This window comes from Gossypium arboreum, chromosome 11, assembly GCF_025698485.1.
Source record: "Gossypium arboreum isolate Shixiya-1 chromosome 11, ASM2569848v2, whole genome shotgun sequence".
Taxonomy (NCBI): Eukaryota; Viridiplantae; Streptophyta; class Magnoliopsida; order Malvales; family Malvaceae; genus Gossypium; species Gossypium arboreum.
Window position 1 is genome coordinate 130,570,670 of NC_069080.1, and position 60,948 is coordinate 130,631,617.

At 33.0% G+C, this 60,948-nt stretch overlaps 3 protein-coding genes and 2 long non-coding RNA genes across 6 annotated transcripts; 2 read left to right on the plus strand and 3 right to left on the minus strand.

Moving 5' to 3' along the window:
• The first annotated feature begins 12,334 nt into the window (after positions 1 to 12,334).
• Positions 12,335 to 21,913, plus strand: LOC108472290 (probable leucine-rich repeat receptor-like serine/threonine-protein kinase At3g14840). Of its 2 annotated transcripts, XM_017773789.2 has the most exons (19): positions 12,335 to 12,791; positions 12,875 to 13,046; positions 15,758 to 15,829; positions 15,952 to 16,020; positions 16,140 to 16,211; positions 16,338 to 16,409; positions 16,517 to 16,588; positions 16,753 to 16,827; positions 16,912 to 16,983; positions 17,089 to 17,169; positions 17,269 to 17,340; positions 17,530 to 17,598; positions 17,683 to 17,748; positions 17,890 to 17,949; positions 18,045 to 18,080; positions 18,154 to 18,200; positions 18,308 to 18,684; positions 18,824 to 19,022; positions 20,632 to 21,913. In XM_017773789.2, the coding sequence occupies exons 1-19, from the start codon at positions 12,701 to 12,703 to the stop codon at positions 21,792 to 21,794; spliced, it is 2,937 nt and encodes a 978-aa protein (XP_017629278.1). In that variant the 5' UTR covers positions 12,335 to 12,700; the 3' UTR covers positions 21,795 to 21,913. The 2 variants fall into 2 exon arrangements, with proteins under 2 accessions (XP_017629278.1, XP_052878048.1); XM_053022088.1 differs by lacking the exon at positions 18,045 to 18,080.
• Positions 21,914 to 23,543: 1,630 nt separating this feature from the next.
• LOC128284255 (uncharacterized) lies at positions 23,544 to 24,830 on the minus strand. The gene is made up of 3 exons (XR_008274645.1): positions 24,201 to 24,830; positions 23,909 to 24,106; positions 23,544 to 23,809 (listed from the first exon to the last, which is right to left on the minus strand). It is a non-coding gene; the product is annotated as an uncharacterized LOC128284255 (long non-coding RNA).
• A 5,666-nt stretch (positions 24,831 to 30,496) lies between these two features.
• On the minus strand, positions 30,497 to 35,070 carry LOC108472666 (receptor-like protein 52). The gene is made up of 4 exons (XM_017774218.2): positions 34,252 to 35,070; positions 33,957 to 34,175; positions 33,313 to 33,603; positions 30,497 to 32,135 (listed from the first exon to the last, which is right to left on the minus strand). Exons 1-4 carry the CDS (start codon positions 34,904 to 34,906, stop codon positions 30,895 to 30,897), a joined length of 2,406 nt encoding a protein of 801 aa, XP_017629707.1. The 5' UTR covers positions 34,907 to 35,070; the 3' UTR covers positions 30,497 to 30,894.
• An 8,757-nt stretch (positions 35,071 to 43,827) lies between these two features.
• Positions 43,828 to 45,483, minus strand: LOC128283955 (uncharacterized). Its single transcript, XR_008274274.1, has 3 exons — positions 45,417 to 45,483; positions 45,259 to 45,302; positions 43,828 to 44,039 (listed from the first exon to the last, which is right to left on the minus strand). It is a non-coding gene; the product is annotated as an uncharacterized LOC128283955 (long non-coding RNA).
• Positions 45,484 to 57,510: 12,027 nt separating this feature from the next.
• On the plus strand, positions 57,511 to 60,106 carry LOC108470761 (uncharacterized). The gene is made up of 2 exons (XM_017772208.2): positions 57,511 to 58,360; positions 59,581 to 60,106. Exons 1-2 carry the CDS (start codon positions 58,348 to 58,350, stop codon positions 59,790 to 59,792), a joined length of 225 nt encoding a protein of 74 aa, XP_017627697.1. The 5' UTR covers positions 57,511 to 58,347; the 3' UTR covers positions 59,793 to 60,106.
• The last annotated feature ends 842 nt before the right edge of the window (positions 60,107 to 60,948 follow it).

Genomic DNA, 60,948 nt, shown 5'->3' on the forward strand with positions numbered 1-60,948 from the left:
TTTCTGACTTGAACTTTTGGACACCTCAACAAGGTAGTATATTCCTCCACGGTGGGCACCAAATCCACTTCCCCAAAAGTGAAACAATTGTAGGCAGAATTCCAAAATTGGGCCATAACTTGGAACAGATGCTTGTCCACCTTAATATCAAGCAAGTAGGGTATATCTTTATAGCTCTGATAGAACAACAGTTTGGTCCCCTCATCCCAATAAGCCCATATATCTCTCAACTCTTGCAACTCATTCTGTGTCACATTGATGTGAGTGAAGTTCTGCAACTCTGATGTATATCTTTCTGCCAGGCTATCCCCTTTCTCTAATTGTAACCTCTCTAACCATGCACGGACGGCCGCATTATCCTCAACTTTATCAAGAAATTCATTTTCCATGTTACATTTTCTAACTTAGTAATTGAATACGAATCAACACCTCCTTTAGTATATAATGTTATGCAAAACACAATCAAAACAAAATATAACAAGTCAGTATCAGCTATAAATAATAAAATACAAGCAAAAGAAAGATAATCAAAACACATATATGGGCTAAGGCTTAACACAACTTTACTTAAGGATAGCTCTTACGGTTCACTATATGTGGATTGGTTTTAAAGAAAAGGTATCTGAACCAATAGATTCCTCAATTCTCACCCATTATAGGCTCATATGAATCGAGTTCGGTTTAGGGGAATACATTTCCCTATGACCATACGGAGATGAAAATCTTACGAAAACAATAGGTACAGATGTATCCTGGAAGCAATCCACTAGCCCATACGGAGGTGAAAACCTCACGAAAGCATAGTTTCTTACTCCCACTTAACAGGTATAACCACAGTGGTCATGTAATGTAATGCAATATTATTCTATAGGACCTGAATCACAACAATCATACAAACAAATGCAATCAAAAGAATCATAATTTTCAAAACAAATTTTCAATTCTTTGACAAAAGGATAGCAAATAATCAATTTTATGGCTCAACCCTATTGTTCAGTCCCCAGCGGAGTCGTCAAGCTGTCGAAACACTTTTTTTTTATTTTAGGGAAAAATGAGGATCGACTTTTTGCAATAAAGTGTGGAGTCGCAACCAATATTTTTGTTTAGGTGTGATTGGATCACCTAATAAAACATTTTATTTCATTTAAATCAATTTTGGTCTATGTAAATTTTTAAAGAAAATAGGTTCGGGAGCTAGTTACATATGAGGAAAGGGTTAGCACCATCACTACTCCCAAAAATTGGTACCAGATTGATTAAGTGTTGTTCTTATGTCATGAATTTTAGAAAAATATTTTGAAACATGGTTCCTTTTTAAAACATTTGGGTAGTTCAAGTTGGACGTCAAAATTCTCTCGTTTCAAAGGTATATAGCATCACATCCAGCATGATTGGACACGATTCTTCATACCCTTGGAAACACAATTGATTTTTGACTTCTAAAATGATGTGAGCACGCCTGGGGCATCCTCGAATTCAATTCAAGATCTAATCGAGCTTCCAAAAGGCCCGATGAATCGAGCTCGAACCAAGCGAATTCAAGACGCCTTATCAGCTTTGGTGTTGCGCATTTGGGATGACAACAAGGCCTATGACGTTGGAGGAGCTAAGGATAACTCCTTGAAGACTCCATGCACCATAGTGCAATCCGATCTCAGCTCATTTTCAGCTCCCCATGCGCCACTCAACTCCAATCAGCTCACTTGAGCTTGATTCAGCTCGTTTGAGCTAGAATTCAGCTCGATTCAGCTCATTTCTTTTTCATTCTAATAAATTAAGTTTTAATTCAATTTATAATTAAGTTTGCTACAGCTCATGTCGAAACCCCTAGCTCAATTTCAGCTCATTAAGTGTTTTGACTAATTTTGAGCTAGCCGAATTTACTTCATAAGTTGACTTATAATTATTATGTCTAAATTTAATTATTGCTTTTAAATTGTTTAGTTATTAATTTAAATTATGATTTTTTATGAATAGTTATCTTTTAATTAATTGTGTGTTAATTCATATAGGTTAGCCGAATGTGGAAGGTACATTCATGAAGAGATACATGAACGGGAAAGTTCAACGAATGAGAAGATTCATGCACGGCCTGGTTCAATGCTTGGAGGGAATTAAGTTCATGTACATGGGAGGTTAATTACATGCATGTGGATTAAGAAGATACATTCACTTTGGACGGTACACATGCATGAATGAAGGCATTTATTGCATGTTCATTTACGGCCTGATTCAAGCTCTCTTCTAGTTCATGCATGGCCAAATGTATGTGGGTGAAATACATGAATTGTTTGCTGTACAAATGACTTCCTTAAGCACCTATTCAGCCAAGAGACACTTTTTGATTGATTCATTCCTTCCATGGCCGAATCTAGACAAGCTATTGAGTTCCTAAGACTACACATTCATCCAAGATGCTTTGCTTACACATGAAGCTGTCCAATGGAGTTCCCATCAGCCGAATTTAGTCCTAGCACATTAAAGACTTATTCTAGATTATTCTAGTGCATTCATAGCTGAATTTAATTAGTCTTTAAGTTATTAGTTTGACCATTCGGCTACTACTTATTAGCCTATAAATAGTTTGCACATTTCATTGTAAAGGGACTTTTGCCAAATTTGTTAATGAACATTATTCTTGTGAGGTTGCTTCCTCTCATATCTCGTACAAGTTTCAAAGACTTATCTAGTTTGTGCTAGTGGCGTCTACCGATCTTATTTGAACTTATCACCAGTTTTGGTGTGGCGTTCACCTATCCAACTATCCATTTTTTTCACCTTAACAATATAGGAATTGGGGTGACACTACTTAGTGTTAAATCACTCCTGACGTTGAGTTCGTTCTTCCATTTTTCATTTTTTCAACTTTCGTTCTTGTTAACCCAAACCGAACCATTTATCCATCACCCATCTCTGCTATATAAACCGAACCTATCATTAAACTTACCTACGTTGAAACCTTCCGTTTAACCTTTTCTAACTCTTTTACTACTATTACTTAAATCCGAGGCACGAACGACTTTCTAGAACTACGATTCGGCAACTACGTGAATTCGACTCAATTACCTGAGCCGAATCACATCATTTGGTATCAGAGCTTCTAAATCGAGAGGCACCAACGTTCGTAACAAGATCGAAATAGGTTCGTAGTAAAAAAAAAATTTTGAAGTTGTACAAATGTTGCGAGTACCCTCCTAGTCGAAAAGCTTGATCTGCCAACAAGCGTTCATCCGAGTCCATATAAGCTACAATGGCTTAATGAAGGAGTTGAGCTAAAGGTAACCAAGCAAGTCTTTGTTCCATTCTCGATTGGGAAGTATGAAGATGAAGTCCTTTGCGACGTAGTGCCCATGCATGCGGGCCATATTCTGCTTGGAAGGCCGTGGCAATTCGACCGAAGAGTAAAGCATGACGGGTTTGCAAATCAATACATCTTCAGGCACCATGGACGAAATTATACTTTAGCACCATTAACACCAAAAACAAGTTGTGGAGGATCAACACTGGTTGAAACAATCTTTGGAGCAAATGAGAGTGGAAAAAGAAAGGCAAGAAAATGAAAAAGAGAGAAAACAAATTGAAAGAGAAAAGAAAAAGAGTTGTGATAAAACCAAACTGAGAGAAAATGAAATACAAAGAAACATGAGCGAAGAAAAGAAAAGAGTTTTGCTTAACCAAAAATTACTTGTTTCTAATTCTTTTCAGGTTGACTTAAGTCATAAGATGTGGCTGCGATATATTTTCGAAGAGCAAAGGTTTGTAATGGAAGGCAAAGGTAAAACCAATTTTAGTTTACTTGCTCAAAGTATGGTTTCTAGAATTCCTAACACATTTTCGTCTAATTTGATTGATGAAGAAGACATTAACGATGATGATAGAACTGTTTTGGTTGATGGACAAAAGACTCTTGGTATGTGTTACTTTGTTGAATTTGATGAATGTTTACAGTTTTTGAGTTGTTGCATGAATTTCTGTCGAAATCACTATGCTTTGCAAAAGCAACTTGAGATGCCCGAGCAAACTATTGGTGTTATGTGATTAAAATCTTTGCTTGACAATTTCTTTGGTTGCAATGAAACATGTCTATTTGGTAGTAAAAATAAGATATTGCCAATGTCTTATTGTGAATGTCTTAAGTATAAGATGATTTGTTTCAATGACTATTTGGATTTGTTTGTGCTCTATACTGATTCTAAATTGATTGCAAGTTTTAAGAAATTTTTGCAACAAGATGTGATGCGGCAATTAAACATATTTAAACAAGAACGAACAAGTAGACATCCCTGTTTCAAAATTAATCGTTGACTCGACTTGAGGACAAGTCACTTTGAAGACGGGGGGAATGATGTGAGCACACCTGGGGCATCCTCGAATGTAATTCAAGATCTAATCGAGCTTCCAAAAGGCCCGATGACTCGAGCTCAAACCAAGCGAATTCAAGACGCCTTATCAGCTTTGGTGTTACGCATTAGGGATGACAACAAGGCCTATGACGTTGGAGGAGCTAAGGATAACTCCTTGAAGACTCCATGCACCATAGTGCAATCTGATCTCAGCTCCTTTTCAGCTCCCCATGAGCCACTCAGCTCCCATCAGCTCACTTGAGCTCGATTCAGCTCGTTTGAGCTAGAATTCAGCTCGATTCAGCTTATTTCTTTTTCATTCTAATAAATTAAGTTTTAATTCAGTTTATAATTAAGTTTGCTACAGCTCATGCCGAAACCCCTAGCTCAATTTCAGCTCATTAAGTGTTTTGACTAATTTTGAGCTAGCCGAATTTACTTCATAAGTTGACTTATAATTATTATGTCTAAATTTAATTATTGCTTTTAAATTTTTTAGTTATTAATTTAAATTATGATTTTTTATGAATAGTTATCTTTTAATTAATTGTGTGTTAATTCATGTAGGTTAGCCGAATGTGGAAGGTACATTCATGAAGAGATGCATGAACGGGAAAGTTCAACGAATGAGAAGATTCATGCACGGCCTGGTTCAATGCTTGGAGGGAATTAAGTTCATGTACATGGGAGGTTAATTACATGCATGTGGATTAAGAAGATACATTCACTTTGGACGGTACACATGCATGAATGAAGGCATTTATTGCATGTTCATGTACGACCTGATTCAAGCTCCCTTCTAGTTCATGCATGGCCAAATGTATGTGGGTGAAATACATGAATTGTTTGCTGTCCAAATGACTTCCCTAAGCACCTATTCGGCCAAGAGACACTTTTTGATTGATTCATTCCTTCCATGGCCGAATCTAGACAAGCTATTGAGTTCCTAAGACTACACATTCATCCAAGATGCTTTGCTTACACATGAAGCTGTCCAATGGAGTTCCCATCAGCCGAATTTAGTCCTAGCACATTAAAGACTTGTTCTAGATTATTCTAGTGCATTCATAGCTGAATTTAATTAGTCTTTAAGTTATTAGTTTGACCATTCGGCTACTACTTATTAGCCTATAAATAGTTTGCACATTTCATTGTAAAGGGACTTTTGCCAAATTTGTTAATGAACATTATTCTTGTGAGGTTGCTTCCTCTCATATCTCGTACAAGTTTCAAAGACTTATCTAGTTTGTGCTAGTGGCGTCTACCGATCTTGTTTGAACTTATCACCAGCTTTGGTGTGGCGTTCACCTATCCAACTATCCATTTTTTTCACCTTAACAATATAGGAATTGGGGTGACACTACTTAGTGTTGAATCATTCCTGACGTTGAGTTCGTTCTTCCATTTTCCATTTTTTTCAACTTTCGTTCTTGTTAACCCAAACCGAACCATTTATCCATCACCCATCTCTGCTACATAAACCGAACCTATCATTAAACTTACCTACGTTGAAACCTTCTGTTTAACCTTTTCTAACTCTTTTACTACTATTACTTAAATCCGAGGCACGAACGACTTTCTCAAATTACGATTGGGCAACTACGTGAATTCGACTCAATTACCTGAGCCGAATCACATCACAAAAGCTCTTAGGTTAAAAATTACAAAAGGATGTCCAGATATTTAGTCCAACAAAAAATCAAAACCCAGCACGGTAGGGCACGATTTCTCGAATTTTCAAATATTGAACATTGCCTTGTTTTTAACAAAAAAATTTAAATAAACGATTGTAAATTATCTCAAAATGCATTGATTTTATTTGAAATAAAATGGAATAATTGATCTTAAAGAGTTGAAAACCATAAAGCAACATTTTGTAAACCAAAAGAAAAATAATAATCATGGGATAATATACATGCATAAAATAGAGTACTTGGTGAACGAAGATAACATAGCCTTACTTAACCAACTAACAAAATAAACAATTAATCCCAAAATACAACCAAATTCACAAGCATGGGTTATTTAATAATACATAAGAATGAATAAATGTGGTGTAGCAAATATACATGAAATAATATAAAAGCAATTAACACATGAGATACCAAACAACACAAAAACTAATACGATACAAAAACAATTTCTAAAAAGGATGCATTGATGAACAAATAACATATGCTAGAATTTAAAATAATTTATATTTAAATTAAATAATATGCAAAATGTTTAACAAAAGGGTACATTTATCTAAAATTGTCAATATACACACAATAAAGGAGAATTTAAATAATATATAAAATATGAAAGGATAGTAAAAATACATAATAAAATATAATCTTAGGAAATAAACTATACACATAATAGATCTTTTAAAAAAGTGTATATATATATATAAATAAATTTTAAAAGCAATTATATGTAAAAATAATATGGAATTAAATATGTATTTAGGATCAAATCTATGTAGCAATATATACAAAAATATTTAAACAAAATATTATATAATATGTTAAAATAATATGATATAAAGAAAATTTCAAAATGATGATTTTATAAAACAAAGTAAAATTATTGAAATAGCTCAACCCTTATATAAAATATACTAAGAACTTTAAAGTAATAAGTATTATAAAATAAAAAACTTCATTAAAATAATATAGGTACAAATATATATAAAAATATTTAAATGACATGTTATACAAGATGTTAAAATAATATAATATATAGACTTCAAAATAATTATTTTTTAAACAAAGTAAAGTTATTAAAGTAAAAAAATTAAATGAATTTTAAAATAGTAAGTTATACAAATAGAAAACTCAATTACAATTGAATTAAAATAAAAGGGATAATTTATAAATAAAATAGGCCATTGAAATAAAAAAGGACCAGCGCGCCATGCATGCGAATGCTCAGGGACCAAATCCGGAAATATCCTAAATCCAAAAAAGCTGTGTTTTGGCACAGGTTAAATTGAAACAATGCGCAAATTTTGGGAATAATTAAAAAAACAAAAAAATCTGGAATAAGTTTAATCAAACGCTAGTGCGAAAGGAAGGGACTAAATGCACAAATTGCCCTTTACCACAGCAAACGTGCGGATCCTGAGGGCATTGGATCGGGTCATCGGGTATGGCTCCTAAACGGTGCCATTTTTAAACAATTGAAATTAGTCTAAACGGTGTCGTTTTCGATCCCTCATAATGGTTAAACTCCAACCAAAAAACCCATTCGGCTGAACCAAACTCCCATCTCTTTCTTTTCTCCTCTTCAAACCCTAAATTTTCACTTAAACCGCCGATGCACATCCTCTAAATAGCAACCAACACATGCAAGTCTGGAGGGATGATTATTCAGCCTTGAGATCTCCTCTTGGCTTCGATTTCAACAAAGCAAGAAGAAATCTATGGCATATTTGCAAGGTAAGACACTTTTTCTTTTTTATTTGCTTTCGAATATAAAGACGACAGACCCAAAAGAATGAAACCGAAAAAAAAGTATATTCAAATATTTGAATCAGAAATCACCTTTAAATTTCGGTGGCTTTTTGTGTCTTTCAGTAAGCGTAAGATTACATAGTACAAGCGAGGGCTTTTTATAGCCCAAATTTATAGAATAAATAGTGAAAAATAAAAAAAAATTCCTGGTGTCATTTGTGTATTCTGTTATTCTGTTCTTTCTCGTGCATTCCTTTGCTGTGTTTATTTTCCTTCTCGCAGGTTCTGTTGACGTGGAGGTGTACGGAGAAGAAACCACTCGTGGGGAGGCCATTCTTGGGAAGCCACTTGTAGGAGCCCGTTTCTGGCTAGTTGCGGTGCTGGTGTTCCAGAAACCTCTAGGGTTTCTGGTGCCTTTCCGATATTGGGCTCATTTGGGTTTCGAGTTTGGGCCATTGTAATTAGTCCTAAGCTTTGGGCTGATATGATTTTAGTATTTGGATTTACTGAAAATTGTAAATGGACTTATTTGGGCTTTTGTAATCTGTGAACTTTATTTGGCTTCTATTTTAATTTATGATTTGGTCCTGGAGGTTTGTAAAAAGACATTGGACCATAAAGAATTATTATTTATTTAATTTTAGTTTATCTCTGGTTTTATTGTGAGCCGGGCAAATTGGGCTTGCTACAGAATACAAAAAGAGACGCTGATTCTAATTCAATTCTGTTAGAATAACTTTTCCAGATAACAATCTCTTTACATGAAGCGGAAACATGTACTGCCTTGCCCGTATACTCCAGGCAAAGACATCGATCTTTTTCTTCATATTCGGACGCTAAAATCAAATCTTGCGAACTCTAGAAAAGATGTCTCTATTATCTCCTTTTTGCTTGATCTGGGCTGCGACTCATTGCTCACTCATCCTCGTGATGCTCGTCAGCTTCTTTAAGTAAGTCGGGATGTTGACGGCTCTAGAATAATCTTTGTTAGCTTGAATCTTGAAACCAAGTTGTGTACTCCTCTGCGGATTCTCATCCTTCTCTTGTCGTGTTTACTCAGACCATATTCGGACGGTCGTATTATATTTCACTTTATCAAGAAATTAATTTTCCATGACAAGCTCTCTATTTAGCAATTGAACGTGAATCAACACCTCTTTTCCATGATGAAAATGCAATGCAATCATAACCAAAACAAAAGAAAATATGTCAGTACAAATACATAAATAGCAAATTGAGCACCTACTTGGGGGGTAAGCTCTTAAGGCTCGCTATATGTGGTTTAGTTCTAAAGACAGGGTACCTGAACCAGCAGATTCCTCGATCCTCACCCATTATAGGCTCATATGAATCGGGTTCAGTTCAGGGGAATACATTTCCCTATGGCTATGCGGAGATGAAAATCTCACGAAAACATAGGTATGGATGTATCCCAGAAGCAGTCCACTAGCCCATGCGAAGGTGAAAACCTCACGAAGGCATAGTTTCTTACTCCCACTTGAAAGGTGTAACCACGATAGTCATGCAATGCAATGCAAAAGTATTCTACGAGACTCAAACCATAACAATCATAAGGATCACAACCAAATGCAATTTCCAATTTTCGATAAAAGGACAGAAAATAATCAATTTTACGGCCTGACTCTCTTATTGTCCCCAGTGGAGCCGCTAAGATGTCGAAACCATTTTTTATTCTGAAAAACGGGGATCGACTTTAAAACAAAATATGGAGTCGCCACCAATCCTTTTTGTTTAGGTGTGATCGGATCACCTCATAAAACATTTTGTTTTAGTAAAATATTAATTTTGGCCTACGATATTAAAAACGAGTTCGAGAGTCGGTTACATACGAGGAAGGATTAGCACCCTCGTCACGCCCAAGGTTGGTACCAGATTGATTAACCAATGTCCTAATGTCGAAAGTTTGAAAAGTTTTAAAATACAATCCTTTTTAAAGAGTGTTTGAATAACTCGAGTTGGAATTTAAGACTCACTTGTTTCGAAGGACATCCAGTAAGTTAGGATACGACATTTTAAGCCCTCAAAACTGATACCATCTTATGATTTTCAAAGCGTGCAATTAAAAGGATATTTAGTTATTTGGTCAAACGAAAAACCGAAACCCAGCACGTTAGGGCAGGATTTCTCGAATTTCCAAACACGAAATATTGCCTTTATTTGAAAAATCCTTTTTTATGAGTTTGGGTAAAAAATAAAAAAAATAAAAGATAAAATCAATGTAACATTTAAAATAGAAAATCAGTTAAAACACGAAAATGGTCATACTTGGTGAATAATGATAATACAAATACAATAATAATAACAAATAACATAAACTTACATGTATATAAATACGTAAATAAATAAATGAATAGGTACATAATAGGATAATATATAATAAGATAATAATAATGAGGACAAGAATAAAATAAAAATGAAATAATAAAATAATTAATGAAATAACAAAGGAAATCTAGCGAGAATTTAATTTAAATTGAAAATGAACAAATAAACATATGAATTAGCGAAATATTGGGTGAAATGGTTTTAAAAAAATGATAATAAAAATAATAGTAATAATAATACTAATAATACTATAATAATAATGAAAGTAGTGATAAAATAATAATAATAATAATAATAGTAGTAGTAGTAGTAGTAGTAACAGTAATAACAAAAATAATAATACTGAAAATAATAATAAATATAATAATAAATATAAAACTCAAATTAATTAATTTAACAATAAAATAGCCAAAATAGTAGAAAAGGAACTAAATTGAATTGAAAATAGAAGTTTTGGGGCCAAAGAGAGGGGAACAACCGAATTAAATCACGCGCAAAATAGGGAGGGACCAAAAAACAAATATCCCTTCTCCCAAAATGCACCGTTGCCAGGGGGACCAAATTGAAACTACAGTAGAATCGTGAGGCAGATTTAGAAATAAAAATAACTTTAATTGTAAAATTATAAAAAGCGGAGGGGCTAAAAACAATTGGACGAATTTAGAAAAAAAATAAAGGAATTGAAATGAAATGGACAAAATTCCCACTTCAAATTGAAAGAGGAAAAAAAATCGATTCCAATGAAAGTAGGAAAAGAGAGAATAATTCAATTCTCAATTGAAATAGGAATACAAGAATAATTGATCCTTTTCAAAAACAAAATACCCTATTTATATACATAGAGTTTACTAAAAATAGCCTAATTAATTTAATAATAAAATAAAATAATATCTTCCTATTTTGACTTTTTACCAAGTTAATAAAATTTGATAATTCCTTGGCTTTCTCTATCTTTTTGATTTGACCACAATTTAATAATGATTATCTTTTAATTTAACCTTTTTTGGATTATTTTCGACCGATTGCATCATTTAACTTTATTTATTAAGTTATTATTTTTTGGAGGCCCAGACCAAAATTAACCTATTACAAGTCAATACTCAATTAACACCGATCAAAAGTCGGTCAACGTTGGATCAATATGTTCAAAGGTTTGGTTAAAGTCAACAGTAACTCTCTAAATTTTTTAATTTATTTTTTTAAAAACTTATAAATTTATTTTTATTTTAAATACATTTAGATAGCACATGATACTTTTTAATTGAAATAAAGTGCCACGTGGCACTTTCTAATTATGCAGCATTTTAACTGTTTTTTTTTTTTTTTTTAACATTAGGGAACTGAACCGATTAAATTAATTAGTAGTGTGATGACAAATTAAAATGGTACATAACATCATTATTTTTATACTATTACTACATCTTCTTCTTTCCATAAAACATTATGTTTATCTATTTTTAAGCACATTAAGTCAGCTTAAAAATAGATATATAGATCGAACATAATGGGTTATGGAAGATATTCATTTTATATTCGCCACTTTAAGATTCCACATCTTTGTAAAGAAAGAATTCATTCCAGTATTTTGTAATGCGGTGTTGTCTTCTGTATTATGTATTCTCTCTGTGATAAGCTATCTATAGCTGCTTCTGACTGTGTCAGCTCCTGATTTATCACCCCGCCAAACCAAAATATCCGATTTGCTCTAACAAACCAATGCATTCACAAGAATCCGTTTCATTGTCTCTTCATCAAACAGACTTCTAAGGCTTTTAGAGTTTTCTAGAATTCCTTTTTTCTATCATCGTTGAAGCATTCTAGAATAATGGGGTGAATTTAATGACTGGTTTTGCTTCTTGTTTTTGGAGTCTTTTGGGCAGCCCAAAGGTCCTGTGTTGGGTATTGTTTTATTAATCTAATAAATAATTTAAAACTTAACAATTCATGTAGTTATAATTTTTAAATACATTTTAAAATTTTTATTTTAATTTAATCATTATTGAAGTATCAAATCTTCTAACTCAAGGTAAATATGAATAAGTAATTATTTCTCAAATTAAATTTGGGCCCTCTTCATAAGTACGTTTAGTTTTATTTTAATAAACATTTTTGGGATAAATGTATATATATAATATGGGACCTCCCATGCAAGATATTTTAACATCTTGCTAATAATAAAGGATTTTCATTTGCGAAGTCATACAAAACATCCAATCACACTACAACAATTGAGTGGTTCTCTTATCTCCAAGTGTTCACTCTACCTCTCTTTTTCCATTATTTCTCCATAGGCGCGCGGCCATATAATTTTCTGCCTCTTGCTTTTTGATTCATTTTCAAAGAAACTTCCCAAAATTTCGTAGCGTGTAATATCTTTATGAAAAACCCAATCTTTCAACCCAATTTTTTTGTTATAATTTTCTTCCTCTTGCTTTTTGATTCATTTTCAAATAAACTTCCCAAAATTTCGTAGTGTAATATCTTTACGAAAAACCCAATCTTTCAACCCAATTTTTTGTTCATTCAAATCAAGCAAAAAGGAGCTCTTGAATCCCTCTCCAAAAATCTTCCAACATGTTCATTCATCGACTCCTTTTTGTTCCAGTATTCATAGTTTGTTGCCTCACAACACTTACAAATGAAGCTACACTTCCAAATGATGAAGGTAATTCATAATATTCCTCTAGACAGAAGCTTAATTTGCTTAAATATTTCTTTTAGTGAATTTCACCCCTTTTTTTCTTATAGTGGAAGCTTTGAGAAGCATTGGTAAGATATTGGGGAAGACAAACTGGAACTTTTCTATTGATCCATGCAGTAGAGGCAATAGTTGGTTGGACCAACCCACACGTTATTATGCTAATAATGTTACTTGTGATTGCTCCTTCAACAATAACACTACCTGCCATGTCATCCACATGTAAGTATATATATTTATCTTATAATGAAAACTTGTCCACTATTGAGCTGTGACTAAACTTGTTAGATTTGTTCATGGATTATATATGGTTTTATTAAGCATATTTAAAATTTATTAGAAGTGAGAGAGAGTTAGAGATTTTACAAATATGTGATGACATCATTTGAATTGACTCTATGTATAAGTGTAATTATCATGTGCTAATGCTTAAGATTTGATATTATATATGTTAAAATCCAACTAAAAGATGAAAGTGAGTCAACTTGAAAGAACATTGTACAATAAAAACTTAAATGATATTTGATAATATGCTACCTTAAGGTTATTACCTAAGGGTTTTTTTGGTAAGAACTTACATGCATTACACTATTATTTCTTATTGGTTAAAAAATAATTGAAAAGATTTTTTTTTTTCAAAATTTAGTTTATAGGTGTTGATGGATTAAAGAATATACAAGTTAATTTAACCCGAAAAAAGAACCCTCTAAGTTAACGGATCAAACGAAACAGTGTCCAAAACAACATCTACATAAAATGTGGATTTTTAAGAAAAAAATATCACATAAAATTAATGCACTATAAAAATGCTTCTCTCATAAATAATTTTATTATCCTTGCTACATTCAACTTTAATTATGTAAACCTTAAACCACCTCCCATAACATTAATTTTAGATTTATTAATATGTTAAAATATACACTTAGTTCCTATACTTAGATAAAATTTAAAATTTAGTTATCATACTTAAAAATTCAAAAATTAAGTCCTAATTTTCTAATTTTAAATTTTAGTCCAATCATTATAATTTTGTTTATATTTTTATTAAAATTTATCAACTTAGCATATTAATTTGGCTATCCCAATATGATGATGTTGTATGTGATTTACAAAAGAAAAAACAAATATGTTCAGTTAAGAAATTCTAACAAAAGCTAAAAAAAAAAATGAATAAGAGGATTTGATTTTAATTTTAAAATATAAAAATTAAATTTAAAATTTTATAAAACTACATAGATTAGTTCTATTTTAAAATTATTTATGTAATTATTTTAATAAAAGCTAAAAGCTTGTGATATGATTAATATATTAATAACAACGAATTCTATATAATTATATTTTTATAAAAAATCCAATTCGACACATTTTTAATATTTTAAAATAAATAAATTATTAAAATATTTTTATAATTGAATTTAAATGTATTATTATTTAATTTTAATTCGATAAATGTCAAATCAAAATCCATGAATGGAGCCGATGCCCGATAGGTGTAGTGGGAAGTGGATAGCAAGGTAGTACAATTAATTTAACAGCCACTGCTGACTATTCAACGGAATCCACATCGCATGTTGGCTGCCGATTTCATTTGATTTGCGCTCTCTCTCTAGCTTTTGAAAATGGTTAGCAAGTTACCATCCAATATAAGTCTTCTACATTATTGCCTTTTAATATCATGATATATATATATACACTAGCATTTTTGTTCTATCACTAGTTTCTAATGTCACTTCTCAATTAGATTGAATTAGTTAATTAAATCAGTTAAATTGAAAATCGATTGAATTATTAGTCTATAAAATAATATCAAATTAGTTGATTCAAGGTTCAATATAAATCGATTCAATTGTTTTTTTTATTTTTTAATAATTTATTTAATTAGGTTATATGATCTAATCGAACCAACAAATTGATGATCTAATTAGGTTGATTAATAGTTAAATTCTAAAAATATTGAAAGTCACATACGCTGCACATGATTTTTATGTTTAACATTTTAATCAAAGTTTTAAATAGAGTATTTATAATTATTGTACTTATTTTTTAATTTCTTAATTGAATTGTTGAATATAATTAAAATATATTAACTTATTTGACAATTCAAATATAATATAAAATATTTTCAAATGATAATTAGAGCATTCATATTATATTAAAAATTTATATATTGTAGATCGATAATTTTTAATAGTATTTAAAATTAAAATCATAAGTCAAAACATTTGTCCAGTGTTCATTGTACAATATACATTTACTTTATTAATAATTCAAAGTAAGATTATTCAAAATATTAACTAAGAAAATTAATTAAAATATATAAATTACTTTGATAATTCAAATGTAAAGCTAATAAAAAAATCCTAATAATTATTAAAGTATTTGCATAAATTATAAAAAATAAATATATGTAAATTAGACACATCGCTATTCAATTTATGGTCCCCAAATAACATATAGTTAACTTTTCTTAACATCTCATCTTTAGAAAAAATGCTAATTTTGAATATTAAAACCAAGAAATCAATGGATTTAGGTATGCTTTCTCATTTAATTTTGTTTTTGATGATTTGATATGATAGATTCTACTTAATAAAATTTTATTTCAAATCTTATTTTTACAAATAAAACAATACTCTCTTATTATTCTTCTATAGAGAAAATTTGAATCCAAAAACGAAAATAGGCAACGTAAAACTCTTTCCCTTGATTCAACAAAGCTTAAAATCATTTATCAATCTAAATCTAAAAAAATAAATAATACATTTGTAACTAGTGGATATTATACAATTTTAAGCAAAGTTAGTACTGAGAAAATTAAAGTATGACTTTTGATTACCAAAGTTTTACTACTCAATGAAACAAACATTGATTCTGAATGCGATTTTTTTCATTAAGATTTCAGCAATATAACCCTCGCTTTGTTTTTGTATCAGATTACTCACAGCACAAAATCTCCTGGGTACTCTACCACCAAACTTAACAAGTCTTCCTTTCCTGCAAAAAATGTAAGGACATTTCAAAATTTTCTTTTTCATGATATATAAATGAAGTTTATTTTTTTCAACAACTTTACATCATTAATTAACTATATGTCTAATAATATCTTGCTTTAAACGATTTCTTACAGTGACCTAACTCGAAACTATCTTAGTGGCCCCATTCCTCCAGAATGGGGTTCTATGCGACTCGTCAGCATGTATGTTTCTTTCCTTTAATTTCTTATCTGTGTCTATGCGTATGTAGAAACATACAATAGTTCATCTTTTGATTATGAAATATGATGTTGCTAAATGCAAAAGATGTGTTGTATTTCAGTTCCCTTCTTGGAAATAGATTAACAGGTTCAATCCCAGGAGAGCTAGCAAATCTCAGAAATCTTACTTCTTTGTGAGTTAGCTTATATCAATTTTCTTTTATATAATTAAATATATAAGGTGATGATAACTTTTTTTCATTTTTTTAATGATTGTTTAGTGGTTAGTTAATTTTATTTATCGAAAAAACATTATGTAGAATCCTTGAGAACAATGATCTTTTTGGAACTTTGCCTGCAGCACTAGGGAATCTATCCAAACTTGAGCGATTGTAAGAGACTGTTTTCTTCCTTTTTAATTCTAGCAAAATTTAATTATCATTACATGCAGTATTTTTATCACATAAACGATATAATATCTTTTTACTGGTTTCTTCAGGGATCTTAGTTCCAACAAATTTACTGGTGAAATACCTGAAGTATTTGCAAGGCTGACTTCATTGAAGGAATTGTAAGCAATTCTAATTTCTAACGTTCATTTTTACTAATTTTTCTCATGTCTGAATATATATATATATATATATATGTTTGGATAAAGTGTTTTTTATACGTATCGTTCGTAATTTTCAATATATTTTACATGATATAGTTATGATAATTTTGTATTCTCAACAGTCAGATTAGTGACAATAACTTTATAGGACAGATTCCTGACTTCATATTCCAAAATTGGACAAATCTCGAACAGATGTGAGAATTTAATTCAACATTTTCTTTATTTAATTTTTTATTTTATCAATCAATTAAATGAATCCATCTTTTTTGTAATGGCAGATATATGGAGGGAAGTGGTTTGAGTGGTCCAATTCCATCCATTAATGCTACTTTAGAAAACTTAGAATACATGTAAGCTCCAATAATCTTAAAACATCGTGACAACAGTCATTACGTAAAAATAAACAAAATTTAATTTCTTATTTATGTTTGTATGTGGTTGATATTATTTTACAGAATAATTAGCGACTTGAATGGAGCTGAAACAAGTTTTCCACAACTATTTATCAATGCCAGTTTGCCTAAATTGGATAGACTGTAAGCATAGCTTTGAAATAAAGCAAAGATTTATTAAAGTTATAAGACATTGAGGAGTTCTAAAATAATATTAGAATTACTTTTGTGATTGAATTAAAGGATGCTGAGGAGTTGCAATCTCATTGGAGAGATACCTGCTTCTTTTGGGACATTCACAACAATACATGTCTTGTAAGTAATTACACATTTTTTACTAAAATATCTGGCTTAAAAAAATATTTTTATATTAGGACATAATTTACTTGTGAATTTTGATGCATTATTTATTTTGCCTTTTCTTATTTGTACTTTTGATTATTCAAGAAATAAATTGAAAAATTTTTATGAGATAAAATATCATTTTTATAAAATTTCATGTAGAGATCTCAGCTTTAACAGACTTCATGGAAAAATTCCAGAAGAGCTTTCTGCTCTTGCTTTGAATAATTTGTAAGTATATGGTTTTCTTTTAGTTATATACTCATCTGGAACAAATGGAAATAAAAGAAAAACTTGATGATTTCTTTTCATTAGGTTCTTAAATGGAAACAATTTTACTGGAACAGTCCCTTCATGGATGCTTAATACAAACGTAAAAATGTAAGGTTCACTTCTTATTTAATGTTGAATTCCATTGATTATATGCTTAACTAGTTTGATTAACCAAAATCAAAATTATTGCACAAAGATAATAAATAACCATTTATTGAAAATAATATTCTAAAACTATCCTATTTGCAGCGATCTTTCATATAACAACTTCACAGACACTGGTGTATCAGACTGCCAACAAAATAGCCCGTAAACTTCCTCATCTAACTTCATTAGTGGATCCTTATTATATAAATATCTGTTATTTTTTTTATTATAATTTTTCCTCCATTATCGACCTATAGGAACTTGTTCTCAAGCATTGCAAGAGTCAATAACACGTACGTATTAAGACAACAACAACCATTAAACTAACTCTTTCTCTTTCATCTAACTTTATAATTGTTTTATCAGGGGAATTGTTCCATGTTTGACAAGCCTAATTAACTGCACATCAGAACGTAAGTATTTATATTTTATGCACTAATATATATATATGTATATATATATATATATATATAACACTCTATATTTTATTCAAACTGTTGTTGATTGTTATTTTCCTCAGCTTTGCACTTTGTCCATATAAACTGTGGAGGGAGAATAACAACTGTTAATGACACCACTTACGAAGCCGATTACGATCAAGCCGGGCCTTCGACATTTTACCGAAGTACCAACTGGGCATTTAGCAGCACCGGAATCTTTCTAAGCGATGACCTCCCCGACGACATCTTAGTTTTGGACAATGGACAAGTTTCTGTGGATGGTGATGAAGAAGAACTCTACATAAATGCAAGGCTTGCGCCTAGCTCTTTGACTTACTATGCATTTTGTCTCGCCAATGCAACTTACACAGTAAACCTCCATTTCGCTGAGATTCAATTCACTGATGATCAAACTTATAGCAGTTTGGGGAGACGAATATTTGATGTTTACATTCAGGTATATTTTTAGTATTATTCTTGTTAGTATGTTATCCTGATTCGGATGAGTGTCGAATTTTATATATATACACAAATATTGCTTTACAACATGTGCTTGCATGTAAAGTAGAATTAAATGGAATGGATAATAATTGCAGGGAAAGCAGGAGCTGAAGGATTTCAATATTGAAGAAGAAGCTGGAGGGGTAAGCATACCAATAGTAAAAAAATTTACTGTAAATGTAACCGATGGCACTTTGGAGATCCATTTCCGATGGGCCGGGAAAGGGACAACTTCTATGCCGGAGAGAAGCATCTATGGTCCTCTTATCTCAGCAATATCTATTTTCGATCCTGGTAGGTTTTCAACTTCCATTGACTCTTTTTATCTCCAATTAATCTCATTGATTGCTCCCAAATTTCTTTTACCGTTTTCTTTTCCCCTAGAACTTTGATTGCTCCAAAATTCAAGTGATTCAATCTCGTATGCTAACATCATGGTTCATAATCCATGCTAGCCCTCGAGCACTTTGTTTCAATTGACTTGAGATCCAACATAAACATCATATCATTTGAGGTGAATACCTTGCAATCAAAGCTAGAATTCTAAACTTTTAACTAAAAAAAAAAAAAGAATTTTTCATGTGAAATTTCATATCGTTATTGAAGGATTATGTTGTTTTATAGCTTAAGAATGTAATTAACATCGATAATAAGACTATGGATACTATCTTTCAAAAAAATTAGAATGAGTGCTCAAATAAAACACAAACTCTAACATTTTTTCAAGTTCTACAAAGGTCTTCTTTTTTAACCACACATGGTTGCTCACTTCATTGTTAAGATACCAAATGTATTCATCTTCAATTTCTTCATTTTTGAGTGCTGAAAACAAAGTTGGTTCTTCCACGTCTTGCTTATCTTTAATGAGATTGACATTTTCTTCATTTTCATTAGTATCATTTTGGCACTCTTAAGAGAAGTGACCAAATTTATAATAACGGTAGCGTTTAACATTATACTTGACATACTTCATTTTGCTTAATCTCAAGTAGTTTTGTCTTGCTCTTTCACAATTTCTACTTGATATGTTACCGCTATCATTGTTGCAATTACTATGATCACCTCCTCCACATCTTCCTTGGCCAAAGCCATGTCCTCTTCCTCTTTCTCATCCTCAACGTCAACTTTTATTATTATTTTCTTCTTGTTTATCTTTTCAATATAACTTGGTTTTGAAAACTTGCTCCAATGATTCATCTTGTCTTCCATTAAATTTTTATTATTTATCTCGTAACTCAACTATTACTTGTTCAACTGTCATGTAGTCTAAATATTGACTCAATGACACAAACATCATAATCAAACTTTGAAATCAAGGAAAGAAGAATCTTTACAGTCATAATTATCTTACAGTGTTTCTCCATATCTCTTTATTTGATTCACAACAGCCAACATCCTTCAATAATAATCCAATTTCTTTTTCAAATTACTTCATTCACAAAATTTCAAGTTCATCTTGAAACACTTAGAGCCGCACCTTCTTCACTTTGTCAACTCGTTGAAAACAACTTTGCAAAATTTTCCAAGCTTCTTTTGTAGTAATGGCATTAACCACTTTCGCAAACATCAATTCTTCTAAACATTAGTGGACGAGGGTGAAGACTTGTTGATCCTTCTTTCTAGTCTTTACCAAAACATCTTTCTCATTTTACAATAATGATACGTTATTTTGTGGAGAATCATAACCATATCTCATGAGACTGGATGAGATAAACCAAATAATTAATAACATATAAATACATGTAAGTAAATTTGCAAACATAATCTAGAAATTAATTACATATCCAACCATGGATAGATCTACACTTTTTTTTGATATCTTAATAACACTTGTATATAATGATTTGAACCAAGATTTTCATGTCATCTTTGTACTGACTTATATGTATTGTTTTTAATCCAGGTTATAAACCTCCATCAAAAAGTGGTGGTCGTATCTCGACAGCTACAATGGCTGGTATCGTTGCTGGAGCAACGTTTGCTACTTTGTTGATTGTAGGCATCTTTTGGTGGAATTGCTGTTATAAATTAGATGATGAAGTATCTGGTGTTCTCTTTGGCGATGAATTCCAAAATGGGATGGAACTTAGGAAGTTTTCCTTGGTACAAATAGCTAAAATGACCAATAATTTCAACGGTGAAAAACTAGGAAAAGGAGGGTTTGGTGTAGTTTATAAAGGGTACTTGAGGGACTCGGATACTTATGTTGCTGTTAAACGGATTTCAAAAGCCTCTAAGCAAGGAATTAAGGAATATGCATCTGAAGTGAAGATTATTAGCCAATCAAGGCACAAGAATCTTGTGAAGCTTATTGGTCAGTGTCATGAAAAAGGAGAACTTATACTTGTTTATGAGTTAATGGCTAATGGCAGCCTAGATTCCCATCTTTTTAAAGGTAAGACCTTATTGACCTGGGAAGTGAGATTTAAAATTGTGCAGGACCTGGCATCAGCACTATTCTATCTTCATGAAGAAGGTGACCATTGCGTACTACACAGAGATATCAAAGCGAGCAACATTATGTTAGATTCTAGTTTCAATGCTAAACTTGGGGATTTCGGGCTTGCTAGGCTAGTGGATCATGAAAAAGCGTCACAAACCACCCATTTAGCTGGGACTTTGGGCTATTTGGCACCTGAATGTGTTTCATCGGGAAAAGCTAGTAAGGAATCGGATGTCTACAGTTTTGGAGTTGTGGCATTGGAGGTTGCATGCGGTAGAAGATCAGTAGAGTCCAAATATGAAGAATCTCAAGTTTCATTGGTAGCTTGTGTGTGGGATTCATATGGAAGCCAACGGTTGCTTGATGTAGCTGACCCAAAATTAAGTATGAACTTTGATGCTAAACAAATGGAATGCTTGTTAATGATTGGATTGTGGTGCGTCCATCCAGACCCGCATTTAAGGCCATCGATAAGGCAAACAATTCAGGTTCTTAATTTTGAAGCACCATTGCCGAAGCTTCCAAGTACGAGGCCAACTGCTACATATAATGCACAAATCACTTCAGAAATTCAAACAAGTGAGCCATGTTTTTCTGATATGAGTATCACGTTCCCGCGTTAGATATACATAATATTCAAATTGATAAAAGATGTCTATTGACACTAATATATATATCAATACATATTTAATGATTAAATGCTTTTAATATATGAAATAAATAGTTTAAATTTACACAACAATGGACAATGAGCAACAATATGGCCGAATATTTGCTCGGCCGAACGAATGAAAATACCCAAAAGGCAGATCCAATCTGCAATATTTTTGTCATTAAAAATAAAAAGAAATTAAGAAAGGGCATATTTAAATGTTGGGCAATTAATTGAGTCATGTTTTCATGGGTTGTATAAAAAACTTTTGAGTCGGATACTATGGCTTTAGGATATGTAAATTATAAAATTTTTGGGTCCAATCGAATTATTATTATTTCTTCAAGGCCTGAATTGAATTCAAAGATGGGATTCTTTATATAATACATACAGATTTTAGAAAAAATAAAAAAGTAAAAAGTATACGAATCCTAAAAATTATAGGCTACTACTACCACCACTTCAACATCAGTGGTAAGCGTGGCCGGAGAAAGGACAACAAATAATATGTGATGATGAAGAGTCGCCACCACCACACATGGATGCACCTCCAACGTCGCTAATATCGTTTAATTTTTAAAATATTTTAAAATATATTGTTTAATTATCTGTGGTAAGCTGCCAAAGAGTTTGCTTCTCTACCTTTTTACAATTAATCTTTGCTGAACTTTCTTGTTAATCCTAATCAACCACCATGGTTTTCCAGTTGTGAGTAAAATGTATCCGAAGCTTACTGCCAGCACCAACCCACATTCGTTTCCCATCAGTATAGAAAATCTCCAATTCAGTTCATCGTCATCTCCATCAAATTTGGGAAAGTATTAAATTGTTTTCCTTGAGGAATGGGTCCTGTTATATTATTTTGAGAAAGGTCTAACACCACTAAGAATCCAAGATTTGTTAATTCCATTGGAATTCTTCCTTTGAACATGTTTGATGGGAGATCTAATGATTTAAGCTCTAACAAATCACCTAATGATGATGGGATAGGACCTATTAAACTATTATGAGAAAAGTTTAGGACAATAAGTGAATGAAGTTCACCAAGTGTTTTAGGAATTTCTCCCAAGAATTTATTATTCAAAAAGTCAATTACCATCCAGCTGGTTAACAGTGATTCAAACTCCATTCCCAACCCTTTAGCTGCAAAAGATAAACCTTAACATCATAATACCATATTCCATCAGCCATCGCATTTATCATGTATTCTGGTTCACCTTTCTTTTCATACTCTTTTCTAATGGCATGCAAATTCTAAAAAAAAAAAAAACTGATAGGTAAGTAGCCACTAAAATTATTATGAGAAAGATCAATGACATGCAAATTAGTGAAGGAAACAATAACATTAGAGTTAACCACTTGACTATAGAATCCATTCGATCTCAAGATAGGAACTTGTAGATGCTCCAAATTTCCTAACCAGTCCGGAAAAGTATCATTTAAATTGTTGTTCTCAACATCAAGAAACTCCAAATCTTTGCAATTAGCGAAAAATCGTGGTAGTGACCTTTCTGATTGGTTGTTGTTGATCTGAAAACTTCTTAACGTGCAACCTTTAGCAAAAGTTTTAGGTTTTTTCCATGAAAATAATTATTCAAAAGAGTAGAACTCTTATTTCCAATGCACTTCAAAATTGCTCCATGTTAGAGTTAGAGTGTAGGAAAGACTTTGTTAGTCTGTTATTGATAGTTTGTTATACAGGCTGGTGCTATTAGTGAGGTTGTTAGTAGCAATTACTCATGCACAAATTATATATAAATACTATTGGTGTACAGATGAAAAATAATAACAATACTAGTAAATTCTCAGCATATTCATTCTATTTCTACTAAGTTTTCCATGGATACTAACATGGTATCAATCGCCTAGATTCTGGAGATTTGCTCTTCTTTTTGTTTGTTTCCATGGCTACCTCTGCTTCTGCTGATCACAGTTGTTCAATGTTCATTAGTGCTTGGTTAATAAAATATTTTCCTCACCATGACACTGTCAAATTGGATGAAAGCAGTTTCGTTCAGTGGCAGCAACATATTTGCTTGATTATTGAGGGTTATGAGTTAACTGGATTTTTGGAAAGAACATTACCTACTCCACCGCCTTTTGTACCGTCTCTGGAGGGCTCTTTGGTTCCGAATTCAGAGGCCTCATCATTCGTTCAATAGTATAAGTTGCTTGCCCCATGGTTACTTTCTACAATTAGTCATTCACTTTTATCTTGTTTTACAGATGCCACAATGACGTACGATGTTTGGAACACTACTCATTGCTTTTTCGTCGCCATCACTGGAGCCAAGTTGTCTCACATTTGTCATAAGTTACATTCGATTCAGAAAGGCACCATGTTAATTAAAGAATATATAGCAAAGATCTTGAATACCTGTGCTCTGATTGAGGCTTTTGGATCTCGTATGTCAGAAGCGGAGAAAGTTGAGATCGTGCTTGCGAGGTTGCTATCAGAGTTTGATGCCGTGCTCACTCTCGCATCATTCTCGTCAAAAGATCTTCCATTTCAATGTCTCACTGATGTACTGTTGGAGTATGAGGGTCGGCAGCATTGTGCGGAGCAGGAGGTACTGTTTCATGCTTATCTGGTGGAAACGATTCCATCATTGTCGGTAGAAACATCTGTCTGTGGTGGTCGTTCCCCCACTAGTGGTCGTGAGAAGGGTTTTAGATCGAAAGTTCAATGCCAAATATATGGCCGATTTGGGCATTGGGCTCAAAAGTGCTTTTATCATTTTAATCGAGAATACAACGCTCCAGCCTCTGCAATGTCGACTTTAGCTCTGGCGAGTCAATTTAGACAAGGTGCAGGTGCTGGTGTTTTTTGTTCTTATTGAGACTTTGAATGCGCCACCTATTGTTTTCTCTTTTTCGGTAACGGGTTCCGGTCAATTTGCTGGACCTTCTTTGGTGGTCCGTCGGTGTTTCTCCCTAGTTGCTGGTGGGGTGGCCTCACAATCGTTACGGCTCCCTCCCATATGTCACAGACTGGGGCTTCATATAACCCCCTTTTGTGTTTGGTAATGGAGCAAGCCTGAATGTTGAGGCTTATGTTGGGTCAAGTCCACAATTTGGGCCTGGTGATGGTTCTCCTCTTGTGCTTGGATTGGGTCAACATCATGGACCCATGGATAGGTTCACTCAGCAGCCTAATTTTGGCCATCAATTTGGGTCGTCCACACATGCTAGACTCTCTAGCCTAGGTTAGAATTATGGGGCTGCTTGTTCTCCACTTGGGTCAGATTCTTGTATTCCTCCAACTAGGCCTACTTCTAATTATGTTGGTTTTGAGGGCTCCATTTGACGTGGCGGCGGGCTTCGGCCTGCAAGTGGTAGTGCTTGTGGGCCATATACTGGTCCTTGTGTTTTTTGGTTAACGAAACAAAGGCTTGTATTTTTCTTGCGCCTTCTGCTATTGATTCGTCATCGTGCCTTAGGTTACCCCGGATTCCCGATTTTTATGCATCCGATGTCTCAAACACTACTGGGTCCAATGTCAATGCCCCTCATTTTGGGTCCAATTCTGAGAATGATGATTCTTACATTCCTATACCTGTAAGGACCTTGTCCTAGTATCCGGATTCGGAGGCTACACATCATGTCTGCTGCGAGGTCTTTGCATTGAATGAGTCTAGACCATATTTAGGTACATTTCTTTTTTTAATCAGTGATGGGACTCTTAGCAAGATCACATATGTTGGGAATTTTGTTTTACCTATGAAGACTAAATTACTTCATTTTTCTAATGTTTTGTGTATGCTGAATATACGAAAGAATCTTCTATCAGTGTCTTGGTTTGCTACTAAGAATAACGTATTTTTTGAGTTTCACCCCTCTTATTGTGTTATAAAGGATATTAAGACTTAGGAGATTTTGTTACGGGGCCACATTCGTGACGGACTCTACCATTTTTCTCTGATTGCTTCTGTTCAGACTATAGTGGTTCATTTCGTTGCCAATACTGGAGACCATACTCATTTATTTTGTGGCACCGGTGACTTGGTTATGTTTCTACTCCTGTTGTTAAATCTGTTTTAGCTCAAAGTCAAATTGCTTCAAATAAATTTTCCCTTGACAACGTTTGTATTGCATGTCAGAAAGAGAAGTCTCATAAATTGCCATTTTCAAACTCTACTACTGAATATAATGATCCTTTTTCTTTGGTTATATTTGATTTATAAGGACATGTGTCTGTTGTCTATGGAAATCATTGGTATCGTGTTTCATTTATTAAATATGTACTCGCTATATTTGGATTTATCTCATTTGCCGCAAGTCTCAAGCTGTGGATTGTATTGTTAAATTTTAGAGGATGATCAAAACTCAGTTTAGGAGAGATATTAAACAATTTCAAAGTGATTGGAAAGGTGAGTTTGTATGTTCACATCAGTCTTGGCTAAACATGGGATTCTTCGTAGGTTGTCTTGTCCACATACGTTCAAACAAAATGGGGTAGCTGAACACAAGTATAAACATATTGTTGATATGGGCCTCACTCTTTTGGCCCAAGAAAATCTCCCTCTCAATTTTTGGGGCTATGCATTTTGTTGTGCTTTTCATCTCATTAATAGACTCCCTACCTCTATTCCGAAAGGTCAGTCTCCTTATAAGGCTCTTCATGGACAGAACCTCACATATGATCATTTACGAGTATTTGAGTGTTTTTTTCGTATCTAAGTCCGTTTCTACAACACAAGTTGGATTTTTGTTCTCAGTCGTGTACATTTTTGGGGTATAGTTCGTAACATAAAGGTTATCAACGTCTTACACCAAATGGAAAGGTAATTATTGATGAACATCATTCTTAGACTAGGGTTTTAGATAACCCTCTTTTGCGTTTGGTAATGTAGTAGGCCCGAATGTTGAGGCTTATGTTGGGTCAAGTCCGCAATTTGGGCCTGGTGATGGTTCTCCTCTTGTACTTGGATTGAGTCCACATTATGGGCCCGCGGATGGGTTCACTCGGCAGCCTAATTTTGGCCATCAATTTGGGTCGTCCACACATGCTAGACTCTCTAGCCCAGGTTAGAATTATGGGGCTGCTTGTTCTCCACTTGGGTCGGATTCTTGTGTTCCTCCAACTAGGCCTACTTCTAATTATGTTGGTTTTGAGGGCTCCATTGGACGTGGCCGCGGGCTTTGGCCTGCAAGTGGTGGTGCTTCTGAGCTATATACTGGTCCTTGTATTCCTTGGCTAACGAAACAAAGGCTTGTGTTTTTCCTGTGCCTTCTGCTATTGATTCGTCATCGTGCCTTGGGTTACCCCGGATTCCCAATTTTCATCCATCCGATGTCTCAAACTCTACTAGGTCCAATGTCAATGCCCCTTATTTTGGGTCCAATTTTGAGAATGATGATTTTTACATTCCTATGCCTGTAAGGACCTTGTCCTAGTATCCAGATTCGGGGGCTACACATCATGTCTGCTGCGAGGTCTTTGCATTGAACGAGTCTAGACCATATTCAGGTACATTTCTTTTTTTAATCAGTGATGGGACTCTTAGCAAGATCACATATGTTGGGAATTCTATTTTACCTATGAGGACTAAATTACTTCATTTTTCTAATGTTTTGTGTATGCTGAATATACGAAAGAATCTTCTATCAGTGTCTTGGTTTGCTACTAAGAATAACGTATTTTTTTAGTTTCACCCCTCTTATTTTGTTATAAAGGATATTAAGACTTAAGAGATTTTGTTACGGGGCCACATTCGTGACGGACTCTACCATTTTTCTCCGATTGCTTCTGTTCAGACTATAGTGGTTCATTTCGTTGCCAATACTGGAGACCATACTCATTTATTTTGTGGCACCGGTGACTTGGTTATGTTTCTACTCCTGTTGTTAAATCTGTTTTAGCTCAAAGTCAAATTGCTTCAAATAAATTTTCCCTTGACAACGTTTGTATTGCGTGTCAGAAAAAGAAGTCCCATAAATCACCATTTTCAAACTCTATTACTAAATATAATGATCCTTTTTTTTGTTATCTTTGATTTATGAGACCTGCGTCTATTGTCTATGGAAATCATTGGTATCATGTTTCATTTATTAACATGTGTACTCGCTATACTTGGATCTTTCTCATTTGCCGCAAGTCTCAAGCTATGAATTGTATTGTTAAATTTCAGAGGATGGTCAAAACTCAGTTTAGGAGAGATATTAAACAATTTCAAAGTGATTGGAAATGTGAGTTTGTATGTTCATGTCAGTCTTAGATAAACATAGGATTCTTCATAGGTTGTCTTATCGACATACATTCGAACAAAATGGGATAACTGAACACAAGCACAAACATATTGTTGATATGGGCCTCACTCTTTTGGCCTAAAAAAATCTCCCTCTCAATTTTTGGGGCTATGCATTTTGTTGTGCTTTTCATTTCATTAATAGACTCCCTACCTCGATTCTGAAAGGTCAGTCTCCTTATAAGGCTCTTTATGGACGAACCTCACATATGGCCATTTACGAGTATTTAAGTGTTGTTTTCCATATCTACGTCTGTTTCCACAACACAAGTTGGATTTTTGTTCTCAGTTGTGTACATTTTTGGGGTATAGTTTGTAACACAAAGGCTATCAATGTCTTACACCAGATGGGAAGGTAATTATTTCTTAACATGTTATGTTTGATGAACATCATTTTTTGTTTCCTCCGGCTATTGCGAGTACATCCCAACCCAATCAGTGTGTCTCCACATATGTTCTTATTGTTCAGCCTCTATCTTGTAGACCCATGGAGCCTTCACCCGCTTGACCCGCTGAGTCTTCGCCTCTTGCTCCTAGTTCTTGTTCCCTGTCAGCTGAGTTGGGGTCTGGTCATAAGCAACAATTAGTCTCTTCGTCCACAAGTTTCAGTTCTCTTCATCAAACCTCAGTTCCTTCAAATATTTTGTCTATTCATTTACAAGGAGGAAATACACATAACATGGTTACTTGGTCAAAGGTTGGTATTTTTAAACCCAAAGCCTTGTCCATTAAAACTGTCAAATTGTGAACCACACACGATTGAGGAAGCTTTTTCTAGTGACGAATGAAAATTAGCAGCCCAAGCTGAGTATGACGCTCTAATCAATAACTCCACCTGGAAACTTGTTCATTTACCGTATGGTCTGAAGGTAATTGGATGCAAATGGATTTTCAAAGTAAAGAAAAATCCTGATGGAATTGTCACTCGTCGTAAGGCTTGATTGGTGGCAAAAGGATGTTCTCAGGTACCTGGGTGTGATTTCAAGGAAACATTTAGTTTGGTGGTTTCGAATGTCCGTTGCAGTCTCCAATGGTTGGCAGCTCCGTCAAGTTGATGTGAACAATGCTTTTTTGAATGGTGATCTTACTAATAAAGTATTCATGCAAAAACCTCTTGGATATGTTCAATATGGTCTAAATGGCGAATCCTTGGTGTGTTGTCTGACAAAGGCATTATATGGTCTACGTCAGGCTCCACGTGCCTGATTTGATAAATTGAAAATTTTTCTTCTTTCTGCAGGTTTTCTTTTATCAAAGTCTGATGCCTCTCTATTGGTTCGGGTTACGACTACCTCCTCTCTTTATGTTTTGGTCTATGTAGATGATATTATCATTACCAGGAGTAAGCTTGACTATATAAATGACTTTGTGCAATAGTTACATAATGAGTTTTCCCTTAAAGACATGGATATCTTCACTACTTCTTAGGCATTGAAGTTACTCGCTTGTTCGCTGGGTGCCTCCATCTATGTCAACAGAAATACATCCGTAATCTACTTGACAAGAGCTCCTTGGCTAATGTGAAGAGTGTTCCCACACCAATGTTCATTTCTTCTGTTTTGTCTAAAGATGACGAAGATCGTCTCAGTGGTCCTACTCTAAAACTAAATGTCAAAATTATATTTGTGGTGTAATGCATGTACTGTATAGCCAATAAAAATGATTGGTTAATTTACTATATTACATTTAACAATTTTGATATGCATGAGGATGACTCTAAGATTGTAATCTATCAAATGAAAACTAATACTACCTTCCAGATATATACCTAAGTAACTTTTATTTTAATTACTTAATAGTAAAATGAAATTGCATAAAAGTAACAACAAAAGGAGAACAAAGAAAGATTAAATTATACCTAACAATTGTTTTAATTTAGTGGACACAGAGAGGATTCGAAATTTAGGGTTCTTCATTTAAGAACTCTTACATTGTTTTAATTTTTCCCGTGTGTGTTTAGGAGTTTTTTTTAATTTTTTTTTAATTTTAAATTTATTTGCTGGTATGGCATATAAAACAAAATAATGCCACGTCAGCATTTACATACAGTTGATCTTCTACTAACTTAAGTAAAATGACGTTTTACTTGCATACTAGGGTCTTTGTTAATTATTATCCAAGTCCTTTTCCATTAATTCTAGTATTTCTTTTCTCTGCTCAATTGACATGTTACTTTTCCAACTCCCACAAATTAGTCCTTATACTATGTTTAATAACTTCAATAATAATTCGTTTAATAATTTACTTAATAATTCTCCTCTCAGTTCTAGTTCTCCTCCAGACACCTTTTAGTTCAAATTTTTGAGATGGCTTGATTTAAGAAATTCAATCTTAAAACCGAAATTTTCGACACTAACAAAAATTAGGTTTTTGCATAATGTTTACATAACTAAATGTATTGATGTTAGATTGCGGAACCATGAAATTCTCTTTTCTTTTTAATCAAGATTCTCTTATTAATAACCTATTCAATGGTATTACACATATATAATCAAATTATATAGTATTCTTTTGGAATAAATTATAATATACATGACCCATATGCAATGCGCATGAGTTAGTACTAATTTTATTTAAAAGATAAGGAAATAAACAATAAGTGCCGACTAATAGTATTTACTAGATAGTGCACGAGCAAAAACATGCAATGGAACACTACCATGACAGACGTCCCAAGAAAATATAATACAAACAACACAACAAACCATAAAAACATAGATATAGAACAACTATAGAAAAATGCCCGCATAGCACCAGGCAATGAAGTGTTCTACTTTCTCCATAGCTTGTTTTGTAAAAAAATCCGCCAAACGTTTCGCTTCTCTACCTTTTTGCAAATCCTTGTTGAACTCTCTCAATAATCCTTGTCAACCACCATGGATTTCTAACCGTGATCACGATGTATCCCATGATCAGCCCCAGCACCAACCCACATCCGTACCCAATCAAAATGGGAAATTTCCAATTTAATTCATCATCATTATCATCATCATCTCTATCAAATTTGTCTAAAGTGTCCTCATCATTATGGTTACAACTTTTTGTTAATGGCAACCCGCATAAGCCCAAGTTTCCAATATAGGAATCATTAGTGAAAGTATCAAACTGTTTTCCTTGAGGAATGGGTCCCTTGAGATCATTCTGAGAAAGGTTCAACACCTCTAAAAATTCAATATTTGTTAACTCTATTGGAATTCTTCCTTGAAGTTTGTTTGATGAGAGATCTAATGATTCAAGCTCTGACAAATCACTTAATGACGATGGGATAGGACCTGTTAAGCTATTGTGAGAGAGGTTTAGGACTATAAGTGAATGAAGCTCACCAAGTATTTTAGGAATTTCTCCCAAGAATTGATTGCTTGAAAAGTCAAGTACCATCCAGCTGGTTAATAGTGACTGAAACTCCATTTCCAACCCTTTTGCTGTAAAAGATAAACCTTCCACAAAATAATATTGTTTTCCATTTAACACCGTATATATCATATACTCTGGTTTGCTTTTCTTTTCATGCCATTCTCTAATGGCATGCAAATTTTCAAAAAAATTGACAGGTAAGTAGCCACTGAAGTTATTGTGAGAAAGATCAATGCAACGCAAACGAGAGAAGGAAACTTTAACATCAGAGTTATTAACTAGACCATAGAATCTATTTGATCTCAAGATAAGAACTTGCAATTGATCCAAATATCCCAACCAATTCGGAAAAGTGTCATTTAAATAGTTGTTTCCAATATCAAGAAGGTTCAAGTCTTTGCAATTACCCAAAGATCGTGGAAGTGACCCTTCTAATTGGTTGTTGTTGATGCGGATACTTTGTAATGTGCAGCCTTTAGCAAAATTTTTCGGTAATTTACCATGAAAATTATTCTTCTGTAGCTCAATGTATAAAAGAGAAGAACTCAAGTTTCCAAGGCACTCAGGAATTGTTCCATTGAAACTATTCATCAGTAAATAGAGACCCATAATGGAACTCAAATTGCATAATGAGGAAGGAATTTCTCCAACTAAGTTATTCTCTGAAACATCGTACCAATGCAACAAAGGTGTAGGATTAGGAAATTGCCCTATGAAAAAATTAGAATATAATTAGAATTAAAAGTTTGGAGATTATTTTAAAAAGACACAATTTATTTCCCAATAAATAATAAATATTATGGATTTTTGAAAAAAATAAAGATAATTTATCAGGACGATTAGTAAATTATCAAATCTTGAACACAACATATACCAAGGAAAAAAATTGATTATGAGAAGGATCCCAATAGTTTTATTTGATATACACATAACTTCATAATATTTAAAACTCATAATTAGAACAATCAAAGTAAGTTTCTTTAAACCATTTCAAGTTTTAAAAAAAAAATATTTGGACTCTAAATAATTTTGAAATCTATTCATTTGAGATTGATATTTTAAATGAATTTTTTGTTTCACCAATAAATCCTACATTTCTCCTTAACATCGAAGAAGTTAAAGTATCAAATGGGTTATTAATTCTTTCTTTTCTTAAAGCCAAAAGTTGTATTGCAAATATAAGAAATAGCTTGGTAGTTGAATTATGTTATGTATCGTTGAGTGTAGTGGTATGAACCAAAATCTTTGCGATTGTATTTTTGTATTTTAGGTGAATTTGTTTGTTCTCTAGCTAGAACTCATCTACTCTGATTCTCTCAAATTCAATAATATGGACTTATGGTGGAGCAAGAACAATTAAACAAATAAATAATAAGGCAAATCAAAAGGGTAGAAGTCTATTCTTAATCCCTTCTTATAAAAGATAAATTTTACAAATAAGAAATATATTTTCTATGATAATATATAAATTAAAAAAAATAGTCAATACTCATGATATGTTATGAATTATAGATTATAAATTATAAATAATTTGATTGGGTTAGCAATACCATAAAAGTTTGGTATAATAAATTGTTAAATTTTGTAAATTTGAGGTGTAATTATATGATTTTATTTTTTATATATCAAGTCCTAGTAGTTGCAAAATATATTACTATGCCATTTTCTTTAAGTCACCAATACTATTTTACCCATTATTTAAAAAAAAATCCTATTTTACCCCATGCACTTAGAGAATAGAGTGGTGCAAATTTAATCCTACCTAGTTCTATAAAATTTTATAGGAGCTGGTTTTATATATTATATTGATTAAGAAACTAAAATATCAAAAAACTAAAATACACTGCATCAATACATTAAAAAAGAAGAAGAAGTAATTTAGCTTACCAGAGATGTTGTTTCGTCCGATTGAGAAATGCACAAGTGAAGTCAAATTTGTGATTTCTGAAGGCACAGACCCCTCCAAACGATTGTCATACAAAAATAGGACTTGTAACTCTTTGCATTTGAATAGACTCATTGGAATTCTTCCAGAAAGTTGACATTCACCCAAATCAAGATAAGATAATTGAGGAAGGTAATCAAACATATTTGACCAGACATAACCGAAGAAGTTGTTGGATCCCAGACCAATATGTAGCAATGAAGAAATGTTGAAGATTGAAGAGGGAATGGAACCTGCAATAAAAAAGGGGCCGTCAACAAATTATAACATTCTCACATGCAATAAATGTTAAATATGTGACTCAATCCAACATTCAACTATCTAAACCCACTTTGAGCTAATGACTAATAACGAGATATGTTTCAACATGTGTTCAAATTGCCCAAACCATTAATCACGATATCTGTTTTCCTTTAAATTGACTTAATTTGGCATCAGTTTATCTGTATTTTAAGAAAAAAAGATTTACTTTATATCTATGTTTCATCATGAACTTCATGGTTATTGTTTAAAGTCATGCTTCAGCGTTTCTCATAAAAATTAAATAAGAAAAAACTAATGAAATATCAACAAACGAACTGTTTACCTTTGAGGTGGTTGTAAGAAAGATACAAATATTGGAGCATAGTCAAATTTCCAATTTCTATAGGCACAATTTTCTCCATAGAGTTGTTATACAATGATAAATACGTCAACTCTTTGCACTTGAATAAGCTATTCGGAATTCTACCTGAAATCTGGTTCCTAGTCAAGCTTAGTACTTGCAATTTAGAAAGATTATCAAATACTCCTGATTGTAAATGGCCTGCAATGAGATTGTTAGTTGTAAAACCAATATTTTACCAATGAAAATATATTGAAGGTCAAGGTCAGTATGATACCTGAAAGATTATTATCATCCAAATATAACCATTTCAAGTTTGAAAGGTTTCCGATTGTTATAGGAATCTCCCCTTTGAAATCGTTGTTATACAATATTAACTTTTCTAGTTTTGACAAATTGCCTAAAGTAGATGGAATAACACCAGTAAAGTTGTTACCATACATATATAAGCTTTGAAGTTTAGCAAAGTAACCAAACCATGATGGCATTTCTCCATTGAAACTGTTGTTACCAAAGTTTAAATATTTCAGTCGATGCAAATTCGTTAACTCAATGGGTAAAGAGTCATGGAAACTATTGTGATGAATGTCGAGCCACTCAAGGAAAGATAGACTTCCCAATTCAGATGGGATGGTGCCTGTGAGATCCATACTTGACAAATTTAGAGCAACTACTCTTTGATGCTTAGACCCGCAGGTGATACCAATCCAATTGCAAACTGAAGTAGAAGTAGACCAATTGATTGTTAAGAGATTGTGAGGATCATGACTTATACGAGACTTTAGTACTAGAAGAACTGATTGATCAAAGGTAAGGTTGGGTGAATTCAAGGAAAAAATAGCCGCAAAGGTTGCAAATAGCAGCGCAAACATAAGAAGGGGGAGGAAGCCAATTTTTGCCATAAGGTCGAGTGCGGGTATAAGGTAAATCATAAGGAGAGAAACAGCTGAGTTATTATTCTTTTAATACTTTGATTCTAAGGATTAGACACTGCATTCGTTGGCTCATAATTTGAGTAAGAAATAAGTACACTTATTGGACTCCAACCGCAATACACGGAAAAAAAGGAAAGCCTTAAATGCAAGACTTGGTCTCAAGTTGAAGAGTAGATAAATAATTCAGGCCCCAGCTGAAATGGGGAAACTCTGGTGAGCTTTTATTGGTTCAACGATTATGCATCCAATTGCAATAAGACTTAAATCTTCCAACCGTTTCCAAAATTGACAAGTCAGGAGGGCACATATAAACAATACATTAATTATATATCCTTTTCATAAATATCATTTTCTTTTCTTTTAAAAACTCTTTTTCTTTCTTAAATATCATTTTCTCTTCTTTCAAAAAATCATTTTATTTTAAGGGTTGATTAATTTGACTATATAAAATTTTCTTTTGAAAATTATTCAATTAGAGAATTTGACTAAAAATTTGTTTGAAAAATTAATTTAGAAATTTTAAGTGATTTTTGAGAAAATTAATTTTGATCAAGTAAATTTAAATTAATCAAATTAATTAAAATTAAAATGATATTTTGAAAATTAATTTTCAAATCAAAAAATTGGTCTAATGGGTAATTGAACTTGAAAATTGGACCTGAGATCGAAAATTAAGTCCAAGAATCCAAAATCGAGATTGAGACCCAAAAACTTGTTGAACCGGGCTTGGTATGTGAAATCAGGCCTATGGTCCAAATGGTGACAGCATCAGACCAATCAGGCCGTCACTAGCCCGAACCAAATCGGCTCGAGGTGTTGTGAGGGTGTCACACTTGTGATGGCACCATCGAACACTACTGAGCCGACAATGACATTCTGAGGGCTGATGGGTGGTCCTTCGGTGGTTGAGCAGTGGAGGAATCACACTCCTACTAGGACTCTACCAGATAATTTGATTTCAAATTATCTATTCCAAATATAATATTATTTTAATAGATTTAATATTAAAGTGATTAAGTTTATCATGGTTGAACTTTTTAAACTTTCCCTATAAAGAGAGTCATGGGTCGTTATTTTTCACACACTTTAATTCAAGAGAAAGTTATAAAGAGAAAATTATCTGAAGAAATTATTTCAAAAGATTACTAAAGATATTCTTCTTATTTACAACTTGACCCTGAAATTTAAAAAAATTATGAAATTGTCCCACTGGTAATTTTGTGAAAATTTTTTTTATTCGAAATGAGCCCACACTCAGTAGACGTGAGCTTGAGGATAGAAGAGAAAACTACCCAGTCGAAACATTCATCCTAGACAAATAAAAACATTTTGCTTTAAGTATTTTTACTTTAGATATCACGACCAAGTTATTGTTCTTGGAAAAGAATTTAAACTCTGGTTTTTCCAACACTCTTACCCTCCATACCTTCTCTCTGTTGTTCCCTCTTCTCCCCTTCCTCTCTCCGATTCCTTTCCCGCTCTTCTCCCTCTCTATTTTTTAGTTCCCTTTCACCGTTACATCGACGCAACACCCTTATTGTCTCCCATTACCCCGACCACCCCTTTCTTTCCCTCGCCTCTTTTCTCCCTTTTCTTTTTCTTTTTCCTTGCTTCGTCCCCATTTTCAAGCGTCGTCATTTGTTTAAAATGTCAACACCGTACTTCCTCACCGTCAGCCATTTTAGCATTTGTTCCTCTATTACTTTCTCATCTCTAGTCTTGGTTGGTTCTTTACATCTCCAATGGTTTTGTTTTATTTTTTTATATATATTTACCTGTGCTAATATGGTGAAATTATTTTGTTCCTCCCTGATTGATTTGGTGTTCCGTGTCTGCTACTAAATTTAGACATTGCTTTGGTGTTACATATTTAATGGTGTTTTAGTCTTTAGCATTGCATATGTTTAATGCCCTCATAGCTTCTCCATGGATAGTGGGTTGTTTGATTCTAGTCTAGTTTCTACTAGTATATATATATATATTTTTTTTGTAAATTTTGGCACAATCTCGCGGTGATTGACTTAACTCCACTATTTTTATCTAGTGAATCGAATGACGAGTTTTCTTGTGCCACAATGTTTATTTTGTTCTAGTTCATTATTTTATGTTGCCCGATTCTTGCTCTGTGAAATTATGAGAATTCTGTGAGATTATGAGAATTGGTTTCACCTTTTAAGATGCTTATTCTCTCTTTATGTAAGTATTTCATATTAATTCCATTTCGCACTTCCATGGCATGCCAAATTTCATTGTCTATTCTTATTTCATGTACATAATGACCAACACACGTAGTAAGACTAAGGCACCCACCCAGTCATCTAAGAAACTATAGGTTGCTAGTACAACTTCATCTACTCATACCATAGACACCTGCCACTAATTTCTCACCTTCGATTAGGCCTCCCATGAAGACTGCTAACATCATTTGAAGAACAGACCTCTAGGATTCGGACATTGTATTGATCGGGACGCTCTCCATATAGTGGGTTTATTGGTACAGGTCTACGACTTAATATCAATGGTCTATTAGGAATAGTTCTTTGCTATTGTGGACCCTACTTATTCTAAGCTCACATTAGAATTTTGTTTCACTTTCTTCCTACATATAGTGCTCATGACAGGGGATGAACCTTGAGCCATTTCATTCCGACTTAGGGGTGTAAGTCGATATTTTAGTATTGTTGGATTCGGAGCCGCACTCGGTTTATACACTAAAGAATTCATGGCTACCATAGAGTTTTCAAGTCTCTCTCGACACCCCCACTACCCATTACCATTCTATTGGTCTGGCATCACCGAGGTTGATACACCTTACAATCTGAGCCAATCGAAGGCTTGTTGTTTACACACATCTCTACAAGATGTCCATATAATCCTAGCACATACTCTGATTGGTCAGAAGAAGAGTATTGGAATTGTAGGCACCTTCAATGCCTATTTCTTATAGAGTATGAAGGAGTTCCACCCGATCGATGTTGATCATTCCTTAACTCAATGTTGTTTCCACTACAGCATTTTACAAAAGAAAAGACCTATTTGTGTAGGTCCCCATGTGACACAATTGGAGAGATATTTTGACTTACTTGATACCCCAGTACAGATCTCCTCTATACGTTTAGTGAGGACAATGATTCCACAAGGGTTGACTATCATGAACCACATACAGATGATTCTCCACAAGCCTGGGGTTGTAGGAGACTAATATACGTTGATCTATCCCACATTGATAGACGAGGATAAGGAGCACAAGGATGATGATGCACCTCGAGCTATTCCCACCATTAGTTGACCTACTGAAATACCTACTGTCATGCTTAAGGCTATCTATCACATCTAGCAACAACACTCAGAACAAATCAGCCAACTGCAACAACAAGATCGTATTGAGGCTTGTTTACAACAGCTATGCTAGCATTTTCACATTTTGACACCAGTTTACACTATTGCTCCCGAGCCTTTTGATCTTGATATTTAGCGAGATCTTGATATTTGATATTTTCCTTTTTAGTTTCTTTTTAATATCTGTGGTTTTATATTCTTGTTAGACTTCACCATGACTTAGACTATTTTTCGCTAGTTTCATTTTCTTCATTTTTATTTTACTTTGTCTTCTTCTGATTGAGCAAGGATAATTGTACTTAACGTCAGATCTCTAATGCCTCAAGCTTTCTTTATCCCTACAACATCACCCCAATTCAGGGCAATTTCAGTTTCCTTTCATTTTATTACTTTATGTTGTTTCTTATGCTTATTTTTGTTCATACATTGAGAAAAATGCACATCTTAAGTGTTGGGAGAGTTGTACACTATCATTTGAATTAGTCCCTGAATTTTTGCTTGCATGTTTTCTAAAGCAATTGTCTTAATTCTTGCATGAGAATTATCTTTTCTAAATCTAGAGTTTTTGTTGATTCTACTTTGTGACAATTTGTAGATTTTTTATGCATTATTTATTTTTACTTTAATGCATGAGAGAGTCAAGCATGATAAGCTGTGTTTAGAAATTTATTTTAGGTATGATAAGCTGTGTTTAGAAATTTATTTTAGGTTTTCTCCCTGAAATTAATATTTTTTTTGAATTATAACTTTATAAGTTTTGACATCAAAACCATAATTTTGTGAGCTTTTGAGCCTTTAGAGCATCCCTCCTTTTATGCTCATGTTATTTTCGGTTTTGAGTGTGTTAATTAGGTCTGTTATTCTAGAACTTGCTTTTGTTATGTATGTTAAGACCACAATAATGATTTGATATATTAAGATGATAGAGGCACTTAGGATTTAACCTACTTAGCTTTTAAATAGCTTGCTTACTTTATTGCCTACTAGTACACCCATTTGAGCCTAAAGCCTTATTGTTCATTTATCACCCATTCATTTTAACCCTTAAAACCCTATTACTTTTTAACAACCATTTTATTGTTCCACTTTAGTCGAGATTAGATTTTGGTAAGTTGTCTAATCATATTCAATCATTCATATTGCTAAAAGCTTTCTTTGATTTAAAAAAAATGAAAAAAAAAAAGAATACAAATTTTGGGCTATCTTGTTCAATTGTGAGATCATTATTCATGTTATAAGTTTCGTTTGTTAAGCTTAAATTGTCATTATCATATTTTTTATAAAAGCTCATTTCAATTCTATGTTTATTATTCATGCCAATTCTTTGCAATTTAGCATCTTATTCTTTTGATCTAACAACTCATCAATTCAACTCTCGACTGTAATCACCTTTTTATACACATCTACACCCATAACTTGAGACTCATTACAACCTTTGTAAAGACCTCTTAATCTTTGTGTCATCTCATATTTGTAGTGGTGGAGATTTTGGTTCTTAAGCAAGCTTATGGTAATAATATTCCTCATTTAACTATTAAGTACATATTAACCAACCCTTAAACACTTTGAGTACTTTGAGTGAAACTTAGTGAGGATGTTAAGCATTTTTAAGTTTAAATTTCAAGTAATTATTAAGGTAAGGGAGACTGTTATGTGTTGTGCATAAACATTTTTGCTTGGATTGCTTATACTCTTTATTTTCATTTTAATTTAAATCTTTAATGCATGATGAGTTATAAATTATCCTAAGACAGGATTTATGAAAGTAATGGGCGTGTGGATTTTGCAACCTGTGTGCGCTAACAGCTACAAGTTTGATTTTGTGGTCTTTTTTTGCACAAAAAAAGATGTAAATGAGAAAATAAAAGTGAAGGATAAGAACTGTCAAAGGATAGCACAAAAATTACCCAAAGAACACTATTGAAGCTGATTTTCCAAGTAGTTCCAAGCAGTTCTCCATTGACATACTATCAAGAGTCCAAAATGATTTCCAAGGAAGTTATCATTGATTTCTTTTATTTTAGTGGTTATGGTGTATTTTTGGTGTTTCTTCCCACAATTATAAATTAATTTTTTAAATGCCTAGAAGAGATAAACCTTAGGACGGATTCTATTATTTGATTTCTATTTTTATGCAATAAAACCTTAGTCTCTTTATTTTTAATTATGGATGCTTAGTTATTCTTAAGTTAATAATTCTAGAGTGTTGATACATGTTTGATGTGCATAAGTTTGAGGTTGAATAGACCTTACTTTTGATTAGGTCTTGCATAATTGAATGGAGTTGCATGCAATCCTAGAATCGAGCACGACTTACACGGGTAGACCACACGCCCGTGTCTATTTAACAGCCTTGAACACGGATTGAAGAAATTGCGCACAGGCGTGTCCCTGTCGAGCCCAAGTTTAGTCCTATTCGGAAAAGGCCACTTAGGAGGGTTCTTAGGCATTCTAAAGCCTATATTAACACCCTAGAGGAGGATTAAAGAGGACAGACGGAGTAGGAGGCAAGAAATTACTCGAAGAAAGTTGATTGAATAATCTCAGAAGCCAGATTCACCATCAAGACTGAATATCTCCCTTCAATTTTCCTCAGGAATTTTTAGGTTTTCTTTATGTTTTGTTATCATTATTGTCGAAAGCATTTTTTTTAGGAAAAAACGAGGATCAACTTTTAAAACCAAGTGTGGAGTCGCCACCAATATTTTATTTAGGTGTGATTGGATCACCTAATAAAACATTTTAAAACAATTTTGGTCCACATAAATTTAAAAATGGGTTCGGGAGCCGGTTACGTATGAGGAAGGGTTAGCACCCTCACTACGCCCAAAAACTGGTACCAGATTGATTAAGTGCTGTCCTTATGTCTAGGGTCTTTTCAAACAATTTGAAATATGGTTCCTTTTAAAACATTTGAGTGGTTTAAGCTGGTTGTCAAAACTTTCTTGTTTCAAAGGTATAAAGCATCACATCCAGCACAATAAGACATGATCCTTTATACTTTTGAAAACACAATTGAGTTTTGACTTCCAAGAGCTCTTAGGTCAAAAATTACAAAAGGATGTTCAAATATTTAGTCCAATGAAAAATCAAAACCCAGCACGGTAGGACACGAATTTCTAAATACTGAACATTGCCTTATTTTAGGATTTTAAAAAGATTTGTAAACTCAAAATATATTAATTTTACTTGAAATACAATGGAGTAGTTGTAACGCCCCAATTTTCGGGAATCCTGTGAATGTTGGCATAGGTTTAATTATGTTAGTGGGCCTCTAGAAAGCCCAAACTTAAGATAGAACCCGACAATTTAGTTAATTTTTGTTCCATAACAAAAAGGGGGTGAAATTATGAAATAGAACCTATGTGAAAATGTTTGAAAATGCTATAGGCTAAATTGAAGTGGCCAAATAAATAGGAGTGCAAAATAAGAGGATTTGCATGACAAACCTCCCATTTTACATGAAGTGGCCAGCCATCATATTGTTGTAGACAAAATGTACACTTGATATCCATAATTTATGGTACAAATTGATACAAATTGATAATAGGTTAGGTAAATGTTCCATGATAATGGGTTAGGTAAATGTTTCATGATAATGGGTTAGGTAAATGTTTCATGATAAGAATTTCATGTCTTTTGTATTAAAGAATTAAATGGATGAAATATGAAGTTTTATTAAAAAAAAAAAAGGGGTGAAAAGAACAAAGTTTTATCCATCTTTGTTCATCATAGCTGAAAGTTAGAGAAGAGAAAGGAGAGGAGAAAGCTCTTGAGTATTCGGCCATTAGGAGGAGGAAAATTGAAGGTAAGTTCTTGGTACCTTGCTTCTATTTTGAGGTTCATGAGTTCTTCTTGATCCTATCTTAACTCTTGAAGCATATTTTGATTTTTAGTTGTGTTGTGAGCATTTAGTCATGAATTAAAATGAAGGAAATGGTTGTTGTTTCATGTTCTTTTGATGAAAAATGGAAGATATGTGAAGTTGAGCCAAACAAATGAGCATGCATGTGCCTTAGATGCTAAAGGGAAAAATCGGCTAACATGTTGTGCTTTAAAATGATGAAATGGAGATTATACTTAAGTAAAATCATAGATATGTGATGATTGATTGGTGATATACATGTTTAAATAACATGCATGCAAGGTATGTGTGAAAGAGTTGATTTGGTAATAAATCTGCTTGGGACAGCAGCAGTAACGTGACTTTGGAAAATCACCATAAATTGTGGGAGATGAATTAGAAGCTGAATAAATTATGTAATTAAATCTTATTGAGTCTAGTTTCAAATGAAATAAACAAGAACATATTTTGAATTCTGTACAATGAGAAATTTGATTCGTAATAAAGAGTGGTCAGATTAGTCAAACAGTGAAACATGGGAAACTTTGAGAAAAATCTGGTATTGATTGGCTAAACCAAAAATTCTGAACATTTTATGGATAAAAGATATATGAGTCTATTTTCAGGGAAAATTAACGGCACTTGATTTGGAGTTTCGTAGCTCCAGTTATAAATAATTTAGTGACTGTTGCTCAGGAAGACAGCTTGCAGTGAAATTATGATTATGTGGTAAACATTGACAAAAATTTGTTAATGAGTTGCTTATTGATTTCTTATAAGCTTACTATGATCTGTAGGTGTGGTTGGCCGAATATTGTAAGGGATTAATCGTAGTTTGTATTTGAATAGTTAGATTAACGTGTTAGTAATCCAATTGTAGGCGGTTCGTGTGTGGATCTCGTCGAGATATAAATCGCAAACAAGTGTGTAACGACACCCTCTCATAGACTAGATTGGCAAGCGCCGAAAAGCGAAATGCTTAAAAGTCGGTATTTTGGGAATTTTGAAATGTCGAATGCTCATAAGATAGTTGGGTTTGTATATTTGGTAATCTAAAGTAATAAACTGCATGATCGCGACTTAGTACATTTTGATAATTTGGGCTTAATGGGCCAAAGATTCATTCATGGGCCAACAGCCCAATTCGTAAGTATCTTGTGTAAGTGTTCGATAGTATGTAAATAGTTAGGATATGCATGAAAACCCTAAAAGTAGCTAAATTACTATAATACCCTATGTATGGAAAATTACTATTATACCCCTAGGTGCAAAATTACCGTTATACCCCTAGGGTTAATTTTGACTGAAAAGCATGACGATCTGATTCTGTATGATGTATGCCATGATTATATATATGTTGCATGGGGACATGGGTTATTGTAACACCCCAAACCCGGCCCAGACGTTATGGCCGAATCTGACGTGCCACATTGGAGTTGAAAACCCATGTTCCGTTTTAGTGTTTTAAAACCATACATTTTATTGAGTTAACAAAGTGTATGGAAGCTGGGCACCAGGTAGGTATCCGAGACAGAGGAGGTGAGCCATGAAGGCTGCTTAAGTACCAAGCTCTTTAATTGGATCCAATCCTAGACATGCCCACAACCCTAGCCACACTTTGTCATTTCGAGTTTAAATTCGTTTAAGTGAACGACTTTGATAAATCGATTAATCGTGGTGTTGAACTCTTTTGAAAACAAGTATCGTTTTGAAAACACGTCCTAAGTCTAGCCCATTTGAATAATTATTAACCAGGTTTGAAGTTATTAAAAATAAAATAATCCCGAGAAGAAATAAAAGAAAAGTTAAAAATGGCCTTATTACAACCCAAAAATAAATAATAATTAAAGAGAATTAAATAAAACCAACGCTTATTTAAAGGTCCTAAAGCGATCACCGTGGCCACTCTGAATCCCCTCCGGCCCAAGTCCCCACATCAAGGCTCACCTGCAAGGTTAAGGAAAGGGGGTGAGATTGGAAACTCAGTGTGCAACAAGCCCCTTTCAGAGCCCAAAACAATAGCAGCCTGTTGGGTCTAAGCCCAAACCCAATCTCAAAGTATGTACTGGGCCGTAGCCCTTTTCATATTTCATATCCTATAACACCGGGCGAAGCCTTTTCAAGTTTCATATTCTTGGGCAAGCCTTTCTTCAGAAACAGTATGGCCCATAGGCCTATTTCAATATCACATGTAATGTCAAATGAAAGAATGCAACCCATTTGAGGAGACTACTCAACCCACCATCCGCTACTCTCCACCGTACCAACCAACACACCATGTGGGATTAACTCGACCCACCCCGCCATAACTCTCCACCGGCAAAGATAGCTGCTTTATCATATAACCGGAGGCCTAGCCTCTTTTAATAATCAGGGCAAAAGCCCTTTTAATAACTAGGGCATAAGCCCTTTAATAAGCTGGGCATAAGCCCTTTTGATAAGCGGGCATAAGCCCTTTAATAAGCGGGGCATAAGCCCTTTTGCACTTCCTCCATCCATATAAAACCCAACCCAATGCATTTATGAACATCTCATGTGCATATCATACATATCATGTGCATATCATACATGTCATGTGCATATCATACATATCATGTTTATCAAAATCCCATGCATTAAGTTCATATATAAACCCTAAGGGTATAATGGTCATTTTGACCTAGGGGCAAAATGGTCATTTTCATATTATAAGGGTAATATCGTAATTTTACAAAAAATTAGGGATTTTTCCATGTTCATCATCAGTTACTAACTATTCATTTGTGTAATCCGCGTTTCTAGCCCACTTTTAACGAAACCGAGTTATTGGGCCTAAAACCCCTAATGGGCCCTACTTAGCCGATTTTGTCATCTAGGCCCATTTAGCCTATATCCATAACAGTATTAACAGTTTTAACATGCAATTTAACAGATTTCCGTTTTCTACCAATTTTTCCCAAATGGGCCCGAAAGCCTATTGGGCCCTATTGCAGCCCCTCGAGGCCCAACTTACTGTGAATGCCAAAAACACGCCGTTACTGTTTCCATTATTCCCGATCATCATCTCATCGATTCTAACTAACTAGTGAGCGTTCGCTTGCTCACAAGTCCTCGAAATGCCAGAATTTCGGCATTTCGGCTTTTCGGCATTTATCGCTTTAAGCTATGAAAAGGGTTCGTTACACACCTGATTTGCGATATTCCTTGACGAGATCTCCTATGCGATTTCTCCTATAATCAACCACTTATAGATTAGACCATGTTAATATTAAACCAAATCGAAAACTACCTATTATCATCACTTACACATTCGGCCACCATCCACAATGGCCCTTGGGTTCATACCTTTGCCGAAGTTGATGACTAGATTTAGTCACTCCGACGATCCAAGCTTTTCACACACTCCTCGATCGGTAGCCTTTAATCCTCACTAGCACCAACAAACCAAATAACACCAAAAACCCTTTTAGCCTCGATCGACGGAGGGTTTTCACTTTTCTTAAACCACAAGATACAAATGGAAAGAAGGTTCAATACTTACCAAGAGATCTACTCATTGAAGAACGTTCCAAATACCTTCCTACCCCATATCCGTTGAATCCAACTTAAACGTGCGTGAAAATAGATCTAAATATTAATTCCGAATCACTAAAATCAAGCTTTCGACTTTTCGGAAAATATTAATCTAAGCTATTTAGAGGTTAGTACACACTGTTATGGGTTGAAGTTGAAACATTTCCAAAATCAATCGCCTCGATAACCACCACTTGTCACTCAAACTTAACTAATCCAATATCAATATATGTAAATCCTAAGCACATCACCATACTAACATAAGGGCATATTCGTCATTTTACCCTACAGGGTATTTTGGTAGTTTTACAAATTGAGGATATTTACGTAATTTTGTAAATCGAGGTAAAATGGTAATTCTATAAATCAATGGTAAAATAGTAATTCTATAAATCGACGGTAAAACAATAATTTTGTAAATCGAGGTAAAACAAGAATTACGTAAGTCGAGGGTAAAGCGGGGTAAAATGATAATTATGTAAATCGGGGTAAAATGGTAATTACGTAAATCAAGGGTAAAACAAGAATTCTATAAATCAAGGGTAAAACAAGAATTCTATAAATCGAGGTAAAAGCGTAATTACGTAAATCGAGGTAAAAGCGGTAATTACGTAAGTCGAGGTAAAACGATAATTATGTAAATTAGGGGTAAAAGCGGTAATTATGTAAATCGGGGTAAAATGATAATTACGTAAATCGGGGTACTTTGGTAATTTTACAAGTCGAAGGTATTTCATAATTTTACAAATCGAGGGTATTTTAGTATTTTTACAAACTAAGGGTATTTTGGTAATTTTAGTAAACTAAAGTATTCTAAACATGGATAACGTTACTAATGGCTCTAAAGCCCATTCTCGGCCCAAATGGGCCCACACGCTCGTGTGGCCCTTTTAGCCCAAATCTAGCCACAAATATTAGATTCACCTAGCCTAGTCCAATATTTACTACACAATCAAACAACTTATCCAATTGGGCCCGTAGGCCTATTGGGCCCACATGGCCCCTTTCGGCCCATCACGGCCCGAAGTAGCCATCCAACAACAAGAGTAGTGATAAATACACACCGATAGGAGACCGGAGTTAATCCACGCTCGAGCACTCTTAGCCGACGCCTAACCCAAACGAGCACGCCATACAATGAAAGGGATCGACCAAGAAAGGTACATTTACTCTCTTCATGGTTCCCTCTATTTAAAGCCAGCTTCACAACCACTCTTATATTAGCTTCCTGATGTGGGATCCCTCCAACATTAGAGTTTAAATTCAACACCAACTCTTGCCGCCACCTGTTAGCAAAATAAATACTCTTTTCTTGCCATGGGATTCGAACCTATGCCTCCCCTTAAATGCTCCACACGCTACTTGCCACTAAGCCACAAGGCTTTTTGTGTCATATTTTATCCCCAATTAATTATATGGTCTAAAGGCCAAAGTCCGTGTTCCTTTAAAAAAACAAAATAAATTGCAAGAGCCAAGGCTTGAACCCGTGCTCCCATACAACCTTAATGACACCACAACCACTAGACTACAAGCTTCCTTGTGTCATTTATTTAACACAATAATTTAAAAACCCTCATCCAAGCATCTAGGTTTTTTTCACTTAATACCAAAATTTTTGCTAAAGCCCAAGTTTGAACCCAAGATTTCTTTAACACTTCTCAGGGCCATTAACCACCAAAGCGGACATTTAATTGTGTCATTTCATTACACAATTAAATACCTATATAAAACCTCCTTACGGACCCACACTCAAGGCCCAATACTTCTAGGCCCAAATTCGGGGTGTTACAGTTATATTATGGAGGAAGCGTTCTGGTGGCTATGCCACAAATATTTGATCTGGTGGCTCTGCCACAAATATCTGATCTGGTGGCTCTGCCACATATATCTGTTCTGGTGGCTCTGCCACGATTATCTGTATCTGGTGACTCTGTCACATTATCTGTTCTGGCAGCCATGCTGCAAATTCTATAGTGTGTAGCGGTTGGGTGGGTCGAGTTGTCTCCCCACACGGTGTAAGGTTGGTACGGGGGTGTATACGATTGGATATGGTTGGGTTTCTGCATAAACATGTAATATCTGTTCTGTTCTGTTGTGGGCCTATGGGCTTTATTCTGAATTCTGTTCTGGGCTAAGGCCAACTTATTCTATTTTTGTGGGTTGAGCTGATTTAGACTATGGTTGGGTTATTTTACACACTGAGTTTCCCCAAACTCACCCCTTTTATTTTCATCCATGCAGTAATCCCCAACCATAGTGGGCTTGGGTCGTGAGGGAATTGAGTGGCCACCCATTCGAAAGTTTGATTTTCTTCCGTGAACTGGACATCCTTTTAATTATGTTTGAGGTTTTGGCTTTTAAATGTAATAAGGCCGCTTATTTATTTTTGATGGTTTTTAATATGTATTACTAAGATAGGTAATACTTATTTTAACTGTTGAAATTGGATAGCTTTAGGGCGCATTTTCAAAAAACAACAGTTGATTTCAAAATAACACGACAACAAGCAAAGCTTCCGCAATGAAAGTATTTTCCAAAATTAACCACTTTTCCTAAAAATGACTTAATCAAATCGGTTTCCTAGAAATATCCATGACGTTAAGGTGTGGCAATGGCGGTATGCATGTCTAGGATTGGATCCTAAGGGAGCTTGGTACTTAAGCAGTCCGATGGACTCACCACCTCTTTTCCGGTTTCCTACCTGGTGCATAGCTTCCATTCACTTTAATACTTAATGAATTAATCTTTTGAACATCAAGTATGATTTTCTGGACTTAGAATGGAAATTTTTTTTTAACGTTTTTGATGTGGCATGCCGAATCCGGCCATAACTTCTGGGCTAGGTTTGGGGTGCTACAGTGGTTGATTTTAAAGAGTTGAAAATTATAAAGTGACATTTGTAAACCAAAGGAAAAAAATGGAAACAGGGGATAATATGCACAAACAAACTACAAAACTTGGCGAATGAAGATAATATAAATTTATTTAACCAACTAAAAAACAAACAATTACATTCTAATCCAAGAAAAATATAACCAATTTTTCAAAAGTCAATATGATACAAAACAATTTGAAGAAAGTGATGAATTGATGAATAAATAGCATATGTTAGAATTTGAAATATTTTACATAAAAGCTAGGGATATGTATATAAGTGATTAATACACACAAGAATTTGAAATAGACCATCAAATAAATAAAAATATAGAGTAAGTAACATATAAAATTTAACATATAAATGAGTTTCAAAATAAGTATTATAAAAGAACTTTGAAAAAAATACTATACAAAACATTTTAAATCCAAAATTTATCAATATAATATAAAATATATTCATAAAAATAGTAATGGATACCAATATAAAGTTTTAAATCAATGATATACAATAGAAAGTTTTAAGATAAATATATCTATATAAAAATATATATAGAAAAATGTATATGAACTACTATTTATATAATATGAAATTAATGATCATGCAAAATAATTAGAAAAAGATTAATTTATCCACAATAATTAATATAAATGAAGTAAAAACCTAGTACAAACAATGCATATATAAGAGAATAATAATATAGGAAAATATTTGAAACAAACAAAATATATAATACCAAAATTGGATTTAAAAGAAACAAATAATATATATACATAAGTAAAATTTTAAAGAAAAATTATATGAACATGTTCAAAAGAGGATTCAAATAAGTAATTTGACATAAAATATGTATATGTATATATAAATATCAATGTATGAGAATGAATATTATATAAATCTTTTAAATATAAAATTACATAAAGAAAAATTTATATAGTAAAACAATTCAATCAATATATAAAAGTAAATTAAAAAAACTAAAACTAAATGGAATTAAAAATAGTTCAAAATAATATGTTAAACAATTCAATCAATATATAAAATCAAATTAAAAAAAACTAAAACTAAATGGAATTAAAAATAGTTCAAAATAATATGTTAAAATAATAGGTTTTAAAAAATAAATAATTACATAAATAACTAAACAAATAAATCCAAAAGAATATAACACATAAAATAAACTTAATTGAAATAAAAACAAAATTGGAAGGATAATTTATAAATAGACAAATCATTAAAACTGAGCTGAGGATTGAAATAATACGCGCATAAATGACCAGGGACTTGGAATGAAAATATACCGAATCTCAAAACGCAGTGCTCAAATATGGATTAAATTGTAACAACGTGCCAATCTCAGGGAAAATGTAAAAAATGAATAAAACACGATTGAGGCTTATTAGAGATCGAGGCAGGAGGGGAGGGACTATGTACGCAAATTGACTTTTCAAAGTAAAAGGGCGCGGATCCGGACCTCCCAACGGGTCAACACGCGGATCCTCTCTTTACCAAACACGCCGTTTCATACATTCTAAGAAAAACAAAAGGAAAAAAACCTAAAATGAATCCCTAATTACTCTAAACAAACTCAAAACACAGAACCTTTCCTATCTATCTCAATCAGCCGAACCAGATGGTTCCTTGCTCCCAACCACTAACTCACCACCACAGTCGGCGTATGGCGTCATATGAGGACCAAACCCAATCCTATTGGAAGCCAAACTCTTCTAATTCCTCTTTAAGCCCCAATCTCAACGAAACCAACAAGGAATCGGAGGTGTTCTTCAACAACCGATAAGTTCCTTTTCCCCTTATAGATTTATTTTTTCATGCAATAGATAAAGATTGATGAAATAAAAAACGAAAATCAAAGAAGAACATGATCTAAAATCACCTTAAAACTAATTTCGAATTGATTTTTTTCAATATGCGTGTATATTTCTCGAAAAAAAAAGAGAAATCAAAGATCCTTTTACAGTATTTTCATTTGGCTTTTATAGCCAAATCTAATGAAATAACAAAAAAATCCAAAATTATTTTTCTTTTCCAGCTATACAATTTACTGGATTCGATTATTGCTATTTTCTTCCTTCTCGCAGGTTTGCTAATGTGGAAGTGTATGAAGGTCGCACGAGGGCCGCGCCTGGAGTGTACAGAGGCTGCGAACATAGCCATGACACGCTGGAAGTCCTGCGGGACCAAGGAAACCTTAGGTTTCTGTTTGGCTAAGCCTAGGTCTATGTATTGGGCTATTGGGCCAGCCAATCGAGCTATTTTAGAAGTGGACTATTTATTTTGTTAGGGATTTGGGTTTAGGTTTATTAGGTTGGGTTTATTTGGGCTTTTATTGTTGGGTTATAAGTAATTTTGTAAATGGACTTTGGTGATGAACTTTTACTAGTTTTTATTTTTATTTTTTTGTTTTTTAATTTTTGGTTTTTTTATTTTAACGGGCCTGGGCAAAATGGGCCTATTACAATTATTCTTTTGAGATGTTTTCCATTACAATTATGAACTAAATCCCCTAAATACCTAAGGGGAATGAAACCTAAGACAGATCTTGTTATTATTTTCTGAATTATATGATAAATATTTGATTTGTTCTTAATTATGTGTTCTTAATTCTTGCTTTGATATTCCAAGATATTGATTCAAGTATTGATGTGCTTATTCAGAGGAGCAAAAGTCCCTGTCTAAAGTAGATCTAGCATAATTGAGCGGAGTTGATTGCATGCCTAGACATAGGATGACATAATTTTGCCCGATTAGGGTGAAACCTAATAAGGGAATCCATAGATCGAGTTAATGCAACACTAAGGGTTTTAATTAGAAAGAGATTTCAATTAATCAACCTAGGGTTAGACGTTGTTAGTCTCGAGAGAGATAATAATATAAATTAGGGATTTCTACGGATCAAGTCAAATGAATAAATCGTCTAATTCAGAGTCAATAACAAGTGAAGTCTAGGTGGATTTTTCCCTTGGGTATTGTCCAAATCAATTAGTTTTCCCAAAAGCTTTTTCCCAATTTACTTTCTATGCATTCTTAGTTTAGTAATTAGTTAGATAAAACAAACCCCCTTTATTGTTAGGCTATATAATAAAAAGAAAGTTAATATTAGTACTTTTAGTTCTTTTGGGTTCAACATTCCGGTTTTGCTATAAACTATACTACTGTTCGATAGGTGCGCTTGCCTTTATTGTGATAATAGTTGGTTTTCAAGTACGATCATAATAAATAATAAAACTTATCACTATTTGCTCAATCAATTATCGAGGTAAGTTCATGTAACTAAATTGTGTTTGTTTTTATGCTTAATTTAAGTGTGGTATGTGATTATATGAATTATATAAATGTTATAAATATATGAAATAATCACATATCCGATCATGTCCGAAAAATGTTAAATTCCGTTTGAATAATGAATTTCGATGGATACATGATTTTTGATGAGCAATCCTGTTATAAGCCCTCTCGAGCATCCTGTTATATAGTTCCTAAGAGCATCCTAATTGGTAGTGATCCTGCATGTATTACGCACTACTACAGCTCTTTGTGAGCGTCCTGTTATATGATTCGATCGATTGTGATCCAGCATATATTGCTGACACAAACACAGCTCTTTGTGAGCATCTTGAGATAGACTCTTATGAGTTTCCTGACATGGCTCGCTTGAACTTCCTGTTAAATGGCTATCCGGTACTCCCTGATAATAACTCTTCTGAGTTACCTGTTAATCTCTATGAGCTTCCTGATTAAAACTCTTATAAGTTTCTTGTTATAGCCCGGATAAGCTTCCTGTTACATAGCTCACATGAGTATCCTGTTATATGGCTTGAGAGAGTGCTTCCTGATTATGTACCTTAATGGGTACCCCTGAATACGAATTGACAGATTACTGTTTTGTACACCTTGTGTGTACTACATGAGTATCCATCAAAATTTCAATGATTCAACAGATAAAACTCCTGAAATGAGAAACCATGAGTTAAATGAATTATATCTCAAATGTTTCTGAAATACCTGAAAATTTGTAGCATGATGAGCTCATCTTTGTTTCCTTGAAATTTTATGTTATTTACATGACTAACTTGTTGGATAAGTGCATGTAACTAGGTTATTGGCCAAAATGATTTGGATGTATGTTTTGTATGTTTACTTTAATGAATAAAAATGGTAAGTTAAATTTCCATTATGCGGACTTACTAAGCATTAAATGCTTACTCTATTTATTTTTCTTTGTTTATAGTATTTGGAGGCTCATGAAGGATGGAATTTGGTTGGAGACACATCACACTATCCATCAGACTCCTCGGTATATGAACCAAGTTAACTTTTAGTATAATGGCATGTATAGACTAAATTGTCCAATGTTGGCATGTAAATGGTTGTTTGTAATCTAGCCATTGGAATGGCTAGAATGGTATGTTTTGGGACATATTTATAAGGCCATATCATGTTTGACGTGTTTTGAAATGGCTAAATAGTAGATGATATATGAACCAAATGGTGAATGAATTTGAGTTAGTATAATTGACAAAACTTGTAAATTAAACATATATAAAATTGTGGTAAATTAAACAATTGAACATGTATGTTAATAAGTTATACATAATACCTGTATTTGGCTTGGTTTATATGTACTAGATTGGTTTGGAAATGTTTTGAGATATTGTTGTAGGTGCAAAGTAAAATGGTTGAGAAATAAGGCTTGGAAAATGGCCTTATTTTGTTGTCTACACGGGTAGCCACACGGGTGTGTGTCTAGATCGTGTGTGATACACGGCCATTCGCATGGGCGTGTGGTTTGGCCGTGTGTCCCTTGCATCCTTAGATTTGAGAAATAGAATGCTTAGAATTGGTAACACGGGCAGAAACAAGGGCGTGTGTCTCAGCCGTGTGTGACACACGGCATAGCACACGGGCGTGTGTCTTGGCCATGTGAAACCTGCACCTAATTTTTGAAAATTTAAAATGACCACACGACCTAGTACACTGGCATGTGGTATGCCATGTGACACAAGTCAGAGAGTTACATGGGTATGGACATGGGCTGGGACACGGCCGTGTGCTTCATATTGAATGCCCACACGGCCTGAGACATGGGCGTGTCACTTGGCCGTGTGAGCCACACCTATTTAGTCCCGACTTGTTTCTAATGCTAAAATTGGGTCTTGAGGGTCCATTCAAGGGATGATATGATTAGTTTCGGATATGGATAGTAAATAATATGAATTATCTGTAAATGTTCTGTAAACTCCGATAATGCTTTGTAACCCTGTTTCGGCGACAGTTACGGGTTAGGGGTGTTACAGATACATTAAGGATAAAGTTTCAAACCTTGATATTATGCTTTCAAGTAACTTTTTAATAATTTTATATAAATTATTAAATGATATTAATAACCTTATGATAATGTTTGATAATTTATTAAAAAATTTAATCTTTTTTATATGTATATGATATTTGACACTAATTCAATCAACCGATTGTATAGATTATAGATTACGATATATAAACTTGATTTAAAACAAATTAATTTGAAATCATAATAATTTTCTTCTTTTTATTTAAATTAATAATTTACTTATAACACCGACATAAGTATAAGGGTTAATTTCATCAAATGCCCCCAAGCTATCACCTGATTTTAAATTATCTTTAAACTTTAAAACAGAACCATTAAAATATCAATAATATATTAATCACGTCTTTCTATCAGTTTATACTGTTTTAAAATTTGAAATCAATTTAAAATTCTAGTCATAAATTAAAGATTGAGTCGACATGCCTTTTTGGCATAGTTGCTTCGAGGACTTGGAAGAATCGGAATATTAGTATTTTTCAAGGAGTACTATGGAGCATTGAAGAGATTGTCAAATGTGCGTATAGTTGAGTGAAACAATAGATCTCTGCTCGTAAGGGAGGAAGTTCGGTGAGGCATATATAGAAGAAAGAGAAGGTGAAAACAAAAAGGTGCATTCAATTAAGATCTGATGGAGCAATTAAAGTTAACATTGGTTGTGCAGTTGCAAGAGGAGTTTTGAGAGAGCACAACGAGAAATGGATCCTTAGGTTTAATCACAGATTGGGGGAAATGTTCTGTGTTCGAAGTTTAATTGTGAAGTATTCTTGATGGTGTAACATTGGTTTAAAGAAGATAACATGATAAAATTTTAATGCAGACAAATAACATGAAAGTGATTGGGGAGATCAAGAAGTCCATTCCTAAAGGATCAAGTTCAGCATTAATAAAATAAGGAAGCGAATCATATTATTAAGTTAGCTTTTGGTAGGGAGGAGAGCCTACAATTATATGTAACATCTCCTTTAATCTCTTTCTAGCATTTTGTAAAGTTGTTTTTTCTATTAAAAAGAATTCCTAGCGCAATTATATAATCCACCAAATATGCAACCAATTTTTCAGAAAAATATTAAATATACCATATGAAACACGTATCCATGTCCATATACAGACACACGTCTCCCCATCCTAGCAAATATACAGATTAATGAACATGATAATTCTAGTGCAAAGTAGGGTAGAGCAATTGAGAATTCGAAATATGCAATACAAATTAAAAACCACAATTATCTAAACCGATTCGAATAATTTTTATTTAAATTATAATTAATTTTAATTTTTATGTAAAAATCAGTATTTTATATTTAAAATAGTGAAAATATATATTTAAAAATTATTTTTATTTTTACTTATTTTTTCAGAAATATTTATAAAATATACTTTAAAACTTTATCAATATTATTCAAACGATATAAAATAAAGTTTATTTTATTTAAATAAATCTAAAAAACTAATATAAAAATTAAAACCAAACCAATCCAAATTAGATTATAACAAAGCTGATTTTATTTAAACTGATCGCATTCTTTGACACAAATCTTACTCCTTAACGCTGTCTATTCGGTGCAGCAATTAAGTGGTGAATACGGTGGGGAAACCCAATTGGTTTTGCGCTCCATACTTCAATAGCAAGATGTCTATTGATTTGTTGTCTTGTAAAATTATATTTTTAGGGTGGAAAAACATTTATTTAATCTACCAAAGTCTCAAAATTTATTATCAAAGGTTAAAATAATTTATGCTTATTTTATTTTATTCTCAAGTTTAAAATCTAGGTTATTAAATAAAATTATATACCTTTTTAAGTTTGGTATGTGATAAAAGTTTTTTATTTCACGTATAAATCGCATACCTCTTAAATAAATATTATTTCACATGACATTTATAATTACTCATAATTTTTATTTGAATTTACTAGAGATGAGTTTAAAATTAGTATAATAGTAAATATATGTTTGATGTAATGATAAAGTATATCATATTTTTGAAAAAAGAAATTCACGTTTAAATTTTAAAATGATATTATTAAGAAATAAATAACGAATACTAAAAAAATTAATCTTAACAAACCGTAAAACGTTGTGTAGAATACTTAAATTATATAAAAAAAAATCAGAATAGTGATGAAAAGGAAATTGGTTAATGTGGCCAAGTCAAGGTCTTTGCATTGGCCATAAATGAAAACATTTATTTGATTAGTTAGGGAGTTAGAGAGTTTTGTAAGTCAAGGTCTTTGCAATTTGCAAACGTATTGATTGGGTCAACCTAAACACGTGGGAGTGGAAACAATAGTTATAAGCTCTTCATTTGTTTATTCTTCAAAAAGAAAATCAAACTACATTCTCTCCATGTTAAATTTAAATATAAACTTACTTAGGGTGTGTAGTAATTTTAAATTTGTGAATATTTTTAATATGTTAGTATCAAGGGGTGAATCTAATTTTTTTAAGGAGTCGTGATTAAGTTATATATTTTTATGAGAGTTTAAATTTAATTTTTCTAATGTTTCAGCATATATCTTTATAGTTTTAAGACTAAATCAAAATTTTATAAATTTTAAGGGTTAAATTGTAATTTCTACGATAGTAAAAATGTAATTTTACCATTTGAATAGCCTATACTTTTATCATTTTAAAGGATTAAATTGAATTTTTATCATTTTTAAGGGTGGCCAAAGTACAATTTTACCTTAACTAATTTAAAATTTAAAAAATTTTAAAGGGCCTAAATAAAAAAAATCATTTTAGGAGAGAGTAGGGGCCCTTGTCAGCCCCCTAAATAAGCCCCTAATTCTATTATGTATTAATTTAAACTTTAATACATTTTGAGGGGCCTAAAGCGAAACTTTCCCATTTTAGGGCCAAGCCTTCGCCAGCCCTCGCTAGAATTTTAAACTTATGAATTGAAAATATTGGTATTTGTAATTATTTTGTTTGTATAAATAATATTTTTAGAAAGATTTAGACTATTGAAATTTATGAGTTAAAAGATATAAATATGAAAGAAAATTAATGATATTTTTATATAATATTTAAAACTACTTATAGTTCCTCCTCAATTTTTAAATAAAATGATAATATACTTCAAAGACTCGAATCTACGTCTTTTACATTAATAATAATGTTGATGCTAGTCATTTAAGACTCAATCGACAAAAAAAAATAATGATATTAAAAATAAATAATATAAAAATATAAAATTAGATTTGTAAAATATATAAATATTTTAATAATATAAAATATATTAAAACATAAAAATAATATTTTGGAGTTTATTTTATTTTATTTTATAGTAACACCATGTGTATTAAATAAAATCATGTTATGAAAAATTTGAAAAACTAATTTCTTCATATGAAATTTGAATAAAAATTCAAGTTATTCAAATCACCTTTTAAAATTTCTTTTAAATTTTAATTTCTTATTTTATCTAACCAAGTAAAAATATTTTTGAAACTTTTGAAAACCTTAGTACAAACTAAATTCTTCCTCTAAACCCCTTATCCAAATATACTCCAAATTATACTCTTATAGCATGTTTGGTTGGCTGTAATACTTATGCATTACAGCTCAATTTAATGGGCCCATTATTAAACCATTGTTTGGTTGGCTGTAATAAGCTATTACAGCCCTATTCGTTACAGGCTGGAGAATGGGTGGGTAAGAAATTAGCTAAAGCTTTCAATTTTACCCTCACCATTATCCTTTCTTTCTCGCGTCTGAAATATTTTCCTTTCTTTTTCATGCTTCTTCTTTCCACTGCAATATCAACAAATTCCCAATTTATCAATTTAAACCTTTTTTTAATCCCATTTCCTCTGAACTGAATCTTCATTTTCTCTTCTTCTTCAACTTTTTCTCTCTTCAATATATTGCCATCCCACTTGCAGCTAAGTAGAATCTTTCCTTCACTAAACAACTTTTCCTTTGAAACCTAAAAATCCCTTCTTCTTCTTCTTCTTTTTTTTTTTTGCTTCAATAAGTTTCGATCTCTTTTTGTTTTTTAAATTATTGATTTATTCTTATTGATAAAAATGGCACTTGAATACTCAATTTTCAGCCGACCCACTTTCATTTATTCAACAAATTCCTCATCTTTCATTTTTTTTAATCGAAAATTGAAGAACGAATCAAAGTTTTTACCCAAATCCAATCACTACCCAGCTCCTGTCTGTTCAAATCCCCAAGCTTTGAAAGCTTTTGGATTCCCCAAAAATGGTAGTTTTGGTCACGTGGGATCATTGAGGGAAGAAAATGAAGATGTAGGGAATGATCAAAAAATGGTTTTGATGAAAAGGGGTATTTTGGTGGCAATGGTTTGTGGTTTATTGGTGTTTGGATGCAAAAGAGTTTTTGCTGTAGATGGAGTGGAAAGAAAGTGTTTAAGGAACAAAGTCTGGTTTTGACAGCTCTTTTGGGTCTTTCAGCTTTCTTCTCGATGGCAGAAACTGCTATAACTACATTATGGCCTTGGAAGGTAATGATTTCTTTGACCTTGGGTTTGATAGCTTTTATACTTATAAATGCATATTTGTTGTTATGGAAATCAAAATGAATAGGATAGGGATTGTTGCAAGTTGAAAAGAATGTAGATGCTTTAGTCAGTTTATAAATATTATCTTGTGTTACCAGCTCTTTATGCCTGTGTTTGACACATATATGGACACAAATATGTAGTATCATCGTCCAAATATATGGAAAAACTTCGAAAAAATGAGTATACCTGTGTAAGACACGTACTCATATCCAATACTCACATATCTTAGTATCATAGATTTTGTCTTTTGATTTTCATTTTTGTGACTGCTATGCAGATTCCTTGGTGACTTGAGATATCTGGCTTAAGTTAATATAAGATTAATCTTGGTTTGCCATGTGAACATTCTATATGAACTCCATTTCTTATTATTAGTTTATCATGGTTGAATTTGGATGATAATCATCTCTTCTAGATATGAGCTTAATCATTGTAACTTATAAAAGGAAACAAACTGTTAATGTTGAGCAACAGAGGAAGAAAAATAGATGGAAGCACCTTAAAGTGAAAAGGGAGAAGAAATGTGAGTGAAAGCAGGAAAACAAAGAAAGAGAATAATAGAGAAAAATAATTTATAGAATAAGCCAGAGAACAACTTAGAAGTATTTACTATTTCAACTATTAAACCTAAGTCTACATTGATTAAGTAGTATTGCATTTTGGTCAAGCCATCAGGCAAGCCTTGTGAAGTAGTATTGCATTTTGATTAAGTAGTATTGTATTTTTGGATGGTTTATATGATGGAGAAGCTATATTAGAACTGGATTGTAGAACTGTATTTTTTGATGGTTTACGTTAGATTCGTGCTTGAGACATCTTATGGAGGTCAAGGAACAAAGTCCCGTAATGTTTGAGTTCAGTTAGGTTTTCATTTCAATTTCCTTTTTTAGTAGAACTTGTCTAGAGGTAGCATGGAATTTATTCTTTGATTTCTTTTTCCCCTTGCTGCTCAGAGTCATCTGTGACTGCATTTTGTTTTATTTTGTTGTTGGCACCAGGCCAAGGTTCAGTTGTTAAGGAAGATATTAAATTTTTAACAAAAATTTTTTAGGCCAAATTTCTCTCTTTTCACCCTTTTCTCTCTCTTATTTTCCTGGTATTATAGTTTATTTTGTTGAATTTACATTGTTTTGATGTTGTCTATGGAAATGATTTAATAGCAATTGCTGCAAGAGGAGGGATGGAGGCTTTGAGGTCTGCTTTACAGAGGTTATACATGACAAGGGCTTCCGCATATAGAGATGCTCTTAAGAGTTTCATAGAAGGATATCAAGAAGGTATCCAGCAGATCATGGATAAAAAGGAAGATTCTTCTAAAGCACATCAAGAAGGCAATACTGATAAAAATTCAACTTGGCTGATAAGTGCATAATCGGAGATGCATGTGAGTACTTCTCCAGCATACCTATTGTAGATACAAGTTTAAAGATTTGGTGGAGCTGAGTTGCTATGAAATCATAAGAATGATACATGTCCTGAGAATTTTCCTGTATTGAGAAAGTGACCTTTAGAAACTACAAAATAATGGGAATCTCCATTGACAATGGTGATGCTCTTTCCTTCTTGTAATTTGATGTTTATTAATTTTTGTTGTAGTTTAATATTCAACGTGCTTGAGCCTGGAGAAATGTAAAAGAACCTTAATGCTTTATGTCTTTGTTAAGTGCAACTGAAGAATTATTTAGATATCTGTTGCCAGCTGCTTGATGATCTAGTCTGATGAATGAGTTTCAATCTGTTCATTTTTGCTACTTCTAGTTTCAATACATTAACTCTTTTAATCTAAGTTTGAGGTTATGTAAATGTGGTTAGTTATTTCTTTGCTGCTAGTGGATTAGTAAAATAGTTTGATCTGTTAATTATTGATGCTCTTGAGTAAATTCAGCTTGGTAAATGGATTCAATTTGCTGTGGAATCTACTGTCTTTGATCAGAGTAGCTATTGAATTATTTTCTATTGCTCTCTATCTGCTCGATAGTTTGTTTCTTTGAAGCTTATTGTTACTTAAAGGTACCAAGATTGCTTTAGAAGGATTCACATACACTGTGTTTGAGATCTAAATGGATGATCATCAAGGAGAATGTGTTCATTAGGATCCACTACTTCATACTTCATTTGGTGCTATACTGCACGATCATGTTTCATCATCTAATTAATGCCACAAGTTTGAATATGTAAGGTGGATCAATTTCTTGGACCATCTTATATATGGTATGGTCAATGAAAGCAAAAATGCTAATGTTATTGAGGCGTCTTTGCTGCGTGTGAAAAGCTAGTATTCTAACGGTCTAGCTTCCATGTTTTTTGTTCTAACTCTAACAAACTTGTTATGTTGGTGAAAAGTTAATTGCTTAATAGATTAGCTGTGAAAAGCTTATTACTTAACAGCCTAGCTTTCAAGAATAGTTTATATGTATGTGGTGTTTAACATTTTTTCTGTCACAATTAAATGAAATGAAAATGTGAAATGTAACATTATAATGTTTGTTATATGTAACAAAGTATCGATTAAAATTATTACTTAACTA

What these genes read in the sequence shown, in the direction of transcription:
- LOC108472290 (XM_017773789.2), top strand. Translation starts at nt 12,701, where the DNA reads ATGTTCATTCATCGACTCCTTTTTGTTCCAGTATTCATAGTTTGTTGC. An exon ending in TACACTTCCAAATGATGAAG is followed by an intron (nt 12,792 to 12,874) that starts GTAATTCATAAT and finishes TTTTTCTTATAG; the next exon opens with TGGAAGCTTTGAGAAGCATT. An exon ending in CTGACTTCATTGAAGGAATT is followed by an intron (nt 16,589 to 16,752) that starts GTAAGCAATTCT and finishes TATTCTCAACAG; the next exon opens with TCAGATTAGTGACAATAACT.
- LOC108472666 (XM_017774218.2), bottom strand. Translation starts at nt 34,906, where the DNA reads ATGATTTACCTTATACCCGCACTCGACCTTATGGCAAAAATTGGCTTC. An exon ending in GGATGATAATAATCTTTCAG is followed by an intron (nt 34,176 to 34,251) that starts GTATCATACTGA and finishes ATCTCATTGCAG; the next exon opens with GCCATTTACAATCAGGAGTA. An exon ending in TTCTTACAACCACCTCAAAG is followed by an intron (nt 33,604 to 33,956) that starts GTAAACAGTTCG and finishes TTTTTATTGCAG; the next exon opens with GTTCCATTCCCTCTTCAATC.